This window comes from Helianthus annuus, chromosome 1 (genome assembly GCF_002127325.2).
Source record: "Helianthus annuus cultivar XRQ/B chromosome 1, HanXRQr2.0-SUNRISE, whole genome shotgun sequence".
Taxonomy (NCBI): domain Eukaryota; kingdom Viridiplantae; phylum Streptophyta; class Magnoliopsida; order Asterales; family Asteraceae; genus Helianthus; species Helianthus annuus.
In genome coordinates, this window is record NC_035433.2 from 76,757,447 (window position 1) to 76,829,535 (window position 72,089).

General features: G+C 38.9%; 1 protein-coding gene and 1 non-coding gene across 2 annotated transcripts; both read right to left on the bottom strand.

Annotated features, from left to right (window-relative positions):
* Window positions 1-47,610: 47,610 nt before the first annotated feature.
* Window positions 47,611-47,681, bottom strand: TRNAG-GCC. Its single transcript has one exon. It is a non-coding gene; the product is annotated as a tRNA-Gly (tRNA).
* A 1,447-nt stretch (window positions 47,682-49,128) lies between these two features.
* LOC110869688 lies at window positions 49,129-56,164 on the bottom strand. The gene is made up of 9 exons (XM_022118924.2): window positions 55,470-56,164; window positions 54,965-55,150; window positions 54,147-54,239; window positions 53,879-54,061; window positions 53,688-53,790; window positions 52,494-52,679; window positions 51,353-52,131; window positions 50,442-50,833; window positions 49,129-49,460 (listed from the first exon to the last, which is right to left on the bottom strand). The coding sequence occupies exons 1-9, from the start codon at window positions 55,692-55,694 to the stop codon at window positions 49,400-49,402; spliced, it is 2,208 nt and encodes a 735-aa protein (XP_021974616.1). The 5' UTR covers window positions 55,695-56,164; the 3' UTR covers window positions 49,129-49,399.
* Window positions 56,165-72,089: the final 15,925 nt, after the last annotated feature.

A 72,089-nucleotide genomic window follows, 5' to 3' on the forward strand; every position in this document is an offset into this window, starting at 1 on the left:
AGTTGCTTGGAACTCACAGGCTATGGAGTGGGGTATTATGTCCCCCTGTGGCGATTTTAGTAGTATCCCGAGCCCTGTGCCCTTGACATTTGAGGATCCATCAGTGTGTAGTATCCAAGGATCCTTGGTTTCATCCAGCTGCTGGACTTCCAATTCTGCTTCTTTTTGTAGATCACTACTGAAATCAGCCACAAAGTCAGCTAATGCTTGGGATTTAATGGCTGTTCTTGGCTCGTATCTTATATCATGGGCACTAAGCTTTACTGCCCACTTAGCCATTCTTCCTGACATCTCTGGTTTCCTGAGGACATTCTTAATTGGAAAGTTAGTTCTAACAACAATAGTATGGGTTTCAAAATAATGTCTTAACTTAGTTGATGCCATGATTAATGCAAGAATAAGTTTTTCGAGGTGTGAGTACCTGGATTCGGCATCAAGTAAACTCTTACTTACATAGTAGATAGGATATTGTGTACCTTCGTGATCCTTCACAAGGACAGCACTTACAGCGGTTGAGGATACCGCCAAATATAAGGATAACACATCTCCTTTTTTGGGTTTTGATAATGCTGGTGCTGAGGACATATATTCTTTAAGGGCTTGTAAAGCATTCTCATGTTTCTCAGTCCATTCAAACTTCTTGTTCTTCCTTAGGATATCGTAAAATTCTTTACATTTTTCTGAGGATTTTGATATGAACCTGTTCAGAGCTGCTATCCTGCCTGTTAGTCTTTGCACATCCTTAGCATTGGCAGGGGACTTGATGTTTACTAGTGCTTTAATTTGCTCCGGACTTGCTTCAATGCCTCTCCGAGTTACCATATATCCTAGGAATTTACCTGCCTTAACACCAAAGTGGCACTTTGAAGGATTAAGCTTCATGTTATATTTATCAAGGATATAAAATGCTTCTTCCAAATCCCTTAGGTGATCCTCAGCTTTCTTTGATTTGACTACCATATCATCTATGTATACTTCCATAGTTTGTCCAATTTGATCTTTGAACATCATATTCACCAGCCTTTGATATGTTGCACCTGCATTTCTTAATCCAAAAGGCATGGCAATATAACAATACAAACCTGTTGGGGTCATAAAGGCTGTATCCTCTTGGTCAGATGGTTCCATCTGAATTTGTTGGAATCCAGATGATGCATCCATAAAGGTCAACAGTTCATGCCCCGCTGTTGCATCCACCATGGAGTCAATGTGGGGTAATGGGAAAGGATCCTTGGGACATGCCTTATTCAGATCAGTGAAATCGACACATACCCTCCACTTTCCATTTTTCTTTTGGACAACGACCACATTGGCTAACCATTTTGGATATTTTACCTCTCTTATCATACCTGCTCGAAGAAGTCTCTCTACTTCTTCTTGGATAATGGCATTCCTCTCTGGTGCAAACTTCCTCCTTTTTTGATGGATTGGTTTGATAGACCTGTCAATGCCAAGTTTGTGAGTAATAATATCCTTAGATATACCTGTCATATCTTCATGTTTCCAAGCGAAGGTAGATTTTCTTCTTTTGAGGAAGGATATTAAGTCTTCTTTCATCTTGCCAAGGATCCCTGATCCGATGTAGATTTTTGATTCAGGATCACTAGGATCCAAGAGGATTTCGTCCACATCTTGTTCCCTTGCCTCCAAGACATTCCTCGGAGGATACTGTAATTGCTATTGCTCCCTTGGCTTCGAGGTTGGCTTCATGGATGAGGTATAACAATCCTTAGCCTCCTGCTGATCACTGTCGATCTTGATTATTCCCCATGGGCTAGGGAGCTTCACACATTGATGGTAGGTGGATGGGACTGCTTTCATATCATGTATCCAAGGCCTGCCAAGGATAACATTGCAACAAGACAAACAGTCAATAACGCAAAATTTCTGGTAAGTATGTAATCCTTCCACGTAGATTGGGAGTTTGATGTCCCCCAGAGTTTTCTTCGTTTCTCCACTGAATCCTACAAGCACGGAGGATCTTGGTGTGATGTCTGATTCTGGAATACCCATTTTCTTCAGAACATCAAGCTGGATAATGTTTACTGAGCTTCCTCCATCGATAAGGATCCTGCGGACAAAATGGTTAGAGATAAAGAGAGTAATAACCAAACTATCATGATGAGGATCCTGAATGTTAATGCGATCCTCCTCATCAAACGTTATCATCTTCCCTTCTGAGACACTTGATGTTCTAATAGGCCTTTCTCCATTATCCATTTTTGACTCCTTTGCATGTCTTTTGGCCGCCGAGAAGGATGTACCACAGATGTCTGATCCTCCGGAAATAAAGTTGATCACTTGTGCATTTGCCGGAGGTGCTGGAGCCTTTTCAGGGATCCTTTCAGGATCCTGAGTCCTTTGCTTTTTTCTTCCCAACAATTCTTTCAGGTGCCCCTTGCTTAATAGATATCCAATCTCTTTTCTTAAAGCTATGCATTCTTCAGTCAGATGCCCGAAATCCTCATGGTATGCACACCATTTTGACTTGTCTTTAGTCCCGGATGGTTTATCATTCTTCCTGGGCCACCTAGCTTTTTCACCTAGATTCTGCATTGCAAGGATCAGTTCATGATTATCAACGGAAAAACAATATTCTGAGATTGGAGGATAATCTTCATCATCCTCTTCTTGGTCAACAGCATGCACATTCTGGTTCTCATTTCTATGGTAGGATTTGAATTTGTTGTTCTTGAAGGAGGATCCTTGCTTCTCTTGTTTTGAGGATCCTACTTGTCTCTCCTGGATCCTCTTGTCATCCTCTAGCCGGATGAACCTGAGTGCTCGAGTTCTTACTTCATCTAGATTCCTGCATGGTGTCATAACAAGATCATCATAGAATAATGAATCCTTAAGCAGTCCCATTTTGAAGGCTTCAACAGCCGTAGCCATATCCAAGTTGGGAATGTCCAAGGATTCTTTACTAAATTTAGTTATATAATCCCTTAATGATTCATTATGACTTTGAGTTACCCTATATAAATCACTGGTTAATCTTTCAAATTTTCTACTACAAGAGAATTGGTTATTGAATAAATTAACTAAATTAGCAAATGAAGTAATAGAGTAGGGGGGAAGACTTAGCAGCCACTTAAGAGCTGATCCAGTAAGAGTGGATCCAAATCCTTTACATAGGCATGCTTCTTTCAGTTTTTCTGGGATAGGGTTGATCTCCATCCTCTCCCTGTATTGTGCTATGTGCTCCTCTGGATCCGTTGTACCATCATACAGCTTCATAGTAGGGATATGGAACCTTTTGGGTACCTCTGCATCACAAATTGGTGGTGCAAAGCGAGATACCTTATGGCTTCCATCTGCAATCTCTGGGATAGGCTTGACTACCCCTGGAACGCTTGAGATCATATCTTTTAGTTTCTGCAATTCCCTGGCCATAGCATGATTGACACCTGTATCCTGCATGAATCCATGGTTAGTGGTAGGATAATTATTTAAAGTGTTACCTCCCATTGGGTTCAAGTTAGGGAATCCATATTGCTGGGATTCTGGAACAACGGAGGGACCAGTGGAAGCAATGGTCTGCATTGGAATGAAGTCCCCTTGATGGACATCTAGACTTCCTGTTTGCAAACTTTTTAGGGATCCTGGCACCTGGAAGGATCCTGGTATCTGGGATGATCCTGAAACGAAGGAGGATCCTTGACCCCGGGATGATCCTGGAACAAAGTAGGATCCTTGACCCTGGGATGATCCTGGAACAAAGTAGGATCCTTGAAACTGCTGTACTCCCGGATAGGCTCCCGAATTCATGAGGGATCCCATATGCTGGGGATAGGATCCTGCCGGCTGAAAGTGTGAGCCAGATGCCTGAGTCATTGCTGTCGATCCGAGGTGCAATCCCCTTGATTCTCCCATAATTTGCACGTCTGGAATTCCTGATGGCTGAGAAGTAATCATTGGAGTATCAAAGCTCAAAGACTTGGGCATCAGTGGGGAATGATCCTCTGCCGTTTTCTTCTGTCTTTTGAGATCTCCAATTTCCCTGAGGATCCTTTCATTAGTTTCATCCTGTCGCTGCATACGATCCTTCATCTGCAAAATCAAAGTAAATACATCACTAGTACTGGGAATATAAGAATTCATAGCAGAAGGAGATGGAGTTTTAGAATTAATAGGAGTTTGTCTCTTCTCAGCATTCTTCTGGGATCCTGCCGGTGGTGGAGGCAGAATGTTCTGGGACGAGGTGACTGTAGACATTGCCGTGGACATGTTTTTCAATGATGAAGCCATGTAATTCTATGAAATGATTTCGAACAAAAGGTTTTCTTATGAATGAAGCACCAATTGCCCCACGGTGGGCGCCAAACTGTTTTGGTCAAAAATCACACAAGGATAATGCAACCAAACTTTATGTAAATGGGGTATGATGCTTGGTTTGTAGAAAAAGTAAAGGATCACTTCAGTATAAAATATGCAAAGACACAATGATTTATACGAGGAAAAAGCCCTTGATCAATGTATGATCTCCGGCATAAAAAACCTCGGGTGATGGCAACTACCGATCACCAAACTTCAATATAAGAAAAATAGTTACAACTTTGGATGATAATGAGCTGAGTACAAGGATCACTATAGTTTCGAGTGTCTAAGCGTGTGAGAGTTGTGTTGTGTGTTGTCGTGTGTTCTTCCAAATGAGGAAGAGTGGTATTTATACAAGTGTAGGTGTCCTATTTTAGGTAAAAAGACTAATAATCAGCTCATTACCCCTTTAGAAATAAAAGACAATCTAGCCTAAATTGCCGCCCATAAATCAAGCTAAGTTTCCATATCCTTTGCAACGTCTATCTTCGATTAAGCTCATGCTATAATTGTGAAGACGCGTCCCTTGATTATGATGCTAAGAGCGTATCCTGCTAGATGTTCCTGCAAAATAACATTGTTTTAAACGAAGGTAACTGTTAGCATGAGGATCCTTTTAATGGTCCATGATCCTGATCCTGAAGTCCTGCTGAGGATCACTATCTGCCAAAGAAACAAGGATCACTGGTTAGGATCACGTATAAGGATCACGTATGATAAAAATCCAGCCCTAACACCCAGTTACTAACTTATCCTTTATATTGGCTTAGTCCCAAGTTATGTTCTATTTTTCAGGTTTTCAAAATTAAACGATTAAGGATCCTTAATCCTTATTATCCATTAAAGTTTCATTTATGGTTATCCTGATTAGAGGTTAGGATCCTAACTTGGATCCTCAGGTATGATCCTTAATTATTTTCAATTTCATTCATTATTTGTTTGAATAACCCATAGACATTGACAACTGAACCTATGATCCTTAAAATAAACTACTTTGAAAATTTTCGATTATAGGATATTTGATCCAGGATCATATCCTAAATTTCTTAAACATAATTTGCTCAACTTTTCTTACTCAAACAAACATGTATCAAAACAATTGGAAATTAAAAGGATAACAATACGAGATAAGCCAAAAAGATTAGAGTTATTTTATTAACAAAGGTTTGAAACCCTTCAAAGTTGTCAAAATTGCCAACCCACGTTTCTACCAGCAAAACGTGGCCCGTCCACATGGGTTGGCAAAGGGTGTCCATTGTTTGTGCGGTCATAGCATGCAGGTAAATAAAAGGCGGCAGGATCACAATGGCTTCATCCCCCAAACAGAGGATCCCTCCACCATTTGCAATCCTACCCATTGTCTGAAGGATCCTGGATCCTTAATCCTAAAACTATTGTTCAAAGTTACAGACCATAATTGTTTAAAACATCAACAACCACAAAAAAATTGGGCTCCGGCTATGTCTAGAAGTTTCCTTCATCGCCCAACCCTGCAGCTCAAGCCTTCGCTGCACCATCACCACCAGCTCCACTTGCCTCTCCACCCTGATCCTTGCCAGCATCACCACCTTCAAGCATTGGGATCTCCTCAGCCTCCTCATCATCCTCCAACTCTGCCAGCCTCGCCTTCCAGCCCTCCACGTCCCATGTGCTCTTGTCGAAGGCAGGATCCTGAGCCTCCGCAGCCATCTGCAGCTGGATCTTATACATGGTTATCGCAGCAAAGACCTTGGCATCCTGGGTAATGTCATGCTTCTCATAATCAAAGTTGATCAGCATTTTGGCAGCTTCATCCTTGGTAGCCCGGAGCTCCTTCTCAAGATCAGCAATCTTGAGATCCTTCAGCACACCCATCTGTTGGAGGTCAGCAATTTGGCGGTCTTGATCCTCGACGTAGCCAACATAAGTCTCTATCTCGGCGAATTTCTGCAAGGAAAGCAAGGCATAACGTCAGAAACAAGTGATCCTCAAAACTGTCAGGATAACAAACAGGGGCAGTGATCCTTACCTCGTTGAAGTAGTCCAGAAACTGTTGGCGGAGCAGGGGCAGACCTTGTAGATCCTCAGGGGCCTTTCTCTTCTTTCCTTTACCCCTAATAGGTGCTTTAGGGGCTGAAGCAGTTGGGCTAGCAGCAGGAGTCTTCTTCCTTGCAGACTTGACAATAGCAAGATCATCAATACCAAACTTTGAAGCAGACTTAGAGGATTTTCCAGCACCTACACAACCAAAATAAGATAAGTATTCTTATTAAACTTGAAAATCCTACACAGAATTACTTTTTAAATGAGGATACTTACTTGACATTGTGACAGAGGCAGAGGATACTTCTTGAGAATCCTGGGTAGCAACCTGGAAAATTCTTGTCTCCGGATCAAGCTTCTTAAAGGCCAAAAGTCTCTCTTTTGCAGCAGGTGTCAACTTCAGATGAGAGATGGAGATAGCTGCACAAAAAATAACAGAACATCAGTGATCCTTATGCTAAAAGATAGGTCCTACGGTGATCCTTCCAGGATCCTCTATCCTACCATGAGTAGCCCACTCCTTGGGCAAATCCTTCCCATCAGGGATGGTATCTCTCCTAACAAAAAAGAACCGTCGCTTCCAGTTCGTGTCGTTCTTGGTAACTTTGAAGACAGGATGATCCTCTCCAGCTTTTCGCTTAAACAAGTATCGGCGGGATCCGAAAGTGGTAAGATCATACATCTCAGCCAACTCCGCCATGCCAAGGTCAATATCCTCTTGCCCAATGATCCTTTCAAGGGTGTATAACACCCTCCAGATCATCGGCATAGCCTGGATATAGCTGATGCCGGTAAGGGAGAAGAAAGATTGGGTGAATTGGGGAAAAGGATACGAATATCCTATCAAGAAAGGAGTGACCGGGAAAGCTACCCAAGTATCAGAAATAAAATCACTCAAAGCAGTAGGAGTGAAAGATTTGAAAAGGGTGTTCGCCGGAAAGCAATGACGGATTTTGTCAATGTAAGGATCAGTAAAACAACACCTCTCAGTGGGAGAATCCTTGATGATCCCTTGACTCTTCAAGGGACTGTTCTTCTTAGGATCCTTGTGTGGGGAGTTCCGGAGCAACATTTTTTCAAGACGATGGAAAGAAAAAGAAAAACAGAGCAAGCAAGATAGAAGGAGAAGGGGAATACCTGTTCAATCCTCTGATCGCGGTTATAAAGGGAAGAGTTCTCGAATTTAAATGCAAACGATCCTATCCCTATTTCTATTTATAATGATGATTTGTGCAGGGCTGTCATCTCCATGACGTCAGATCGCAACGGATAGTTCATTCTTAACGGCTATATATCCGTTGAGTTAGTTAGAGATAAGATTCAGCAAAATATAACTCGTTTATATTACATAAATACTCCTTATATTTTGGGGGCAATTGTTAGGGCTGGATTTTTATGACCTATGATCCTCACATGTGATCCTAACAAGTGATCCTTACTTCTTTGGCAGATAGTGATCCTCAGAGGAGCTCCAGGATCAGGATCACGGATCATCCTAAGGATCCTTACACTAACGATTGTTCTCTTTGGATTAAATGTTGTTTTGCAGGAATTACTAGTTGGACTTGGTCTTAGCAACGTAAACAAGGAATCTATCACGCTAATTTTGCACATGCATAATCAAAGATGGACGTTATGAAGAATATGGAAACTCAGCACAATTCAAGGGCGATTATTTAGGCTAAATTTACTTCTATTTCTAAAGGGGTAACGAGCTAGTAGTTAGGTGATTTGCCTAAAATAGAACCACACACACTTGTATAAAAGGCACTCTTGAACATTCGGAAGACACAACACATTTCTCACACGCTTTGACACACGATACTATAGTGATCCTTGTACCTAGCTCGTTACCACCCAAAGTTGTAACCGTTATTTGTTATATTGAAGTTTGGTGATCGGTAGTTTCCATCACCCGAGGTTTTTTATGCCGGAGATCATTGATCAAGGGCTTTTTCCTCGTATAAATCCTTGTGTCAATTGTGCATTTTACATTTAAGTGATCCTTCACTTTGTTCATCATACCAAGCATCATTCCCCGTTTACATAAAGTTTGGTTGCATTATCCTTAAGTGATTTTTGACCAAAACAGACAGGATATTGTGTACCTTCATGATCCTTAACAAGGACTGCACTTACTGCTCTTGAGGATACCGCAAGATATAAGGATAACACATCTCCTTTTTCTGATTTCATCAATGCTGGAGCTGAGGACATATATTCTTTGAGGGCTTGTAAAGCATTCTCATGCTTTTCAGTCCATTCGAATTTCTTGTTTTTTCTTAGGATATCATAGAATTCTTTACACTTTTCTGAGGATTTGGATATAAATCTGTTTAAAGCTGCTATCCTGCCTGTTAGTCTTTGCACATCCTTAGCGTTGGCAGGGGATTTGATATTCACCAATGCTTTGATTTGTTCCGGGCTTGCTTCAATGCCCCTCTGGGTTACCATATATCCTAAGAATTTGCCTGCTTTAACACCAAAGTGACATTTTGAAGGATTAAGCTTCATGTTATAACTATCAAGGATATCAAATGCTTCCTCCAAGTCCCTTAGGTGATCCTCAGCTTTTTTTGATTTTACTACCATATCGTCTATGTATACTTCCATAGTTTGTCCAATTTGATATTTGAACATCATGTTCACCAGCCTTTGATATGTTGCACCTGAATTCCTTAATCCAAACGGCATAGCTGATGTGCGTGAAGTGTGTTATATTTTTTATGAGTATTTAAGCCCCTTTTTTACACTTTTAGCCAAGTTTTAAATTTATAAAACACGATATTCACTAACACTAAACACACATATGGGCAAGTGCACCCATCGTGGACGTAGTATAGTGTTGGTAAGATACCGAGGTCGTCCAAGGACACAAGAGCTTTTAATACCGGTTTATCCTCAACGTCTAATCAAATCAAAAAGTTAGAAAAATGTTTTAAACTAAGAAAAATAAAAACTAACTAAATGCTGAAAATAAAAATAAAATAAAAACAGATAGACAAGATGAATCACTTGGATCCGACACGTATATTAGTATAACCTTTGATTATTTTTGCACTTTTGCACTTGTTTAAGAGATTATCTTAGTTATTGTAGTAGGCCCCTCTTTTGAAGGTGACGTTACCCTCAACCCAGTAGTTTGAGTCAGCAAGGATACAATCCTAAAGGGTCGGATTATTTAAAGATAATGAATTAAGTTATTAATGCAAATTGTGGTAGGCCCCGCTTTTGGCGGTGACGTTACCCTCGGCTAAGTAGTCTGAGTCAGCAGGGATATAGTCCTAAATAGCCGGGTTATAGTATTAATAGTAGTTAACTTATGAGGGGGTCAAAGAGTTTGGATCCCCGCCATCCAATACCTATGGGCATTGAAGGAGATCCTACTAAATTTGACCCAGGTCCCAAGCAGGACCTCTAAACGCTGAACAAGGGCAAGACCCTTACCAAACCGTTCCCTTAACCCCCGACCAGGTAGCCAACATACCTCCATATAGACCGTGGAGATATGAATGGTGAAAATCTTTTATTTTATATAGACAGTAAAATAATGCCAAGACACCACGGACAAACGATAAGGAAAGATCACCTTCAACATAAGTAACTAGTTATTAAAGTCATTAATACAAAACCAAATAAAAAGTGAAGATTAAAAATAAAAAGTATTATACTAAACACTTGTCTTCACCAAGTGATGTAAGAGACTTAGGCAAACATGGCCTTGATTGTCAAGAACTCTTACGATCAATCTTGGATCCCGAGACGACTCACACACTCTACGATGGACAATGGATGATGGTGGTGGATGATGGTGTTATGGTGGTGGTGGGTGGTGGATGAAGTGTGAGAGAGGTGGTGTGCCAAGGGATGAGAGAGAATGAAACCAAGCTCCTCTATTTATAGGCTGAACAGAAGGCTGGACACGGCCCCGTGTCCGCTGGACACGGCCCCGTGCCCGTCTGACATTCTCTCTCTTCATTAATTGTAATTCGCAATTACAATTAATGCGCCTGCTGTACTTTCACCACGCCCCCGTGCCCGCTGGACACGGCCCCGTGGTGGGCAATGGAAGCTTCTGTTAGAACCGGTTTGACTCCGAAACGATTGCGTATGAACTCGTACGACGTGCGGAATCCGTGTACGAGCAAAACCGAAACACACGAGACGTACTATTAACGTGATTCTTTGATAGATCTGAAAAGATACAAGAACCGTGAATCACCTTTTGCCTTTCTCTCTCTACTTTCTCTCTCTAGCTTCTCTCTCTAACCTCTAAGCTCCAAAGATCAAAATGGCAAAAGTCTCTAACTAAAAGCCTAAGGCTTCTATTTATAGGCCAAAGGTGATAAGGAATCTTTCCTTATTTACAATAATGCCACCTTGCCTTTAGTAACAAGATATTACATTGTAAACACTATAGTTCTTCTGTTTCAGCTACGAACTGAGATGACGGAGGCGATAGACATTAATGTACCAACAGACTCCCCCTTGGATATTGCCGTAGTCAATCTCAAATCTTCAGACTTGTAGCTTCTTTTCTTTTCTTTCTCTCTCTCTTTAGCTTGAATATAATCCCGGTGGATCTATCTTTAGCTTCAGCTCCCCCTTTCGGTAAACTCTTCAGGCTCCCCCTTTCGTCAAGCTTCCGTGCTTTGGGATCGACACCTGGCTTTCCAGTTACAAGCTCTTCCAGGAACGATACCTGGCTCCTTACACGCTTCCGTTAGCATTGAGCTCGTCTTCAGACTCCCCCTCAGACTCGGCTGTCGGGATCGTAGTCTGGAATAACATCTGCAACACTCATATGTTTATAAGTGACAGTGTTTTGAGATTGTCCAGAAATCGTAATCTGGCTCTTTAAACTTTCTAAATCAAGATCCTGATTTTAAGATATAATAATATGAATATATCCAGGATTATCTTGACTCTCTCTCCCCCTATCAAAATACTTCAAAGATTTGGCAGTATATAAGAATCCAAATCGAAAAACTGACTCTTTTAAGATTTTAACAATATGAGCTTCCAAATCTCTCACGATTGATCATCCAAGTCCAAATTAATGACCTTGAAGATATCACAAACTGTTTTCAAATTTTGATCTTAATTTTAAAAACTTCAAGTTTCAAATTAATGAACTTGATTTATTTCCAGAAACATGATTAGCATACTTAGATCTTGAAACTTAGCATTCAGACATCGGTTGTCGAAAATAAAGCAGAAATCAAAATCTTTTTGTATTTTTCTGAAAGTATAAAGCAGTAAAGAAATATGTACAAACATATTTACAGACAATATTTTTGTTTGAGTTCGTGTAAGAGGATCATATCAGTTTTTGAAACAAATCACTAGCACCGTTAAGCTTTAATCATTTTAAGTTCTAAACGATTCACCTCGATTGACGATATAGTTGTCCTCTTAAATTTTCACACAATTTTCAATCTATTCAGGATACGTTTTAGATGTTTTAGGAACTTAGCTCGATTTATGTGTCCCACCTCTTGAATATACTCCCGTATCCAGAATCTCAATATTCAGTCTTACAGGCAAGAGTACTACAATGATGTCTGTACATAAATTAGGGGTTAAATGCGAGAATTGAGGGATCTCAGGTCAGAACTTCCGTTCAGCAGAGAGATATCAATTTCGACTTTGCGGTGTGTCCCTTTTAGAGGATCTTTTAGCTACAACAGATGATTATCAATTTTATTGTCTAATCACTGAGGGCTAGAATGCTATGTTTCAAGCATTTACTGCAAAGCATTATCCAAGGACTAGGTCAGAACTACCGTTCAGCAGAAGTCCCGGAATAATACCCCAGACATCATAGCGTATTAACACCTAGTATATCAGAATACAAGACCTTTCAAACGAGATTTCAGGGGTTACCTATATATCCAAGTAGTGTTCCCCACAAATTTCGCAAGTTTGAAATTTTAGGTTTATATCCCGAATAAATCTACTAAATGTACAAAAACCTATCGTCACATCATCAGTGAGACCATTTATCACATTTGACATTACATTTCTTTAGCGTGCTGTGATAGTCCACTGATGTACTATCATTTCCTCTTTTATCAACAAAACTCAAATTTTTGAATTTTATCATGTTTTTGGCTTTTTCAAATTTTCTAATGTTTTTGGATTTTCTGACAATAATATCTCTTACTCCCCCTAAAATTCAAAACCATTTAAAGAAAATTTGACAACCTGATACTGATAGCTTTGTCTCGCCATCCATTTTCTGCTTCTCATACACTGATTTACAGAAAACATATTGTACCCCCATGATTTACAACACATTGATCTTTTACAGTTTGAAAACCGTTTTTCAATCTTGTGAAATTAATCATGTTTGTTCAGCCGTGAGGGTTTCGGCGTATTCAATCAGAACTTCCCCTGATAACAAACTATTTTCCCATTATGATTTCAAAACACTTAAGTTTGTTTTAATCAAAATGGTTTTTCCGGAAAATAAGTTTTGTTTAATTCAGACACGGGGTTTATTCATCACCTTGTTCTTTCAACAACTAATTCGAAAGTTAAATCAAGTACAACTTAATGTCCTTGATAAAACATTTCTCAAGAAAGATGCCGATTCCTACTCCTCAATTACCAACCTGGGAGTTCCGGCAAATTCAAATAACATATTTTTGAATTTTTGTATTTATGAAAAATTTAGAGACAAACATATTTTTGATTTTCAAAATTTTTTTTTTTTTTTATAGAGTTTTTGAAAATATTGTTTATTTATGTACAGAAATCAAACAAACTCCCTGTTTAACCGTTGCAGGGATCAGCAGCCTCCGGTGCCAGGCTGCTTCGTTTCTCCTTTGGTTGACATTCAGTTTTCTTCAGAAACACCTGCACATTCAAATTTTATCAAATACGACCCAATAATTTTCTTTTATTAAAGATGGATGCCGATTCATGCTTCGCGATAAAGGAAGCTCCGGCAGATCAAATTGTTCAATCAAACATTTTATCCACCCAAGCCTCACCAGCCTTGGGTGTAACCTTGACTCTAGCAATCTGAATTTTAAAGTTTTCAGCCTTAAGTGGTGGAAAATTTGCATCATAATCAATCGAAATTGACTCCTCAGCCTTTTTCACCTCATAAGTTGAACTTTCTGTTTCTGTTTTCGATTTCCAGATTTGTTTTTGTTTCTCATTTTTAACCAAATCAACATGTTTCTTAACACTCCATGTTTGACCTTTTGGAGTCCCACGTTTGTAAAAATGTGACTCTTTTTGAACATTTGGACTCTGAACAACATCTTTTGTTTTCCAAAATTGGTTTGGTTTTGTTGCATCAACAGTTGTTTTCCAACTTTGTGTTGTTCTAAGTTCGGGTGTCACTGGTTTCCGAGTTTGTTGTGAGTCAGCCTTTGACAATTTTGGCTTCCAAGTTTGCTTTGATTCAAACTTGATTGACTTTTGATTCACAACTTCATATTTCTGTTTTTGAACATAAACAGACTTCTTTTTCGTCTCAACACCAACAGGTTTCAGATTTGGACATTTGCGAGCAAGATGTCCTGTTTGATCACATTTAAAGCATGTTCTCTTTGAAACATCTTTGACCTGTTGTTGTTGCTTTTTCTGGGCCTGAAACTCTTCATTTGACTGTTGTCTAAATTTGAGTTCTTTCTCTTCTTCTGAATTTGTTCCGTGAACGAAGTTCATTTTTGCCTGAAAATTCGGAGTTTTATTTTTATTCCAATTTTGTTTCTTCTTATAACCCAACCCAGCCTTCATGTTTTTCTTCTTGTAACCAGATTTGTTATACAAAGTTTTGTGACCTTTACCAGCAAATTTTGGAATTTCAGATTTTTCAATCTCAACCATCTTGAAAACTTTGTCAATCTTTTCTGAAATCACATTCTGAATCGGGAATACAACGTCTAAGAATAATTTGTCCGATCCAATCATGGTATAAACCAATCCCTTTGAATCATCATTCAAACTTTTCTCAGATTTTGTGTTCTTCAGATATGCATCATGAAGATTTCCTTCATCTTCATCATGTGATTCAGATTTACCTGTATGAACCGACTCTTCGTTCAAGACACTTTCAACGACTTTACCTACCACCTCTGAATCATGAATATCATCAGATTTGGAATAGGTTATGTCAATGTTGTCTGGCAATTGGTCTACCATGTTGAAAGCTTTTTCGACCTTTTCCTCATCATAAAATGCAAACTTTTCCGGTGGAGGAACTTGATGAAACTCTGAGCCAATGCCTTTCTTATTCTGCTCAGACTCACCATCACCCGGTTTTATATTGAAAATTCGTTCAAGCACATATGACGACACATGGTAACTTTTTAACTTGTTGTTTTCCTGTTCTAAATCAATAATCTGTTGCTTTAGCTTAGCAACATCCTCAATATAGGAATTAACAACATCTTGTTTTATAGCATACATTCGTTTAAGCTCTTTTGTTGTTTCAGACATATAATTCATTCTTGATTGAGCATATTTCATTTCATCTTTCACTTTTTCATATGACTCTTTTATAACCTCATATGATAATTTCATTGAATCATATTCCTTTTTCATTTCTTGACAAGCAATTTCTTTTTGTTCACAATCATTTGTTATTTTCAAAACGTTTTCTTTCAAAACTTTATTTTCTTTTTCCAATTTGTTACATCTTTCAGAAAGTTTTTCATCATTTTCTTTAAAAACCTTTTCTTTTTCTAACATTTCTTTGCATTTATTTTTGAAAATGTTTTCGATTTTTGTGAATTCAAGTTCTTTTGTTCTGAATTGCTCATCTTTTTCTGTACAAGCTCTGCACGGTACCATGCATTTCTTGCACTGTTCAAATGGTTTTAAGAATTCAGAATCAGAATGTACCTCAGTGTTTGGCACTTCGGTGTTTTCAGCTTTCTCTGGCTGTTTCATCTCAGCATCATTCAGCTTTTGTTCAACACTGACTTCTTCGCCAACATCACCAGCATCTGACTTGACATCCTTCATTTCTTCTTCTTCAATTTGCTGTTCTTCAACTTCTTTCACATCTTCAACTTTTACAGCTTCTGTTTCGACTTCTTCAGCAACCTTCTTCAGATTAACTACCATCTCTTCAACACTCTTCTTCATTTTCTCTTCATCCCTTTTTCTCAAGCATGACAGCATAGCATATCGGATATCTTTCTCGTATTGTTTAACATATGCATCATCTTTCGTCACTCTTCTGTAATATTCAGCTCTCAACGGAACAGCAAGAAGAACATCATCAAAGATTATATCTTTCTTTGGAACAACTGGTTCTCCTTCTCTGTTGTAATAACACTCTCTCTTCTTGTCCCATCGTTTGTTGCTGACAGCATTCTCATATTCTTCCTGCATCTCATCCATTCTTCTGTAAACCACATCTCTTTCTTTATGTGTTTTCTCACTCAAGATCTCTTCTCGAGTTTTCTCTTTGTTCTCAATCTTTTCTTCATGGTTTTTAGCAGGTTCTTTTTCTTCTTTAATTTCAGCAACATTCGCAAACTTTCTTGGTGCTGTCGTAGCTTTCCCATGAGCTGTTTTGCGAACAATATCATTTCGATCTTCTTCTGGACAAATTTGAGACCAATCATATCCTTCATCAGGATATATGACAGGACAAGCTCTTGAAGTTGTTTTTGGTCTATCTTCAATCAACTTTGGCTCTTCTCTGCTTCGATGGTAGATCGCCTTTTGATAATAATCATCATTGAAAGGACGTTCATTTCTTTCAGCAACTTCTGCATTCTTACACTCTCTTTTGAAATGACCCTTTTGCTTGCATTTGAAACAGGTCACTTTTGACTTGTCAAAACCGAGCTTTGTTGATGGACCACCAAGAGATTGTTTCCCAGTAATTTCCATGTATCTTTGAGCTCTCCGAATGCAGCTTGCTAAACACCAACGAATATCAATAAGTTCCATCTCCTCTGGATCAATCTGGTCGTAGTCTTCTTTCGTCAGTTCAGAATTACCGATTTTTCCAGCTACCAGACCTTCATATGATTCCAGGACAGATGCAAGAAAGCTCATTTGCTGCTTCGCTGCATTGATACTCATTGCTGGAGAATTCTTCAGTTTAAGAGCAATGTTGCACAAAATTTCATCTGTGTCTTCAGAATTTGTTTTTGAAGATGAATGATATCCAGACTGATGACTTGTTGACGTTGTTTGAGATTCATTCATCTTTTCACCAATGAATGCTGTCTTTGGTGAACCAACGCCTTTCTCTGAAAGTACACTACTTTTGTAATACAAGCCAACATTCTGTTGTCGTGAAGACTCTGTCATCTTGCTTTGTTTCTGCAGCTCTAGATCATGACTTTCAATCTTTTCAAATAATGTATCAAGAGAAATTGTATCATATGAATCATCATTTTTCAAAATAAACACAAACGTTTGCCACTGATCAACTCGTGGTAACGCTTCAATCACTTTATCGATGATTTCTTCTCTTGTTTTAGCAATTTCAAATCTTTCGAGTTCGATTTTTAGGTGACAGAATCTTTCTATCATTTGTCTCACCGATTCTCCTTTTAAACTATCAAAAAGATCAAATTCCTTTTTAATTAGCGCGATTTTGTTCTTTTTAATTTGTTTGCCACCCTCAGCTTTAATACGTAAAGCTTCCCAAACCGATTTGGATGTCCCGCTATGATTTAATAATGCAAATATATCGTTTCTAATTGCTGACTGTATCAATGCGATCATCCTTTGTTCGGCGGCAAATTCTGCTCTGTCGTCTCTGGAGAATTTTTTGAACTGTAGATCTTCACCTTTATCATCTTTTGGCTTTTCGTATCCGTATTCTAGACAAAACCAACTTTCATGCGCATACGCTTTTGCCCAATTGATGAATCTTTCTTTCCACCAAGTGTAATCTTCAATGCTTTCAAGCGTTGGTGGTTTAGAATGCGTTCCGTAAAAGTTATCATGCTTGATGTTCTCATTAATTGCCTTTGTGATGGTTTTTGGTGTAACAGTTGTAACTTCGGATGATTCAGATGTGAATGCGTTGAAAAACGTGTTATAAAATTCTTCAGCCATGATGCTTTTTCTTTGAATTACCTCGAATCACCTGAATGAATTTTGTAAACAACTGATTAGTTCAAAGATTTTTAACAAACTTAATTTTGAAAGTTAATCGATTTGATATGATTTTACAGATAATATGCTCCAAATCAAAGATAAACAAATTTTTTTAATTTGATTTTCGTCAACCGATTGGATGGGGATGGTTACTAGCCGATCGAGTAGTAATGGATGCTAGCCGATCGGTTAGGAGGTAGTGCTAGCCGATCGAGTGGAAAGGTATTGTTGTTCGAGTGGGACTTTGCTAGCCGATCGAACAGCTGTTCGATCGAGTTACCTACTCGATTCACACAACCTTCTGTTCGATCGAGTAGGAAGTAATGTTCACTCGGTTAGGGACAAATGCTGGCCGTTCGGTTAACACTTGCTAGCCGATCGGTTAGGATTATTACTAAAAGCTTTAACACTTCTCAAAGACCTGCTATTCGATCGAATAGCTGTTCGAACCAATTTTAACCAATTTTAACAGCTGTTCGATTGAAGTGCACTAATATGTTGTTCGATCAAGAGTTTCTAGCCGATCGGTTAGCACTTTGCTAGCCGATCGGTTGGGAATGAATGCTGTTCGATTGGGAGAAAAAGGAGGTGAGTCCTAGTCATTCGGCTAGGTCAACAAGTCAACGTTTTTAATGAATGTCTGAGGTTTCTATTCGATCGATCAAGAGGTGCTAGCCGTTCGATTAGGCCAACCGATCGAACAGCTGTTCGATTCAAAATTCCTGTTCGATTCAAAATCCCTGTTCGATCCAAAATTCCTGTTCGAGTGATAACTTCCTATTCGAACGGTTAACACTTTGCTAGCTGTTCGACTAGCCTAACCGAACGGTTGGTCTACTCGATTCAAGTTCCTGTTCGATCGGACAAGAACTGATGAACAGTTTGACGAACGGTTTCAGCAAAAAGTTCACAAAAACGCAGATTTCTCTCAAACGGCTTGGAATTTTGACCTGAAAATTTGTAGGATCATAGATCAGATATAGGCGCACAACATATCAAAATTTCATCCAATTTTAACCGTAAAAACACTGTTAATTTTGAGATTTTCAGATAAAAACGTGAAGAACAAGAAAGTATGAAGAAATTTGACAAATCTGAGTAAATTCGACTCTGAATCTGAAGGATTTCTGTGCGAATTCGTGCGTTTGATCTGTGCAATCGAGCTCCTGCTCTGATACCACTTGTTAGAACCGGTTTGACTCCGAAACGATTGCGTATGAACTCGTACGACGTGCGGAATCCGTGTACGAGCAAAACCGAAACACACGAGACGTACTATTAACGTGATTCTTTGATAGATCTGAAAAGATACAAGAACCGTGAATCACCTTTTGCCTTTCTCTCTCTACTTTCTCTCTCTAGCTTCTCTCTCTAACCTCTAAGCTCCAAAGATCAAAATGGCAAAAGTCTCTAACTAAAAGCCTAAGGCTTCTATTTATAGGCCAAAGGTGATAAGGAATCTTTCCTTATTTACAATAATGCCACCTTGCCTTTAGTAACAAGATATTACATTGTAAACACTATAGTTCTTCTGTTTCAGCTACGAACTGAGATGACGGAGGCGATAGACATTAATGTACCAACAGCTTCTACTGGTTTGTCTTTTCTGCTGCTTCCTGGGCACGCCCCCGTGTTCGCTGGACACGGGGCGTGTTCAGACTCTGTTTCTTCTCCTTTGCTTTGGGAGGTGCCGTTGAGGGTCCGGGCAGTCTACTTTTGTTCCTTTTCTTCTATTTATGGTAGAATTAGTTGTCTTTTTGCTTCTTTTGTGATTTTGAGCTCATTTCTTCCTGAAAATACAAAAGGAAGACAAAAAAACTCTTTTTCCAACATTAGTACTTAAAAAGGGTTAGTTTTATGCCTTAATTGATGTGATTTATATGTTGCATTTTACACACATCAAATACCCCCACACTTGAACTTTTGCTTGTCCTCAAGCAAAACTCTTTAAATGTGGCTTACACTCCCAAATGGAATAGGTAGAAGAGAAGTTTTTTTAGCTTGTCCTAGAGTGTCGGGAGTCCAACGTCTTTGTAAGTTTTATTTTTATTTATTTACAATCCTATTCGTCATGATTTATTTTGAACGTTTCATAAGATAAATTACTTATTTGGGCATAGCATGCCTTATTAAAATTCCATTTATATACAAGTTCACATACCTCACGGGAGATCACTCAACACTCGGCCGAAGGTGTATATTTTAGTGAATCACTCGAGAGCGGCACGGAACTTACGCCTTCCATAGGCTTGCCAAGCAATCAATCCTCCTCCTTTTTAACTTTTTACCTTTGTAAATATCAAGAGGACTTTTGGGTGAAGGGTTAGGCTTGGGTTAAAGGTGGGTGGTTGGGTTAGTGGTTAGTAAAAAGGGCGAAAATCGTAAAAAGCGTCGGTTTTCGTAAAATACCTTGTTTTTAGTGACTTTTTATTTTGAAGTATTTCTCCAAACAAGCTTTTTTTATAGCTTTTGTTTGTTTTTGACTTCATCATCATTTTTCTTTTTTTTTTCACATGAAAAGGCGAGTTTACGAAAAACCGAGCTTGTTACTAAAATAAAGGGTGAAAAATAAAAAGGTTTTTGGTGGGTAAAAAGGGTTTTTGGGGTAATGAAATGAAAGGTTTAGGCTCAAAGGGGCTATCTAGGGGGATTTTTGGGTAGGTGATAAAAAATGAAAAATAATGGTTTTGAAAGAAAATGGTTAGTCCTAATGCCTCCATCATTTACTTACTTGGGTTTAAGTTGGTAAGGACCGGGAATGTATTGTCGTGGCAAGTTCTAGATTTGTAAGAACCGAGCGGCTATTCACACAAGAAACGAAAAATGAGCATTTAGTCTAAATATGTATATTTTTATGCTCAATAAAGGCTCAAAACTCACTTTTGTGGGAATGGGTTTTTAATGTGACCAAGTATATATAATCAAATTTTTAATTAGACTTGTTATGCCGTTTCATAATTTTCTTATGTTGGTTCTTTTTTTTTATCACGACGCTATCGGTTGTAAACTTGTAAAAATATAACCTTTTTAGAACTTGTTATTCCCAACTTAAACTAAGACAAGTAAATAAAAAAATTGAAAAAGTTTTTGAAAAAAATTGGGGTGTTTAGCGGTTCCAATAGAGTTTTGTGTAAGGCTAGTGTTTAGGATTTTGCAAAATTTCAAGGTTTTAGCATCCCCCCCACACTTAAATTACACATTGTCCTCAATGTGTCCAAAAATAATGTTTTTGGTTGATTAGAATGTGTAAAAGTGGGTTTAAAAGCAAAGGTTTATGTTACTGGCAGTCTGGACACGGCCCCGTGTCCATTGGACACGGCCCCGTGGTGAACTGCCAGTAACGAAAACTTACAGAAGGTGAACACGGGGGCGTGTCGGCTGCACACGGCCTCGTGTCTGGCAAAAATTTGCAGGTCAGTAGCCAAACAGCAGATCCTGGAGATGAACACGGGGGCGTGTCGGCTGGACACGTCCCCGTGTGGACAGTCTGTTAGCCTGAAAAATAGGTTTTTTCTCCTGGTTTCTCCATCTCGGGGCTGCAAGTGCTAATGTTTAGCACTCTAACCCTTGCATTGCACCTGTTTAATCACTCAATACCAAACCAAACAAGCACAAACCATCCTAATTTACCATCGTCAAGCGTCATCCAAACATAAAGTAAAAATAAAACAAAGATAAAAAGTAGTTAGAGAAAGTAAATTGTTCGACAAATGGCACGCAGGCCATGAATTGTTTGATAGATAGAAGGGCACTTAAACCTGTGGGCTCATCACCAACCAGCCCCTTGTTCCTCCAAGCCTCCTACTCCATGTCTTCATCACTACCATCACCTCCGCCCCCATGCCTCGCCATGTACTCCCGGATGCTACCGATATCATCTTGTATATCGTTAACGTTGCGCTCGATAGCTCCAACCCGGTGGTATGTGTTGTTGGCGAGATTGTAGGTGTTCCTGGTGCACATAAGGTTTTCCTGCAAAAGATCATGTAAACTTTGAAAATTAGGAAAACCACCTCCTTGAGAGGAGGATTGACCCGGATCGCCTTGGGGTGGGTACTGAAAATGGGGAGGTGGTGCATGAAGAACTAGAGCCTCCTGCGGGTTCCATGCATAGCCTTGCGTCCTCTGAAAGCTCACCGTCCCGTCCTCCGCTTCATAAAGCAAGTTCATGGCTCGGCAAATGTGGTAATCGACCCGTCCCGACCATGGACTCCTTTCGAAGGACCTTGGGATATTCGTGAAGTGCTTGAAAAGACGGTACACCCATCCTCCGAAGAAGATCGGTGTAGGAGCATGAGCAAGGCGGTTTAGGTGCATGTTTCGCAGTAGGAGGTAAGGAACATCGAGAGGCTTCTGGTTGTGGATGCAGTGAAGGACAACCAAATCTTTCAACCCAACAACGCCACTACTGTCATGGCGTTGGTTCAGCGAGTACGTGAGGAGCCTGTGGATGTAGCGATATAGCGGGTCCCTCAGTTTGGTGCTTTTGGTGCTGCTCGGGTTGTAGATTCCTTCACCTATTTGAGCCCATGCGGCTTGGCGTTCAGTTGCATCCAAGTCTCGTAATCCCCCAGTATTCTCTTCATTCCCCGCTTCCTCTTCACTATATAGCCCAATGATAGATCCAAACTGTGCCATGGAGGTTCTGAACGTGGTCCCTCCACATCGAAATTCGACCGCCTCATGGTCAAACGGTTCACATCTCGAGTTGAAAATGAAGGTGCTGTAGAACTCCATCGTGCATTGATGTACCGACCGTAGTCGGGCGGTCAATGCGACATGCAGTGGACCCCTCACAATGTTGTTGAAGCGGTTAAGTTGATTCACCATGGTTAGCAAGTCAGTACGCGCCCGCCTTGGGTACTCTTCCGGTCTTGTTTGTAGAACCTCGTATCGTGCCCTAGCGTCCAGTTCATTTGCGTTAAACCTTGTGAATTTAGACATCTGAAAAGAATACATAAAGAGTTAGTACGAAACAAGGAAAAATCAGAGTGAAACTGCAAACAGTAGGCTGGACACGGCCCCGTGTTCGGCGGACACGGCCCCGTGTCCAGGCGTCTGTAACCCAAAAATTTCATTTTTCGTCCCGGTTTCGAAAACCTGAAAATTTTTAGCCCAATAGTAGCGGTTTCCCCCGAAAATGAAACCCTAAGTGTCATTTTTCCCAAAACAAACCGTTTACCCTTTCAATTTCGTGTTTTTCGGTTCAAGAACAAGGGTTTGGTGTTTTAGTTGGAAATCGGACAAATCTATCAACAATACATGCTTATTTACTTTCTACTACTCTAATCTAAACTACTACTAACAAATTTCATCAAAAATTTTGAGTTCGATCCGGATGAACATGAAGAACCCTAGATTTTTCCCCAATTTTTGATGTTTTAACTACATGCAAGTAACTAATCTAACTACTAAGGAGGATAGAATCATACCTTGACGTTGTTAGATTCGGTGGTGACGTTGAAAAACTGCAGAAAATCGCCTCAAACCAGAGCGTTTTCGGCTAAACGGGGCGTGTGGAATGGTGTAACTGATAGGAAAAGAGGGTTTTATCCCGACAGTCGCCTCGACACGGCCCCGTGTCCAGCGGACACGGCCCCGTGCCGAGCAAAGTTTTTAAAATTTATTTTTTTTTTGTTTTTATATGTGCTCGTGTGCATGCCCCTTATTTCCGAAAAATGGTTAGACGATTTACCGGTTTTTAAACGTACACTTACCTGTAACATGTCGGGTATGAGTTTATTCGTTAACCGTCTGAAGTGAGATCTCCTCTTCCTCATCCTCAATGGATCCTCGGTAGAGTTTCAGCCGTTGGCCATTGACTTTAAATGGCGTCCCATTTCGAGTTTTAATTTCTACTGCACCGTGTGGAAAAACATGGGTGACAGAAAAAGGTCCTGACCACCTAGATTTTAACTTACCAGGAAATAATCGAAGTTGTGAATTAAACAATAGAACTTGATCTCCTACCCGAAATTCATTGGATTTAATATATTTATCGTGTATATTTTTCATTCTTTCCTTATAAATTTCGGAGTTAGAATATGCATAATTCCTTAGCTCGTCTAATTCGTTTATTTGACAAAATCGATTTTTACCGGCAATTTCCAAATCTAAGTTTACGTTTTTATTGCCCAGTAGGCTTTGTGAGCTATTTCTACTGGCAAGTGACAACTTTTTCCATAGACGAGTTTATATGGGGTTGTGCCTATAGTGGTTTTATAAGCAGTTCGAAAAGCCCATAAAGCGTCGTCTAATTTGTCGGCCCATTCTTTTTTATTTATTCCTACGGTTTTTTCAAGTATTCGTTTTAAACCTCGATTAGTCACTTCGGCTTGCCCATTTGTTTGAGGATGATATGCCGTTGAGACCCGGTGATAGACCCCATATCTTGTTAATATTTTTTCGAGTTGATGATTGCAAAAATGGGTACCTCTATCACTTATCAAAGCCTTTGGTGTCCCAAAGCGAGAAAACAGCTTTTTCAGAAATTTTACCACTACTCTCCCATCATTTGTTGGAAGAGCCTCGGCCTCTGCCCATTTAGACAAGTAATCGACTGCCACAAGTATATATTTGTTTCCCTTTGAAGGTGGGAAAGGTCCCATGAAATCGAGTCCCCACACATCAAAGATTTCACAGACGAGAATGCCGTTTTGAGGCATTTCGTTTTTGGAAGAAATATTACCTGATCTCTGGCAGGCATCACATGTCTTTACAAGGTTTTGTGCATCCTTGTAAATGGTTGGCCAGTAAAATCCCGAATCAAATACCTTTCGTGCGGTACTTGCGGCACCATGATGTCCTCCGTATGGACCTTCATGACAATGACGAAGAATTCTTCGTGCTTCATTACCATGGACACACCTTCGGATGAGCTGGTCAGCACACATTTTGAAAAGATAGGGGTCTTCCCAAAAGTAATGATTTACATCAGCAAAGAATTTCTTTCTTTGATGATGTGGCTATCCTTTGGTGACTATACCGCTAGCTAAGAAATTAGCGTAGTCGGCATACCATGGTTCTTGTCTACTTTCCATCATTTCCAAGGATTCCGTGGGAAATTTCTCGTTGATTTGCTCGTCTCTGGTTGTTTCCAAAGCTGGGTCTTCTAAGCGCGAGAGATGATCTGCAGTAGTGTTTTCTGCTCCTCTTTTGTCCTTGATTTCAATGTCGAATTCTTGGAGGAGTAGAATCCATCTGATCAAACGGGGTTTTGCGTCTTGCTTCTTGAAGAGGTACCTGATGGCTGCATGGTCTGTATAGACTACTGTTTTAGAAAGAACAAGATAAGTACGAAATTTATCAAAAGCAAATACCACTGCTAGTAATTCTTTTTCTGTAGTTGTATAATTTTCTTGTGCGTCATTAAGAGTTTTACTAGCATAATAAATTGGGTGGAAATGCTTTTCTTTTCTTTGTCCCAAGACTGCTCCAACAGCAAAGTCACTTGCATCACACATGATTTCGAAAGGAAATTTCCAATCTGGCGCTATCATGATGGGTGCATTGACTAGCATTTCCTTGAGGGTTAGAAATGCTTGATTGCATTCCTTGTCAAAGATGAAGGGTGCATCTTTTTCAAGTAATTTTGTTAGAGGTCTTGAAATTTTTGAAAAGTCTTTGATAAACCTTCTATAAAATCCGGCATGTCCTAGGAAACTTCTGATTGCTCGTACGGAGGATGGAGGAGGTAATCGAGAAATAGTTTCTATTTTTGCTCGATCAACTTCCATTCCTTCGCTTGAGATTTTATGACCGAGTACTATTCCCTCTGTCACCATGAAATGGCATTTTTCCCAGTTAAGGGCGAGGTTAGTTTCCTCACATCGGGATAGCATTCGTTCAAGATTATCGAGGCATTGGTCATATGAGTCTCCAAAGATGGAAAAGTCGTCCATGAAGACTTCCATTGTCTTTTCGATCATATCATGGAAAATGGCGACCATACAACGTTGAAATGTTGCAGGCGCATTACATAGACCGAATGGCATGCGTCGATATGCAAAAGTTCCGTAGGGACATGTGAAAGTTGTTTTCTCTTGGTCTTCTGGTGCTATTGGTATTTGAAAGTAACCTGAAAAACCATCTAAGAAACAATAAAATTTATGACCGGATAATCTTTCTAACATTTGATCAATGAAGGGTAAAGGGAAGTGGTCTTTCCTTGTCGCTTCATTTAATCGCCTATAATCTATACAAACTCTCCATCCTGTGACGGTTCTCGTTGGTATTAATTCATTTTTCTCGTTAGTTATTACCGTCATACCTCCTTTCTTTGGGACTACTTGAACGGGACTTACCCACGGGCTATCGGAGATAGGGTAGATTAGTCCAGCGTCGAGTAGTTTGATGACTTCATTCTTAACCACTTCTTGAACATTGGGGTTCACTCTTCGTTGTGGTTGAATTACCGTTTTGTAGTCATCGTTCATTAAAATTTTGTGCGTGCACATGGAAGGGCTTATTCCTTTAATATCTACAAGCTTCCAAGCGATCGCGTTTTTGTGTTTTTTAAGTAGGCTTATTAATTTTTCTTTTTCTAAATTACTTAATTTAGATGAAATAATTACAGGTAAACTACCATCTTTGCCTAGAAAAGCATATTCCAAACCTTTAGGAAGTTCTTTGAGCTCAACGGGTGGGTCTTTGGAAGACACCTTATTTTGTGGCTCATCTAGATTAAGAATCTTAAAGGTTTGTTCTATGGCTATCTCTTCCTCGACAAAGTGGTCTTCTTCGTTGGTTGTATCGGGTGGTTCAGCTTCATCTTCAATTAGGGGGTCATTGTTACCAAAAGGATATTTCATTGAACGCTCAAGATCTATGCTCCTTTTGAATGCCCCTAATTGAAGAGGTAGATTGTTGAATTTCCGGTTTTTCAAAGCTTTATGAGTTTGTACAAATGGTTTTCCCAAGACTAAGGGGGCGTCATCTAGGATGACGAAGTCGGTTGGGATTACCATTTGATTTGTTTGAACCAAAACATCTTCAACTACACCGATTGATTTCATTACTTTTCGATCGGATAGAAAAATGGGTATTTGAAGTGGAGTAAAATCACTAATACTTAATTTTTCAAAAATGTAGTTAGGCATTATGTTAACACAAAGATCTTTATCAATGGTGATATTACTAATAAATGAATTTTGAAAGAAACATGGAACCGGTGTAATGTTAATTTCAAAAGGATCTTCTTTTATTAGCGAGGTTTGATCATTAGTTAACTTAACACTTACTAAGTCTTTGATTTTAGCACTAGTGTTTAACTCTTTTAAAAACTTGGCATGAGGGGTTATTAAACAATGATTTTCGAAAGTAGGTGATAAGAGAATAATTTCCTCAAAATTAGACTCTTCTTGAATTTTGACATTATTGGACTCACCTTTTTCGTTGTTTAACTCATGTGTCGGTTTTTCACTTTCTTGTTCTTCCATTTCTACACTTTCAACTACCTCTACGTTATTATCATTTTTTAGCTCTTCTCTTGCGCGGGATTCCTCTTCCCTTGCGCGAGATTCTTTTATATAACGTTCGATAGTTTTAAGTTGTTCCAATATCCTATTAGTTACTTTGGTGAGAGAAAAAGAATTTGGATCCTCAAAGCTTGAATCCGGTTGTTCGATCCTTGGTTCCTCATAATACTCATATGAAGTAGATGGTTCACACCATTGTTCTTCATTGTAAGTATATGATGGATAAGGGTCGAAACTTTGTTCTTCATAGTACTCATATGAGGTGGGTTGTTCACGCCATGGTTCCTCATAATAAGAGTATGAAGGTGGTGGCTCATATGTTGAATCTTCAAAGTACGAGTATGAAGGCTCATACCTTGGTTCATCAAAATATGAGTATGAGGGAGTAGGTTCATACCTTTGGTCTTCATAGGATGTGTATGAAGTTGATGGCTCGTACCTGGGCTCCTCATAATGGTTGTATGAATTGGATGGTTGATATGAGTTATTATATTGAACCGAGCGTGCGTTACGACAATTAGTGCAATAATTACCCCCTATAATCATCCTCATCATAGGTGTAGTTGTAACCTCTTGAGTATTGATCCATAAGAATCACTCAACAGACCACAACTGAGTCTCGGGACCAGAAAACAAAAATAAGACGGAAACAGAAGCTGGACACGGCCCCGTGTTGAGTGAACACGGCCCCGTGTTCAGGGTCTGTATCTGGGCGTTTTAATTAAATTTACTGGTCACGTTGAACACGGGGGCGTGTTGAGTGAACACGGCCCCGTGGTCAGACTCTGTATCTGGGTATTTAAGTAAAAATATGCAGCACGGGGGCGTGTTCAGTGAGCACGGCCCCGTGTTCAGGCTACTGTAAATGCAAAACTAAACTAAAATGCAGAAAAATGCGCGCGTTTTGAAAAAGTTTTGAGAAACTGATTAGGCCGTCGATTTTAAGCTTTCTTAAAATCCTTGTGTCCCCGGCAACGGCGCCAAAAACTTGATGTGCGTGAAGTGTGTTATATTTTTTATGAGTATTTAAGCCCCTTTTTTACACTTTTAGCCAAGTTTTAAATTTATAAAACACGATATTCACTAACACTAAACACACATATGGGCAAGTGCACCCATCGTGGACGTAGTATAGTGTTGGTAAGATACCGAGGTCGTCCAAGGACACAAGAGCTTTTAATACCGGTTTATCCTCAACGTCTAATCAAATCAAAAAGTTAGAAAAATGTTTTAAACTAAGAAAAATAAAAACTAACTAAATGCTGAAAATAAAATAAAAACAGATAGACAAGATGAATCACTTGGATCCGACACGTGTATTAGTATAACCTTTGATTATTTTTGCACTTTTGCACTTGTTTAAGAGATTATCTTAGTTATTGTAGTAGGCCCCTCTTTTGAAGGTGACGTTACCCTCAACCCAGTAGTTTGAGTCAGCAACGAGACAATCCTAAAGGGTCGGATTATTGAAAGATAATGAACTAAGTTATTAATGCAAATTGTGGTAGGCCCCGCTTTTGGCGGTGACGTTACCCTCGGCTAAGTAGTCAGAGTCAGCAGGGATACAGTCCTAAATAGCCGGGTTATAGTATTAATAGTAGTTAACTTATGAGGGGGTCAAAGAGTTTGGATCCCCGCCATCCAATACCTATGGGCATTGAAGGAGATCCTACTAAATTTGACCCAGGTCCCAAGCAGGACCTCTAAACGCTGAACAAGGGCAAGACCCTTACCAAACCGTTCCCTTAACCCTCGACCAGGTAGCCAACATACCTCCATATAGACCGTGGAGATATGAATGGTGAAAATCTTTTATTTTATATAGACAGTAAAATAATGCCAAGACACCACAGACAAACGATAAGGAAAGATCACCTTCAACATAAGTAACTAGTTATTAAAGTCATTAATACAAAACCAAATAAAAAGTGCAAAAGATTAAAAATAAAAAGTATTATACTAAACACTTGTCTTCACCAAGTGATGTAAGAGACTTAGGCAAACATGGCCTTGATTGTCAAGAACTCTTACGATCAATCTTGGATCCCGAGACGACTCACACACTCTACGATGGACAATGGATGATGGTGGTGGATGATGGTGTTATGGTGGTGGTGGGTGGTGGATGAAGTGTGAGAGAGGTGGTGTGCCAAGGGATGAGAGAGAATGAAACCAAGCTCCTCTATTTATAGGCTGAACAGAAGGCTGGACACGGCCCCGTGTCCGCTGGACACGGCCCCGTGCCCGTCTGACATTCTCTCTCTTCATTAATTGTAATTTGCAATTACAATTAATGCGCCTGCTGTACTTTCACCACGCCCCCGTGCCCGCTGGACACGGCCCCGTGGTGGGCAATGGAAGCTTCTACTGGTTTGTCTTTTCTGCTGCTTCCTGGGCACGCCCCCGTGTTCGCTGGACACGGGGCGTGTTCAGACTCTGTTTCTTCTCCTTTGCTTTGGGAGGTGCCGTTGAGGGTCCGGGCAGTCTACTTTTGTTCCTTTTCTTCTATTTATGGTAGAATTAGTTGTCTTTTTGCTTCTTTTGTGATTTTGAGCTCATTTCATCCTGAAAATACAAAAGGAAGACAAAAACACTCTTTTTCCAACATTAGTACTTAAAAAGGGTTAGTTTTATGCCTTAATTGATGTGATTTATATGTTGCATTTTACACACATCAAATACCCCCACACTTGAACTTTTGCTTGTCCTCAAGCAAAACTCTTTAAATGTGGCTTACACTCCCAAATGGAATAGGTAGAAGAGAAGTTTTTTTAGCTTGTCCTAGAGTGTCGGGAGTCCAACGTCTTTGTAAGTTTTATTTTTATTTATTTACAATCCTATTCGTCATGATTTATTTTGAACGTTTCATAAGATAAATTACTTATTTGGGCATAGCATGCCTTATTAAAATTCCATTTATATACAAGTTCACATACCTCACGGGAGATCACTCAACACTCGGCCGAAGGTGTATATTTTAGTGAATCACTCGAGAGCGGCACGGAACTTACGCCTTCCATAGGCTTGCCAAGCAATCAATCCTCCTCCTTTTTAACTTTTTACCTTTGTAAATATCAAGAGGACTTTTGGGTGAAGGGTTAGGCTTGGGTTAAAGGTGGGTGGTTGGGTTAGTGGTTAGTAAAAAGGGCGAAAATCGTAAAAAGCGTCGGTTTTCGTAAAATACCTTGTTTTTAGTGACTTTTTATTTTGAAGTATTTCTCCAAACAAGCTTTTTTATAGCTTTTGTTTGTTTTTGACTTCATCATCATTTTTCTTTTTTTTTTTCACATGAAAAGGCGAGTTTACGAAAAACCGAGCTTGTTACTAAAATAAAGGGTGAAAAATAAAAAGGTTTTTGGTGGGTAAAAAGGGTTTTTGGGGTAATGAAATGAAAGGTTTAGGCTCAAAGGGGCTATCTAGGGGGATTTTTGGGTAGGTGATAAAAAATGAAAAATAATGGTTTTGAAAGAAAATGGTTAGTCCTAATGCCTCCATCATTTACTTACTTGGGTTTAAGTTGGTAAGGACCGGGAATGTATTGTCGTGGCAAGTTCTAGATTTGTAAGAACCGAGCGGCTATTCACACAAGAAACGAAAAATGAGCATTTAGTCTAAATATGTATATTTTTATGCTCAATAAAGGCTCAAAACTCACTTTTGTGGGAATGGGTTTTTAATGTGACCAAGTATATATAATCAAATTTTTAATTAGACTTGTTATGCCGTTTCATAATTTTCTTATGTTGGTTCTTTTTTTTTATCACGACGCTATCGGTTGTAAACTTGTAAAAATATAACCTTTTTTAGAACTTGTTACTTTTGTTCCTTTTCTTGTATTTATGGTAGAATTAGTTGTCTTTTTGCTTCTTTTGTGATTTTGAGCTCATTTCATCCTGAAAATACAAAAGGAAGACAAAAACACTCTTTTTCCAACATTAGTACTTAAAAAGGGTTAGTTTTATGCCTTAATTGATGTGATTTATATGTCGCATTTTACACACATCAATAGCAATATAACAATATAAACCGGTTGGGGTCATAAAAGCCGTATCCTCTTGGTCAGATGGTTCCATCTGAATTTGTTGGAATCCAGATGATGCATCCATAAAGGTTAACAGTTCATGACCCGCCGTTGCATCCACCATGGAGTCAATGTGGGGTAATGGGAAAGGATCCTTGGGACATGCCTTATTCAAATCAGTGAAATCGACACACACCCTCCACTTTCCATTTTTCTATTGAACAACAACCACATTGGCCAGCCATTTTGGATACTTCACTTCTCTAATCATACCTGCTCGTAGTAATCTTTCTACCTCTTCCTGGATAATGGCATTTCTTTCTGGTGCAAACTTCCTCCTTTTTTGGTGGATTGGTTTAACTGACCTGTCAATGCCAAGTTTATGAGTGATAATATCCTTAGATATACCTGTCATATCCTCATGTTTCCATGCAAAGGTAGATTTTCTTCTTTTGAGGAAGGATACGATGTCTTCTTTCATTTGTCCAAGGATCCCTGATCCGATATAGATTTTGGATTCAGGATCATCAGGATCCAGGAGGATTTCGTCCACATCCTGCTCTCTTGCCTCCAACACACCCCTTGGAGGATACTTTAATTGCTATTGCTCCCTTGATTTCGAGGCTGGTTTCATTGATGAGGTGTAACAATCCTTAGCCTCCTGCTGATCACTATCGATCTTGATTATTCCCCAAGGGCTAGGGAGCTTCACACATTGATGGTAGGTGGATGGGACTGCCTTCATATCGTGTATCCAGGGCCTGCCAAGGATAACATTACAACAAGACAAACAGTCAATAACACAAAATTTTTGATAATTATGTAATCCTTCCACGTAAATTGGGAGTTTGATGTCCCCCAGGGTCTTCTTAGTTTCGCCACTAAATCCCACAAGCACGGAGGATCTTGGTGTGATGTCTGATTCAGGAATACCCATTTTCTTCCGAACATCAAGCTGGATAATGTTTACGGAGCTTCCTCCGTCAATTAGGATCCTGCGGACAAAATGGTTAGAAATAAAGAGAGTAATAACTAAACTATCATGATGAGGATCCTGGATGTCTACGCGATCATCCTCATCAAAGGTTATCACTTTTTCTTCCGAGACACTTGATGTTCGAATAGGTCTTTCTCCATTATCCATTTTAGCTTCCTTTGCATGCCTTTTAGCTGCTGAAAAGGATGTACCACAGATGTCTGATCCTCCGGAAATAAAGTTTATCACTTGTGCATCTGCCGGAGGGTCTGGAGCCTTTTCAGGGATCCTTTCAGGATCCTGAGTCCTTTGCTTTTTTCTTCCCAACAACTCTTTTAAATGCCCCTTGCTCAGCAGATATCCAATTTCCTTTCTTAATGCGATGCATTCTTCTGTTAAATGCCCAAAATCCTCGTGGTATGCACACCATTTTGATTTATCTTTAGCTGCGGCTGGTTTGTCATTTTTCCTGGGCCATCTGGCTTTTTCTCCTAGATTCTGCATTGCAAGGATTAGTTCATGGTTATTAACGGAAAAACAGTATTCAGAAATCGGAGGATAATCCTCATCATCCTCTTCTTGGTCAACAGCATGCACGTTCTGGTTGTCAGTTCTATTGTAGGATTTGAATTTGTTGCTTTTGAAAGAGGATCCTTGCTTTTCTTGTTTTGAGGATCCTACTTGTCTCTCCTGGATCCTCTTGTCATCCTCTAGCCGGATGAATCTGAGTGCCCGAGTCCTTACTTCGTCTAGGTTCTTCCATGGTGTCATAACAAGATCATCGTAGAACAATGAATCCCTAAGCAATCCCATTTTGAAAGCCTCAACAGCTGTGGCCACATCCAAGTTGGGAATGTCCAAGGATTCTTTACTAAATTTGGTTATATAATCCCTTAATGATTCATTATGACCCTGAGTTATCCTATATAAATCACTAGTCAATCGTTCAAATTTTCTGCTACAAGAAAATTGATTATTGAATAAGTTAACTAAATTAGCAAACGAAGTAATAGAGTAAGGGGAAGACTTAGCAGCCATTTAAGAGCAGATCCAGTAAGAGTGGATCCAAATCCCTTGCATAGGCATGCTTCTTTTAACCTTTCTGGAATTGGATTGATCTCCATCCTATCCCTGTATTGTGCTATGTGTTCCTCAGGATCCGTTGTACCATCATACAGCTTCATAGTTGGAATATGGAATCTTTTGGGTATCTCAGCATCACAAATTGGTGGTGCAAAACGAGATACCTTATGGCTTCCATCTGCAATCTCCGGGATAGGTTTGACTACCCCTGGAACACTTGATATCATATCCTTCAGTTTCTGCAGTTCTCTGGCCATAGCATGGTTGATACCTGTATCCTGCATGAATCCATGGTTAATGGTAAGAGAATTGTTAAAAGTGTTACCTCCCATCGGGTTCAAGTTAGGAACACTGGATTTGAATCCATATTGCAGAGATTCTGGGATAATGGAGGGACCAGTGGAAGCAATGGTCTGCATCGGAATAAAATCTCCTTGATGGACATCTGAACTTCCTGTCTGCAAATTCTTCGAGGATCATGGCATCTGGAGGGATCCTTGAAACTGGGATGATCCTGGAACGAAAGAGGATCCTTGACCCTGGCATAATCCTGGAACAAAGGAGGATCCTTGAACCTGGGATGATCCTGGAATAAAGGGGGATCCTTGAAATTGCTGCGCTCCTGAGTAGGCTCCTAAATTCACGAAGGGTCCCATATGCTGAGGATAGGATCCTGCCGGCTGGAAATATGAGCCTGATGCCTGAGTCACTATTGCTGAGCCGAGGTGCACTCCTTTTGGTCCACCCATATGTTGAATGTCTGGGACCTCTGATGGCTGAGAAGTAATCATCGGAGTATCAAAATTCAAAGATTTGGGCATCAGTGGGGAATGATCCTCTGCCGTTTTCTTTTGCCTTTTGAGATCTCCGATTTCCTTGAGGATCCTGTCATTAGTTTCATCCTGCTGCTGCATACGATCCCTCATCTGCAAAATCAAAGTAAATATATCACTAGTACTGGGAGCAGAAGAAGTTAGAGCAGAAGAAGATGAAGGTTTAGAGAAAATAGGAGTTGGTCTCTTCTCAGCATTTTTCTGAGATCCAGCTGGTGGTGGAGGCAAAGGTGGAACGCCCTTAGATGAATTGACTGCAGACATCGCTGTGGAGGTATTCTTCAACGATGAAGCCATGCAACACTCCGGAATGATTACCAACAGAAAAACTTTCTTATGAATGAAGCACCAATTGCCCCACGGTGGGCGCCAAACTGTTTTGGTCAAAAATCACACAAGGATAATGCAACCAAACTCTTTGTAAACGGGGAATGATGCTTGGTATGATGAACAAAGATAAGGATCACTTAAATGAAAATTGCACAAGTGACACAAGGATTTATACGAGGAAAAAGCCCTTGATCAATGAATGATCTCCGGCATAAAAAACCTCGGGTAATGGAAACTACCGATCACCAAACTTCAATATAATAAACAATGTTTACAACTTTGGATGGTAACGAGCTAGGTACAAGGATCACTATGGTGTAGTATGCTAGAGTGTGTAAGAAGTGTGTTGTGTCTTCCGAATGCTCAAGAGTGCAATTTATATAAGCGTGTGTGGTCGAATTTTAGGCAAGTCACCTAACTACTAGCTCGTTACCCCTTTAGAAATATAAGTAAATTTAGCCTAACTAATTGCCCGTAAATTGTGCTGAGTTTCCTTATTCTCCACAACGTCTATTTCCGGCGGTGTATGTGCGAGATTTATGTGAAAGATTCCTCAATAACGTTGCCAAGACCAGGTCCAACTCGTAATTCCTGCAAAACAACATTAAATTCAAAGAGAACAATCGTTAGTATGAGGATCCTTAGGATGATCCATGATCCTGATCCTGAAGCTCTTCTGAGGATCACTATCTGCCAAAGAAACAAGGATCACTCGTTAGGATATCATGTAAGGATCACAGGTCATTAAAATCCTGTCCTAACAATCCTGAAAAAGAATAAAAAATTTGAATGGGGTGAGAAGCATGAAGCAGCCCTTCAGAACTTGAAGCAGTATCTCTCAACCGCGCCTCTATTGATGAAACCTCAGGATGGTGAACCATTATCCCTGTATCTTGCAGTATCAGGGAATGCAGTAAGTGCAGTTCTCGTAAAGGATCATGAAGGTCAGCAGTATCCTGTTTATTATGTTAGCAAAAGTTTATTAAATGCTGAAACTAGATATTCTCACCTAGAAAAGTTAATATTGGCTCTAGTTATGGCATCAACAAAGCTTAGACATTACTTTGAGACACATAGGATTCATGTTAAACTAATTATCCTGTTAAAAATGTGCTTAGGAAACCAGAGATGTCCGGTAGGATGGCTAAGTGGTCGGTAAAATTGAGTGCTTATGACTTAGTATATGAACCTGAAATGCCATAAAGTCCCAGGCCTTAGCTGACTTTGTGGCTGATTTCAGTAGTGATATTCAGGATGAGGTAGACCTAGAAGTCCAGCAGTTAGGAGAATCCTCAGGATCCTGGACATTATATACTGATGGTGCATCTAATGTAAGAGGAGTAGGTTTGGGTATACTACTAAAATCGCCACAAGGGGACATATTACCCCAGGCTATTAGGTGTGAATTCCCTGCTACCAACAACGAAGCAGAATATGAGGCTTTGATTGCAGGATTAGAATTGGCTAAGAAAATGAGTATTAAGAATTTGCAAGTATATGTTGATTCTTTGTTAATTACTAATCATTTTAACGGATCCTATGCAGTCAAGGGTGAAAAATTAATTGAATACCTTGGTATTCTTAAAAAATTAGCAGGATATTTTGATGTTTTTACACTTGAACAGGTACCAAGGGAGGATAATGCTGAGGCAGATGCCTTGGCAAACCTGGGATCATCAATCAGGATACTAGATGGGACCCAAATACCAATATTACATGTCTTGTATCCTGCAACGAATCCTTGGGATAAAGAAGTAGCAGGTGTTCAAGATCCTGGAGTGGAGTATCCTGAGAAGAATTCTACATCCTGGACGACTTCAATCATCAGATATCTCAAAGAAGGACATATCCCCGAAGATGAAAATCCTAAGGCATTTAGGATGAAGGTATCCCGATTCACTATTATAAATAATGTTTTGTACAAGAAATCTCTTGCAGGACCATATTTGAGGTGCTTGGAGGATCCTGAAGCCAAAGAAGTACTTCAGGATATACATGAAGGGGATTGTGGTAACCATACTGGGGGCAGGTCATTGTTCTCCAAAGTATTAAGGACAGGATATTATTGGCCAACGATGAGGAAAGATGCTGCAGAATATGCTCGAAGATGTGAGGCATGTCAAAGGCATAGTAACATACTACATCAACCAGCTGAACCACTATATCCTATAGCATCCCCTTGGCCGTTCATGAAATGGGGGATGGATATAGTAGGAAAGTTACCAAAAGCTCCGGGAGGAAAAGTCTTTATGCTAGCAATGACGGATTATTTCTCTAAGTGGGTTGAAGCTGAAGCATTTGTCCAAGTTAGAGACCAAGAAGTAGTATCCTTCATAAAGAGGAATATCCTAACCAGGTTTGGGGTACCAGCCGAAATCGTCTGTGATAATGGGTCCTAGTTTATAAGCAAGAGGACCACTGATTTTTGCAAGAGTTGGGGAATCAAAATGGTAACATCTACCCCAGTACATCCTCAGGCGAATGGACAAGCAGAATCCTCAAACAAGATAATCGTCAACAACTTGAAGAAAAGATTAGGGGCCAAGAAGGGAAGATGGGCAGAAGAATTACCCTTTGTTTTGTGGGCTGATAGAACAACGGTAAAGAATGCCACAGGCCAGACCCCATTTTCCTTGGTGTTTGGAGCAGAAGCAATGATTCCAACGGAAATGACGATACCTACTGCGAGATCTATCTTACAGGATCCTGAAAGAAATCCTGAGGATTTATGTCAAGATTTGGATACTATAGATGAAAAAAGGGATGCAGCAAGGTCAAGGATGGCAGCGTATCAACAAAGAATATCCAGGGCATATAACAAGAATATAAGGACTAGAAGATTTCGAGTTGGTGATTGGGTGTTAAGAAAGGCTTTTCAGAATACTACTAATCCTGCCGATGGCAAGCTAGCTCCAAAATAGGAAGGACCATACGAGGTTGAATCAGAAGCAGGGAAAGGAGCATATAGACTCAAGGATATGAAAGGGGATATGCTACCAAGATCCTGGAATGCAATACACTTAAAGCTCTATTTCAAGTAAGAGTAGAATTTAATTTCTATCCTAATGGTATGTACTCTATCTCTTTTAAATATATTTACGCATTATCTTGAACCCAATACTGACTTAAGCATCGGAGGGGTGTTAGCCAGGCTAACACCCACCTTAGTTTGTAGTTGTTTTGCAGCATATGCTCCAGGATATAGCTCCAGGATTTGCACTTGGGACGAATCGGAAGACTAGAGGATTAGCCCCCTCTCTCAAGTTTAAGGGATCTCAATCCATTCAAAGGTTTAAAGGTATTCACCTTTCTTTCAAATTGGGTTTAAACACCTCGTCTGGAGCGCAAGTTATCTAGGTATAGTTCAAGGTAGCGGGACCAGTTCATGTAAAAGTGGTTGACAATTTCGTTACTGTTGGCTATATCCTGGATCCTGAAGGTATATGAGGATTGATCACCCTCTCTCACGAAAGGGTATTTTCATACTCTCTAAGGTTTAAAGGTTTTCACCTTTCTAAGATTTGGAGTTTATACACTCTCGCCTGTAGCGCATGAAACTCAGGGTTTATCCCCAGAATATTAAGGGTTTGCCCCAGTATGTTGAGGATTCATTTCAGGATAACAAGGTGTTTGCCTCGAAGTGTTTGGAATTTGTTCAAGCCAAACCATGAATACATTTACATTTTTGTGTCATAACAGGGGACATTATACTATTCCAAGGACGGATCCAAGTTTATAAGTATGAACTGGGGACATTCCTGTGGTGAAAAATTGGAATTGACTCTTTGGGAATCTATGGTATGATCTTTCCTTTTCTCGGAAGATTTAAACTTCCTAAGTTATATAATGATATCCTGACCAGGATATCTCTTAAGATACTTGTCAGGATATTCCTAGATGATGTACCCATAATATTTCCAAGAATTCTCAAACAAAACAATTTTCATAAATAAGATTCATGTAATGAAAGGAGTAAAGCCAAAAAAGGGTTATATTATTAACTTAGCAAAAGATTATGCTTTTGGCTTCGTCTCAAACCGAGACCCATCCACCAAAAGCATGATTAGTTTTTCAACATATTTACTTAAAAAATGAAGGCTTCGTCTTGGAACCCAAGATACCTCCACCTCCATTTGTTAAAAGTATTCAAAATAAACTATACTAACTGATAACCAAGGGCTTCGTCCTGAAACTCAGGATCCCTCCACCTTTGGTCATCATATTGTCTAAATGCAGGAAAGTAAATTGTTTCAAAGACAAGAAAAGTAAATTGTTCAAGGGACCACAACCATCAACTCTAAAAAAGTGGGCTCCAGCCTAAGCATCAATATCCATCATCGCCCACTCAGATGCCCTCACACAGCGGCATCCTCTCCAACCTTCTCTGGTTTACCAACATCCTGCCCAGCATCCTCACCAGCATCCGCTCCAGCATCCTTCTTGTCTCCAACCTGATCCACCACCTCAGCTAATTTGGAAGACTCACCGGCTTCTACAGGGAGTGGCACAACTTTCCCTCCAAGCTCCTTCAGTTTGGCCACCCAAGAGTCCACCGGCCAAGCTGGGCACACGAGGCCTGTCTCCTTGGCCTCATAGGCCATCTTAATGCGGGCTTGTAGCAAGGAGATGATGGCGGAGGCCTTAATCCCTTCCCGGAAAGAAACCATGGCCTGCTCGTGATCCATTTCTGCGGTGGCAAGTTTGAGCTCAGCCTCTTGGGTAACTTTCTTCATTAAGCTCTCGTAATGCCGGGACTTTGCTTCAGCGATGGCGCCTTGGTCAGCAACTGTGCTCTCGAGCTATTTGATCCTGGCTTCGTGGAGTGCAACAGTACCGCAGGCATCGTTGTACAGATGGAGCAGATGCCGAAGGCCCTGCACATCAAATTCAGGTATGGGTCAGAATATATTAATCAGGATATCCTTTCAGGATATATATGCAGGATATGTAGCAGGATACTACCTTGTTGAGGAAGGATGTCATGGGCTCTAAGGAGTCGGAGAAGCTGAGTTCATCATAGGAGAACCCCTCGGAGCCTGGGCACTGATTTCAGAGCCCTTCCTCTTCTTTGCTGTGGAAGCACGGGTCCTGGGGTTAGCCTTGGGGGCCGGCAGTGGCTTGGAGCTGGTAGCAGCAGGTGTCTCTTTCTTGACCATGACAGGAGTAGGATAACTGTCAAGCTCGTCAAGGTCAAGGAGGATCGGAACTTTGCTGTAGTCTGCACGACAGGGAGTAAAAATTCTTTCCTAAGATATTTCAAATGAGAACATGTATGCAGGATATTGAGCAGGATCCTTACCAGACATGTTAACACTGGAAAGAGGGCTTGGAGTTGGTGGAGACGGGTTAAAACTTCTTTCAGCTTCAGGAAGGAGTCTGATAGCGTCAATCCTTTTCTGTGAATCTGCAAGAGGAGGTGCTAGCTTCCTAAAGTCGACTGCAAACAAAACAGTAAAAAGAAAGTTGATCAGTTCAGGATATGAAACAAGATACAAAACAGGATCATCCTAAAGCCCTAAATCCTACCCTTTCTCAACCACTGCACTGGATATTCCGTTCCACCAGGGATTGAGTCTCTTTTTACAAAGAAAAACTTGGATTCCATTCCTCCTCATTCCTGGTGGCACGAAGTACCAGTGGGTCGCTGGAGGTAGAGTAGAACAAAAAACGGCAGGAACCATGGCATCTAAGCCGATATGCTAAGGGGAGGTCATGAACGGAAAGGTCAGGAATATGGTTGTTCTTGATTTGATCAAGAACGAGCAGGACTCGCCATAGCATTGGCATTGTTTGACTGAAACAGATTTTTGTGGTATCGAAGAACTCGGTGATGAAATCGGGAAATGGAAACTGTAACCCCAAGGTAAAAGGAAAAGCGTTGAAGCATATCCATTCGTCGGAAACCATGTCTGATCAGATTTCCCGATCAAATGGCCGGAACACCGTCCCTTTCGGGAAGATGCCGGAGGTTTTAAGGGCCGACAGATGTGCGCTGTCAAAGGTGCATATTTCCTTCTCCAGATCCTGGAGAATATTTTGGTGAATAAACGAAGGAGCGGAGTCACCGGAGCTTGACCTTGTCTGTCTCACCATATCTTTACCGGAATAGTATAGAGGAAAGAAGTAAGGAGAGAGAGAGAAGGGTTTTACCTTTTTCTTCTTGATAAAGATTAAATGGGGTGAACGAGAGAAGATATAGGGGAGTAATGAGTAGAAATAGGCTGAACGGTTACAAGCGGTCACATCAAGTCCTATCTCTTAATTGCCTCGGTTATTGTGAAAAAATGTAACCGTTAGGACTCAGGATCCTTAACGGCAACATTTTTTGGGGACAATTGTTATGGGTAAAATTCTGAGCTCCTCATATCCTGGGAAATATCTTGGGTTATATCTTGAATAAATGATATCTGCTTATATCTGAGATGCTCATTCAGGATGTCTATAATATCCTGAATAGTATCCTCAGGATTACTAACGTGTTGAGTGCAGGAGTACGCGTGCAGGTGCCCAACGTTCACAAAGACTCTTTCTCCAAGAGACTCGGTCCAAGTCGTTCAAATGAAGACGTTGAAGCCGCATTGCCCGGAATACAACGTTAACAATGGAATATTCGGAAGCATCCCATATTTGTAGGAATTTCAGTTTGTATTTGATTACTATAAATAGGTGGGTATACCGGATCGAATAGGACATCACAGCAACACTCACTACACTTACACACTTGTTCTCTCGCAACTTGTACTCTCACACAAATCATTGTAACACTTAGCGATCTGGGCAATATCCTGCACTGTATCCTGAAGTTTGAAGTAATAAGAAGAACTAGGCAGCTGCGATTGTCAGCTCCCGAGGTTTTATGCCGGCGATCTAGATTGATCAAGGGCTTTCCTCGTACATCTCGTGTCAACCCCTTTACTTTTTGCTCATCGTTTGATCATAGATATAGCTCAATATCCGGAGCCATATCCTGAACACTGTTTTTCCAAACAACATAAACAACATATTTTCAACACACTTTTCAGCACACTACCTCACTTAACTAATTTGATCACTTAATTGCTTCGGTAATTTTTGACCAAAACAGCACCTACCTCAAGATGAGTGGGAGCAACTTTACTATACTTGTCCTTTACGTAGATGATATTCTACTGGCAAGTAATAGTTTAGACATGTTGCATGAGTCGAAGCGGTTACTCTCGCATAACTTCGACATGAAGGATCTTGGAGATGCTTCTTACGTCATTGGCATCGAAATTCACCGAGATAGACACAAGGGGATCTTAGGATTGTCCCAGAAGGCTTACATAGATCGTGTTCTTACATGTTACAACATGCAACAGTGCAAACCCTCCGTCGCTCCAGTAGTTAAAGGAGATGTTTTCGGTTCATTCCAATGTCCGACAACAGAGGTTGAGAAGGAGCAAATGAGCCAGATACCTTATGCGTCAGTAGTCGGGAGCTTGATGTATGCTCAAGTCTGTACTCGCCCAGATATCGCTTATATTGCTGGAGTGCTAGGCCGTTATCAGACTAATCCTGGCCTAGATCACTGGAAAGCAGCTAAGAAGGTACTTCGATATCTGCAAGGGACGAAAGACTATAAACTGACTTATAGAAGAAGTGATCATTTAGAAGTGGTGGGCTATTCTGATTCTGACTTTGCCAAGTGCAAAGATGACAAGAAATCCACTTCAGGCTATATCTTTATGTTAGCAGGCGGCCCTATCTCATGGAAGAGTCATAAACAACAGTTGACTACAACTTCCACAATGATGGCAGAGTACATTGCTGTTTATAACGCAACCTGTCATGGAATGTTGCTTAGAAATCTGATCACTGGACTCAAAATTGTTAATTCCATTTCTAGACCATTGAAGCTTTACTGTGATAATTCAGCTGCCGTTAGTTTCTCTGACTGGATTCTCCACTACACTGTCTGCTGTAACAGGTATGTTTTAATGTTTTTTCCTCATGTATAAACAGAACTGAACCAACAAAAATAAACAAAAGTTTATTATCTAACTTAGATTTGGAAAGAGGAAAATACTACGAAATTTGTTTAGTGATGATCGGCTATGGAGGAGAGTAGTACATGGGCTTCATCAGTCGGCCAAAAGGTGAGAGTCCATACCCCTCAAATCTGGAAGAACAGGGATATGGTCGAATATAAACAGAGTTGAAAAGGAACTAAAGAACAAAAATATCACATTGGGTAACCTCATAATCGGTATATCGGGGAATGGGGTCTCCTTTAAGTTCTGGACGGATCGATGGGTGGGTAACACGTGCCTAATTAAAAGATTTATTCTCAGCTGTGTTTAGACTGGATCAGGAAAAATTATGCTCCGTTAGCGATCGAATATCGTTTAACGATAACATACCTTCTTTCAATTGGTGTTGGAGTAGGGATCCTACGAATGCGGTAGAGATCAGGGAGCTTAAGGATTGTATAAATATTATCAACACTGTCCAGAGAAAAAATGGGGAAGACAAATGGCAATGGTCTAGAAGCAAGGATGGTACGTTTTCGGTTAACCAGCTTTACCGACGGTGAGACCATGGCTACCTTGGAACAAGTGGCTACCAAAAAATGTTAATATTTTTGGTTGGCGCATGGCAAAAAATCATCTTCCAACAAAGGTGGAACTTCATAAGAGGGGTATATATGTTAACTCATCTACGTGTCCATTTTGCGGTGAATCAGATGAAACACTAGACCACCTATTGATCTCGTGTCGCAACAGTGGTATGGCAGGACGTTTCGTCTTGGTGCAACATCCTTCCGATATATGCTTTCTCACTACAGGATCTATTCGGCTTGAACCTTGGTGCGGATGTTTCAGTAGTAAAACGAAAACTTGTTCGATCAATAACACTTTTGGCATGCTGGTTGATATGGCAGATGAGAAATGAAGTTATTTTCCAATCTAAAAATCTGGATGTGGGGAGTATACTGTCAGACATAAAAACATTGGGATATCTATTGTTTAAGCACAGATCCAAGATCGAGCTAATGGATTGGGAGCGTTGGTGTAGTTTTAGCTTCTAAATGTAATATTGTAAATTTTGGTTGTGCTGTTTAGTGGCCTATTTTGGTTTGTATATTTTCATGGGCGGCCCTGGGGGTGGGCGGGGAGGACCACCGGCCAGGGCCCGATATTTCAAAGGGCCCGTTATTTAAAAAAAATCCGATATGTATATGTAAAAAAAAAAATTAATAGGGTATATCCATACAAACACCAAAATAGGTTCACCTAGAAAACTATTCCTATGATTTAGATTAGTTATTAAGTTTAAACCTTTAATGAGCCCAATACCCAATTTCGTTAAGGCCTAAGGGCACGTTTTTTCGGGATCGAACAGGGTACACGAATTCTTAGGGTCGGCCCTGTATATTTTGTTTGGGTTATAATAAAACTAGGATTGCGACCCGCCGCAATGCGGCAGAGAATCTTTAGTTATAACTAAGTCGATCTAGGACCCGTACGTTATGTTAAACTTGTCAAACGGGGAAAAATTAGACGATGTAAAAACGTTCACCCACACACGCACGTTGCGTCGTGTTAACTCGCAAAATTAGAACGAAACGTAAAAACGTAAAACCAAAGACACACGTTGCGACGTGTTAAATCACAAAATTTAGAACCAACTATAAAGCGAAAATTTGCGGAAAATGAAAACTATAAAGGACCAAGTTGAAAGTAAATAAAGTTATGAGTATAGATTGCAAAAGATAAAAAGTTTTGGGTTAGAAGTAATAAAACAAATAGTTCTGTCTTAAAAGTAATTTATGAAATACTTTTGGGTGAAAAGTAAAAAAATCATTTTTTTTTTGAAATCCCCCAAGGACAACGTTACGACAACCATATGCATAACTATTTTTTCTTTGAAAAACCCCAAAGCACACCCCGCGTTGCGGCGGGGCGTAAAACGATGTCGAATAGTACTAATGTCAGTCAACCGTCATCGACCACCAACACTGACTCGACCTAGGGTATGCGTGTTGCGACGAACATGTCAAACATGGGAAAATAGAGGTAAAAACGTTGAACCACACATGCACGTTGCGTCGTATTAACTCAAAACTCGAAAAAAAATTAGAACTATACGTAAAACGAAAATTTGCGAAAGATGAAAAGTATAAGTGACAAAAGTTGCGAAGTTAAATTGCAAATAATGAAAAGTTTTGGGTTAAAGTTAAAAAACAAAGTATGTAGGGTTAAAATGAAAAAGGTAAAAACCTTGAGGTTAAAAGTAAAAAATCAAGGTTTTTTTTTTTTTGAAAAACTCCAAAAGCTCAATGTACAACTAATGATACACAAAAAACTTGTAAAGTTATATATGGAATAATTAGCCTTTAAAAAAAAAATGAACATGGTTCCAAAATTGGGACCAGTTTGGGATTGACCAGTTAGACTTGATCCGTACTTTGATTTTATTTTATTTATTTTTTTGTCATTTCCTGGTAGGGGTTCAAATCAATCCAGTCTCTGATTTTTTGTTATAGCCCTGCTTAGAGTGTAGGGAGTGGTTAGACATTTGAGAGTGACAAACTAAAAAATCAATCAATGAGAATGTGACATGTCAAAGTGGTAAACTATGCTAAAAATGTTGGCAATGGTTTAGACAATGGTGAAGTGGTAAACTATTTTTTTTTAAAAAAAGGAAAAAAATTGTGATTGGTTGAGATTGGAATGGACCCCACCATAAACTACCCTCTCTCTCTCTCTCACCAACTCTCTTCACCGAATCGGTGTTCCCTCACCGCTCTCTCCCTCTTTTTCGGTAAACTTCATGCGGCAAAATCATCGGCAATGGTTGCCGATCGGTGCCGGGTGGGTTTGCCGCCCCCACTCCGGACACCCTTACAAATCAAGGCAAACTCATAATAGTAGCTTGGGATCCTTAGATGTTAAATTTAATAATTTATCGTTATTTGACCGCAATCCCACCCTACCAATTAGTTTAAAGTTCGAAGTTGACTAAATTTTTACAGTTTGGATTTACATAGATACGCCAAAAATATCATGTACATCTCATCACATGGCATGCTTGGTGTACCACTTTAAGGTTTCAACTTTTTAAGTCTTAACCTTATCCAAACATAAACATGATGAACATGTCTTCTGGTCCGGCACTGAGCCAACGGGTGCAATACACAACATTAACTATTTTTCAATTTTGGCAACTTATAGTTATTTAATTAATATAAAAAAAAAAAAAACTTGCTATGTTACACTTTTACCCAAAATTAGTTTATTAAATCAAGTACATAAACCGTGTTTATCCTTCATTCTTGAATTTTCTGGGCCACGGGGTAATTAGGTACAAGACTATGTGATAGAATCTGAAATTCAGATTTGATTGAAACAAGAACAAACAAGATAGATAGATAATCCAATTCGAGAAGGATTAGGTCTCCAATTAAAAGGTTTAAGAACCCTAATTCTTATAGAATAAACATCGACACTCGCAAACTGAAGGACACCCTAAATTAATATTGCTAAGAACGGTTATTAGCAATTTAGCATTAACCGTTCCCGCTAATTCTGTCCACTTCTCGACTTCCCTCTATCTCTAGCTGGGCCTGGACTGCAATTAAAGCAACGGGTCCAGCTGGGTTCGTATCAATACATCCCACCCGGACAAACAACTTGTCCTCAAGTCGAAAATCTGATAGTTGTGCCACGCGATTAGCCACTCAATTGGAGGCTGACCTGCTTCATAGACGCATCCATGAGTTAAAACGAATTGTGAAGGACTTGCAATTTCCTTGTCTTTTGCAAACGGGTTTGGTCAATGTTTGTTAATAGTTGATGACAGATTCATTATTTATTATATTGGAGTGACCTTTTAAAAATGTTCAACGTACATTGCATTTGGAAATATTTATATATTATTATTAATTTAATATATCCGAATAAATTGTGATAAGACTATAATAAATTTGGAAACGTTTTAAATATTGTTTAAATTCTAACAAACTTGACATGTATTAATTAATGAAGTTAACTAAAAATGCAGGGGGTATTGGGTTCAAATCTTACAGACGAAAAAGTTAAAATAAATTTCCGTTCAAAAAACTAAAACCACAATTAAGTTAATTGAAATTAAAAGGGTAAACTGCCATTTTGGTCCCTGTGGTTTGAGCACTTTTGCCATTTTAGTCCAAATCTCAAACTTTTTAAATCTGGGTCCCTGTGGTTTCACTTTTATTGCCATTTTAGTCCAAAATTAAGAGTAAACTGCCATTTTGGTCCCTGTGGTTTCACTTTTATTGCCATTTTAGTCCAAATCTCAAACTTTTTGGAACAATCAAAAAAATGGGTTTTTGAATTTTGGACTAAAATGGCAATAAAGATGAAACCACAGGGACCCAGATTTAAAAAGTTTGAGATTTGGACTAAAATGGCAAAAATGCCTAAACCACAGGGACCAAAATGGCAGTTTACTCAAATTAAAAAAAAATTGATACATATAAACTTAAATAGTAAAGAAAATATTGGTAATTGGATTCATATGTAAAATAAGTATATTGTTTAAATTCCAACAAACGTGACATGTATTAATAGTGATTAGTAAAGTTAAATAAAAGCGTAACTAAAATTAAAAGAAGATGGCGGCGCAGTTTGTTGTTCGTCTACCTGCTATCCTTATGTAATTTGCCCTGATGATTGGAATGAAATTGCTTTTTTAGAAAAAAAAAAAGATTAAATTATTTTTTGAGTCTCTGTGTTTTAGTGTTTTAACCACTTAAGTTCAAAATTAAAAAGTTTAACGCTCTCAGTCCCTAACCGATCATTTTATAACGTTTTGAGTCCCTATGTTTTATTTGTTTTAACTACTTGAGTCCAAAGTCAAATTACAAGTGTTAAAAAATTGGACTCAAAATGTTATAAAATGAGTGGTTAGGGACTCAGTGCGTTAAACTTAATGATTTTAGATTCAAGTGGTTAAAACCACTAAAACATAGGGACTCAAAAAGTAATTTACTCTTAAAAGAATATTGACCTTTCATGGTTGTAAAAGTCGCTATGTGCTCCCTAGTCGGATTTGAGAGTACTCGGGAAGTACTAGGCCTAGGCGGAGATTACTCGGGGAGTAATCAGCCTATGCGAACAGTATTCGGGCCTCGCCAGCCTACCTTGTAGCGAGTACTCGAAGCATAGACGGGAGTTTTACAACCATGCTTAAGATTCATCATTAAAAAGACATTTTTAAACGGACTTATACAACCTTAAGATTCATCATTGAAAAGACATTTTTAAACGGACTTATATAAATTAAAAAAAAAAAACCATATTAAAGACATTTAATCTATCAATTGGTTGAGAAGAAATAACAGGAATACTTAAAAAATATTACTAAACTCATTTGTCAAAAAATAAATGCTCAGAACTGCTTCATAATAAGAAAAGATCGAACAACTGTGATGACCCAACATCACAATGAGCGCATTGCAAGTGCACCAGCCGGGAATCGAACCCGGGTCTGTACCGTGGCAGGGTACTATTCTACCACTAGACCACTGGTGCTACATATTTGACGTTATTAGAAATAGATTAAAAATTAATAGGAAGCATCTTAGGCATATTGCACGTCTAAAATATGTGACGCTTTAAGTTATGGGTATAGAAAGTTGCATCTTAGTTTTAGTGACATGTATATAACTATTAAGCATGTTATTCTATTTATATAAGTTTCTTTATTTTAAAATGTTTTTAAATTTTGTTCCTGTGATAAGCCTCTATTTATATAGACTTGACTTGATTTCAAAATTTTTAATCTATCATGCAAAATTTAGCATCCTGCCTCGTGTGTCATCCCATTTTGTCTTGGCTAGACAATTTGAATATTTAAGGTATAGCCAATATATTGATGGTGACTAGTGTTTGGTGAGTAACTTACTCATGCTCAATCCAGAATTACTTAATCATCAATTTCATTAATATAGGGATGTGTCCCTTTATTTAGGTATTATTAGGACTTGTTACCTTAGCTTTATAAACATTGGTTTAGCCTAAAATATCTACATTTCTAACAATCAGTTCTTTAATCTCATGTGTCTTTTATATATACTTCAGTTTTTTAGAACAAAAACGGAGGAAGTGTCTATACCCCCTCTAAACTTGAAAAATTGCATATTTCCTCAAAACACGAGTTCTCAATAAATAATGTATAATACTCTTCAAGCATGATTTAGAAAAATATGAAAATTTTCAAGTCTGTAGAGGAGAAAAGAAAATTAGTATCACAGAACGATAACTTTATACCCCTTAACTAAAGGGCTGTTTGTTTATCTCTTAATAAGACTTTTAATAGTTCAGACCTCTTACTGGTTCAGCACTTAATGGTTCAAATTGTTTGTTTCATGAGCAAATGTCTGAATGGATTAGACATTTGCTTCTGAATCATTTAGTATTATACCAAGTCTAAATGGTTAAGACCTCTAATCTGAATTGGTCAGACCTTTGCCTCTGAATGGTTAAACATTATACTGGCTCTTAATGGTTCAGACTTCTTACTTGTTCAGCACTTAATGGTTCAGAACTCTTACAAAAGTTGCCAAACAGCCCCTAAGGTGATATGCGTTTAGCTATTTACAAAAGTTGACGTTCTTTTGACATGTTCACTAAACCTTGCGTCTAACCCCATCATAACAATGCGTTTAAGAGAAGTAATGGATCAAGGGCTACACCCTTTTCCGGGTCAAGGGACAAGTGACAGCAGTCAACGGCCCATACATAGAGGTTTAGCATCATTTTGCTGTTGTAAAGATGTGTCCATCCCATTACAACAATGGGTCAAAACTCGATACAAAAGATCATCCAAGATTTATAATAGAGATTCTTTAGGTCGGCAGATTCTGTATCGCTTATCACCTGTATCCAAACAAAGCACAACTTTTTTACACACAAGATTCATGTGACTAAACCAGATTTACAGACCCAAGTCATTAATTAAAAAGATATCAAAACAAAATTAAAAAAGAAAAAAACATATGCAAACATCAGGTGAACAAAAGGTCTATGTTTTCTCAACCGTTTTTAACGTTGTGTTTTCTCTACAATATATCACAACAAACCAAAATCCCAAAAGATCTGTTTGATAGCGAAACGTCCAAGTCAAACTAGCAAAAAAAAAAAAAGGTTTAATTCCCTCCCTAACAAAGGTTATATCTGGCATATTAGCATTCAAAGATTATATCCCGTTTTTCGGATTAGCTCTTTTTTATACACATTCATCACGAAATTCAGGCCGACAGTGGGGGGAATTCGTCTTCATTCTTGAGGTGAAATGGATTCTCTTTGCTCCTGAACGCCCACAAAAAAAAAAAAAAAAATTATATACACGCGTCAAAAATAGAGGTGGCAATTTCTCCCCGTTTATTTTACAAATTTGGAGACTCTCCAACAGGTCAAACAAACGAGGAAAGTCAGCTAAAGTTTGATTATTGACCAATTGTTCCTATGTGAAAGTCATCCAAAGTTTGATTTTAGTGTACAGATCATCCATCCCATGTCATTTAATCCAAAAATTAATTTATTGTTGCATACATAATTTTGTAATCGTATTTGACGTACTAATTAATTTTATCCAAAAGTGTGTAGGATCAACCGGATCTGGGACCTGTTTTATCGCTAACGGGTCAAACTAAAAATTATAGCTAAAAAAAAAAAAACAGGTTGACGGTCGCTCTTGCCCATGTTTTTTTAATACATAAAAATCTATCAAATCATTTTATTAAAAAAAATTGGATTACTACTGAAATAATATGATTATTGTAATCGTATTTGACACTAACAAGTTGTACGGTATTTTAAATTTTGAGTAAAGTACACGAATGGTCCCTGTGGTTTGCACTTTGTAACACCTTCAGTCCCCAGCTTTTTCCAAAAGTACATGGATGGTCCCTGTGGTTTGCACTTTGTAACGCATTTTAGTCCCTAACTTGGACATGCTAAAACCTACAAATTTGTTGGTTGGGGACTAAATGCGTTACAAAGTGCAAACCACAGGGACCATCAATGTTCTTTTGGAAAAAAAAAACTGGAGACCAAATCCAAAATTTTGGTTAACCATAGGGACCATCCTGTGTACTTTACTCTTTTAACTTTTTTTTCACAAAGGTGTTGCTGTGCCAACCTAACCCGACCCATTTTGACCCACATATACATTACCTGTTTCGAACAGAAACAATTTTGATCCTTTACCTGATCTACCCTACCCATTTTGCCACCTTAACGTGAAAGAAAGACGTAAAACGAAAATAAAAACCAGTAAATTTGATTTACCTCCCCTGTTTTCTGCCATGTGAATTTCCTTTCGGGCTTTGCACGTAAGGCGGAGCCGCCTCTGTATCAGGCGGGTTCTCGTTCTCGGTCATAGATCTAAAAGATCCAAATTCAAGTTTCCTTGCTTGGTTCGGAAAACCGTTGGCGGTCGAGTTAACCGGGCTAGGGTGGTGGTGGTGGTGAGTTTGGTTAGATACATTAGCATTAACACGGGCTTGTCTCGGGGACCATTCAAGTGGGCTTTGTGTTGCATGGTTCGATTCAAGAACCAACTTCGGCTCACCGGAACCAACCCGTGATCGGTAGTGATGACCGTTAGAGACCGGTGGTCCCCGCCCCCTTCCTCTACCCCTTGTCGGTGGTCTATCTCTATCCTCGTTTGTATTGGAGCTCTGCAACATGTTATTTTCTTATCAATTTAGCAAATTAAAATTCATAGAATATATTTAGAATCGAGTAAAATGCCATTTTCGTCCTTGAGATTTGTCCAGTTTTGCGACTTTCGTCTAAAGGTTTGTTTTTCCGCATCCGGATCCAAATGGTTTGAAATCTTGACATTTCCAGCCGGCTCGTTAACTTCATCCATTTTTCTCCGTTAAGGTAGGGGTATTTTCGTCTTTTTTGTGAACTTAGGGCAATTCGATCCTTTTGACTTTATGTACAAGCATTTAACATAATGTACAAGTAATCGAAAAAGACAAAATACTCTTTAAGTTAACAAAAAAAGACGAAAATACCCTTGCATAAACGAAGAAAAATTGATGGAGTTAACAAGCCGGATGAAAATGGCAAGATTTCAAACCTTTAAATCTAAATGCGGAAAAACAAACCTTTGAACGGAAGTCGCAAAACTGGCCAAACGTCAGGGACAAAAATGGCATGTTATTCTTTAGAATTTGATAAAAACATACCGCCGTAGGAATGTACGGCCCGGTCCCACGCAACGCGTTGCGGTTAGACCCGTTGATATGCTTCGGATGGCCCATTACTACACCGTTTGCATTCACGTGAGAAGCCAAATTCTTTTTGAACGGACCGGGCCATGAATGAGCAGCTGCAGACGTGTGGCACGTGTCCCACGAGTTCTTATTTCCGTACGGTGAACTAGGCGGACTAGGGCTGGCCCGAACCACAGTCGTAGACATTGCATAACCGTGACACCCTTGACCGTATAACAGATTCCGTATGTGTGCGTCATAGTCACCCGTGAGATCAGAAAACGGGTTCAATATTTCGGTTTCAGCAACACTATCAGATGAATTGTCGTTATTGCCCTTATTGATACTCAAGCAAATCGTATCTCCATCCACTAATTCAGACGTTCCGTTTTCCATCAACAGCTCAAGGCCGGTTTTCTCAACAACAGGGTCGGGTTCTTTCTCGGAGTTCGACTCAGTCAACGGAGAGGCGTTATGGTCAGTCATATAATCATCGAAATCACCGTTTGAGAATCTTGAATACACATCATCCTCGTAATAGGGTTCGGTACGGGATGAAATAGACAAAGTTGTGAACCCGTTAGTAGCGAAGATTAAGTTGGAATCGGGCCCGCATTTCGGTTTATGTCTTTGTAAGGTGTTTCTAAAGAACATCTTGATATCGTCTTTAATATTGCTGTTTGGTTGTTGCAGAATTTTACCGAGTCTACGGGCCCCGTATCTAAATGCACTCCGTATCCGGAAATAATTTCCTACCATATTACGAAAAAATATCACACTAAGGAGATGTTTGACTGTTTGAAAAATGAAGATTCTTAAGAACTACAGATAAGCCGACAGAAAAACGATATTTATGTGAAAATTAAATCCATTAATTAGATGTTTGACTCTTTGAAAAATTTGATTATTTAACAAATAAAAGACAAATTGACAAAAAAATGATATTTACGTGATAAAAAAAAAGACGTTTTGTTAAACAGGAGTTAGCTTAACAAAACTCTTGTGGAAATTAAAGAAAAAACAAAACGAGGGTAAATTTGGAAAATAAAAAACCTATTTATAACCCGATTTAGGCCTTTTATAATTCATAGAACAAAAAAAAAAAAGTGTATACCTTTGTGGACACTTCGTCCAAGATTGTTGTTTTCCTTCAATGGATCAATAATGTTGAGATTCTTGAGGTTAAAAGCTCGAAGATCGGTCTCGGTTCCCTTAGAAGGCACTATGAACATATCCATACAATTTTTTCGAAATTCGGCACCCAGTAAGACATCGGTTCCTTGATTTTCAAGGGTTTCCACTGCATAGTTAATGTATCAACTAAGATTACAAAAATACTTTTTGACCATTTTTTAAATTTTTTTCTATCCAACACTTAATGTGTTGATTATGATTTACAAAAACAATAACTTTACAAAATAACCTAAAATGAATTAGGAGGTTTCTTTGCGTTCAAAAATAGATGTTGATCAACATTACACACACACACACACGTATATATATATATATAGTCAAAATGGACAAACGTTTACAATGATTTAGGTCGGGTCGCAATGACTCGCCAACAAAATACACACACACATATATAGAACTAGGCCAAAAAAAATGTTTTTTCAAAAAAAAAATCCCCAAAAATTTAAAAAAAAAATCAACTGTTTCAGAATTAAAAAAAAAAAAAAAAAAAAAAAAAAAAAAAAAAAAAACCATCGGCTGCGAAAATTTACATCACTGTAAAAAAATTTACGGGTGACATCATCAGTTTTGTAAAACAAATTTACATCAATGTAAATAGAGAAAAGGTGTTGGCTCGCTTTTTTTCCTATTTATTTTTTTACATATGTGTTTGTAACATGTTTATCTATGTTTGTGCAAAGAGTTAATTACTGTTTTCGTCCCTGTGGTTTGTCAAAAATCACTATTTCAGTCAATTAGTTTAAAAATTGCGATTTCAGTCCCTGTGGTTTCACTTTCGTAACCATTTCAATCCATTATTCTGTTAAGTACAGGGACTGAAATGGTTACGAAAGTGAAACCACAGGGACTGAAATCGCAATTTTTAAACTAATGGACTGAAATAGTGATTTTTGACAAACCACATGGACGAAAACAGTAATTAACTCTTGTGCAAATAAATGGTGGCAAAACTCCCACAAGGAGTTCTCACGGTTCTCAATTCTCACAACTCAAGGTGGTTCTTAATTGAACCGGATCCTCTCTCTCTCTCTATATATATATATATACTATATATATACACACACCCCGTTTCCACATAAATGGGTTAAAATAAGTCCCTCTTCGTATTTCTTACCGGTTAAGCCATGAAGGGAAGATTTGCAAACGGGGCCATCCAAACTGATGCAATAGTTATCCCAGTCAAACTTGGCATAACAATCCAAAAATCTGTAAAGAACCTAAATAAAAGGGGGGGCGAAAGGAAAAACGATCGTCAGTTGAAGCAATGATTTTGACTGACTGCCAACGCGAAAGAAACGATGTTACCTCTAAAGGGCCGTTTAACGAAGCATGGAAAACATGGAAAATGTAAAGGACTAATGTTTCCAATGCGTAAGTAGATATTAAGCCGTGATGAGCACCAAGTATTCGGCTTTCGTAATAACACCATGCTTTTATAAGAATGATGCTCCGCTTGAACAGATGATCTTTGCCAGCAAGGCGGTCAACCTATCATCAATGCCAATGATTAATGAAAAATAATAAATTTTAATTGTGCTAGATGACTTATTTACCATAGTGATTAAGAGCTTACTTGTTCAAGAAAACAGAGGGTACAAAGTCCACCCAGCTGATTAAACGATATGTCTATGACGATATCTTGAACGAGACATTTCACAAGCTTCACCTGCCGCACAAATAACCAAAAACCGTTGATATTAACAAAGGATTATTGTTATGATAAAAGACGCCTAGAATATCATAGCTTACACATGAATAAACCTGAAGGATAGAATTGACAAGAGGCGCGGGTCAGGCAAGTTGAGTAATGGGTCAAAACAAGGTTGGGTTGTAAATTGTAATGGGCCATTTGTCAGGTTGGGTGACCCGTAAACTATGTAGTTAATATCCCGATATATCAGTGAGATATCGGTTATCGGTCCCGTGCTGAGATATCAGTGCAAAATATCGGTACCGATAATATCAGCGATATTTGACCGATATCCCACTGCAATAATCGATATCTCAAATATCAATACTTGACCGATATTCGATATTTTACCGCATTAACTACTTAGACCGTAAACACGTGTTTTGTTCAATTCTTTACAAAAAAAAATAAATGTGCTAATTATGATTAAGAAAACGACACATTTACAATAACAATCTAAATCTTTTATAGAAACAATTAAGAAGATTGTGTGCTCAAAAATTACTAAAAAAGACTTTACTATTTTATAAATTGACCCGTTTGAGATAAAACGCAACGCAATCCAAATAAATGTGTTATAACCACCACATCTACTGAAAAAAATTGTATAGTGATAGGTGCAACCTAATATGGCCCAATAATTTTCACAGAATAATAAACATTTTTTTTATGAAAAAGGAAAGAAGGGTTATGATGATAACCTCGGCATCGATGAATTGGGTATCCTTTAATTCAAACTCAGAATTACCATACTGCTCTTCTTCCTGAAGAACACGAAGAACTTCACGGGGCAAATGATCATCCATGTTAGGACTGCTAAGGACCGTTAGATCAATGTCTCCATCAGGGAGATAAGTCTTGAGTGGCACCGAACCATACGGGAATACCTACAGTAATTTATTTTAAAAAAAATATATATATATTTCAGTATATACATATAATCAATACAACCATCATCATAAACTATGCATAACATCAAACAAATATAACAACAAGAAAGCACCAACAAATCAATAATCAATTTCAACAACTGTTCCTACTTTTAAAAACAATTAATTTGACCTAAAATTATCATAACTAAATATCAGTTATATCAGTTCAATAGCATATCATACTGTTGCAACTAAAACCTAAAAGGGGCTTTTTAAAAACTAAAATGAATAATTCAAGAAAACAAATAAATTAATAAAATTGAGTTGAATCAACCTCTAATCCGAGATGAAATCTGATGAGCTTCTGCACATATTCAATCACATCTTTCCTTTTCTCTTCAGAATCCAAAGTCGGGTATATGCAATTCAACACCTCCCGGGCCGGGTCTTCAGCTAAGACCCAAGTCTCCGCCCGAATAGAATTCGGATCCGGGTTACACAATGGAGCAGCAAAAGACGGCAGAAACGGGCGATCCTCTTCCATACCAAGATCGCCCATCAATCCCAAAACCCAAAAAAAAAAAAAAAAAAAAAAAAAAAAAAAAAAAAAAAAACCCAAATCGTATATTTTTAGTAACGCAAAACCCTTTAAAGAACCAGTCAAAATCCCCAAAATTCACACGAATTAGGTCTTGTAAGGTGATATAGAGCACATGATTAAAGAACTGAAGCTGAAATTGAAGTGGGTGTTAGTGAAATTGGGGGTAATGTTTGTAGGGTTTATGGAGATTGAATACAGAGAGAATTGTCCTTATCTATTGAGACGGTTACCCACTGGATCTACTGTTGTTCTTCGTCGGTTTCTCTGACACAGGTGTGTATGGAGATACAGATGGTGTAATTGTGGGTGTGTATCGATTGTGAAGAAAATACCAGACGAGACGAGACGCGACGCGATGGAAGCGAGGGGATAATAATGGAAGAATTAGCAAACAGCATGTGTTGTTTTCGATCTTGGTAAGTTACAATATCTGTCCTTTAACTATTGGTTGATTAATATCTTTGTGAAAAAAAATTATAGCTTATAACCGGAGATGGGAGGCTTGCGCTACCTAACGTTGTATGCGACTGTGGGCGTACAGGGTTACCTTTTGTTATTGGGTTACCATAGACAGCCGGGCTTTGATTTGTTAGAGAGTTAAAAAAATGGAATTATGGTTTTTTTTTTGGGTAACATGCGTTTCTTACGATTTTTTAACGAACAAAATGTTTCAGATATAGACAAAATGGTCGGAGGGTAAGATCGTGATCAAGATCGTAAGTCGATTCGATCTGAGTGGTTTGAATTATGTCAGGGTTGTCTATTAATTATTGAAATTGATTGAATCCGCAAGATTAAAGCAAATTGATTGATTCTAATTTGTTTGAGATAAAGTGATTATTCAAGTTGATAAAAAAGGAGATCGCGATCGCCTTTTAATAGGAATCTTGTTCAAGTTGGATAAATTGATGTGTGCTCTTAGGAAATTGTGGGTCGTTAAATAACTTACATTTATTGTGTGTGTTTTGTTAAATAATTTTATTTTCTAGCATGTCTTGATCAGTTGACCTTTAAGACGTGGTTAATTAATAGTCGCTAGTACGTTGACCATATGTGTTTGATGTATGAATGTTTTGTTTGCTACTAAAAATTGGCGTCGATCATAATGCTTGTGTTGTTTTGCTTCAACTTCTCTTATAGGATGCTTAAATCAATGAAAAGCGTGTTACCTAATAAGAGAGAAACCCTTTTTTATTTGACATAAAAGGGAAGAAAATATGAGAATGAATGTGAGCATTGTTAACAATAATATTTGTACTTAGCAAAATGCTTACATGTCTATGATTTTTGCCATCATTAAAAAAGGGGATTCTTGATATATGCATATTCAGTTATAGTTTACATATTTTTATATAATAAAAAGAGTTGACTACAACTTGCGTCCATGTGGTATGTTTTCAGAATCAACATGCGACCCTAAATCAAAATAATGGACATCTGAGTACTCGTGGTTTACAATTTCCTGTCATTTGTGTCCTTCTGTTAGTCTGTCGTTTGTTTTAGCGTTAATTATTTAACACTATGGGGGTATTTAAGCCATTTCCCACCTACACCCAAACCCTAACTTCTTTGGAGACCAACCTTTCACCCCGTTAGCCGATCGCGCCTTCACCTTACTACTTTCCATCCTCCACCACCGATAACTACCTACAGGCGGCCACCACCTGCAATTCCAACGCAACCATCGCATCCTACACCATCCGATCACCGCCGATCAACCTACAATTCTGACGCACCACCACCATTTCTACACCACCCGATCACTACCTCACCACCGATCGACACCCACGTCCGCCACACTACCACCTACAAGCACCACCACCTCTGTCGTACTACCACCTACGAAGCACCACCATCTCTTTATGGCTATAGGCAGCCTAAGAACTTAGATGACTATCTGAAATTGTGGATTCGTTTCTGGATCGAATTTGAACTCTCGACGATTGCGAAGAACACGTATCACGTGCGAAATCCGTGTACGTGTGTGAATCGACACAAGAACGAAATAATATGATGATTCTTATTGAAGATTTGACAAAGTACAAAAACCGTGAATCACCTTGTAGCTGTCACACCCCGATTTCCACGTGTCTCACCGGTGGGCCCGGTGGGGGATTACCGTGACGTAGTTGGCAACATTATAGTCAAACCACACAATATATATGAATGCACAGCGGAAGCAATAAGATAATATATTTCAACTTAAGCGTAATATCAATGTATCACCATTGTTGAAATAATAATCCACATGGGATCAAATAATAATATCAAAAATATTGTTCAACAGACTTCAGGCATCTTAAGCTTGCGAGACTTCTAATGATGCTAAGGAGAAATCCCAGCCAATTACGCCTAGTACCTGCATTTAGTCTTTTTGGGGAAAATACGTCAGTTTACACTGGTAAATACATTCAACTGACACTTTTGTAAAATGTTTAATAAAATTGGTTTAAATGCTCAAGGCACAAACTCTTTATAACTTGGGATAATTTATTATCAAATCTTGTAAAGAATTACATGTTACTATGCGTTTGGTCGCCCGAGTCGTATCGGGTTAAAGTTTAATAGACACACCACATAGTATATAACACTGTGGCGGGTAACCAACGGCTACACTTTTATAGTTATAGACATAATGCCGGGTGTACACCTACACCGGGATGTCAAGGTCGTGGCCATTCGTAAATGCTGCCAAGGATATCCGGGACATGGTCATTAAGCCCCCAAAGGCTTTAAGCCAACAAAACAGTTTTTAAACGGGTCACATTGATAGTACCCAACTACTAATGAGTTGGGGTCAATTTCCCGACCAAGCGGTATTTTAGATACCGTAACCCAAGCCCGTATAACGGAAAATAAGTTAAAAGTATTTACCTTTGCAAGTATAATCCTTAATTGGGTAAATCACAGATAGCTTTTACTGGTCTCCTATTCTGGAACGAAGGTTTTAAAATAACCTATTAGAATCCTAACGGGTCTTTATATTTGCCGTAGCCTAGACCGGTTAGTTTCAAAGTATAGTTACGGTTTAATCGCGTGAAAGGCGAAAACCGTGAATGGAGTGTGATTTTGACCCAACAAGTTTGAAGACTTGTTTTATATGGGTATAATAATCATACTCTGGATTTTGGGGTCCAAACAATTTGGTTTGACCCGTTTCGGCTAACCTTTGTAAACTAGTTACATAAGCCGAACCGTGCGCGCTAAAGGCGCAACGGGTAACCGTAGGAGTCCTACACTGTTTTCCTAAGTCAACATGCCTTAAAGAGGTTGTGGTATCAGTAGGATACCTTCCGTAATGCCCGTAACGAGTTTAAGTTCATATTATGCCCCGTAGGGGTATTTTGGTCTTTTTAAAGATTATAAAAGAGGTTTTAGAGTTCTACAGGAAATCTGAGTTTCCCGAACAGTTTATAAAGTCTAAAATACTTTATTTATTATTTAAAATCAGTAGCAACTGGAATCGGGTCAAAAGACCTTGTAGAACTCAAGTTATGGCCGAAAAGGGCATATTCGGTATTTACCGAACCGTTGCCATAAGCGCAGGTTATGAGCAGGTTAAAAATAATTAAAAATCTTTAAAAATCCCAAAATGTTATTTTACAACAGTGAGTAAAAGGTTTGGTGTTGAAATCCGGGTTTGGATAGGCGTTATGCTAATTGCGTCGTTTATTACAAAAGTTTTCTTTAATTGCGCTATTTAGCATAACTCATATTCTGGACCTCGGATTGATGTGAAATTTTAGGGATATGCTTAGAAATCAGTAACCAAGGTTATGATCCTTTCACATGTCCGAAATTCTCGTTTTATTTTAAAAAGGGCGTTACAGTCAACTTTTAAGCATTTAACGGAAATGTGTAAAAGACTTGGACAAACGACGAACCGGTCACAGAGGGTGATACTATCATGTGACCTGGTCCTAAGAGAGTCCTAAGGCATATCTACATTGCACTAAAACGGTCAGAACTGAAGTCAAAGCAAAAGTCAAAGTTTTGCGACTTTCGGCCCCGAACCGGGTCAATATAGCAAATGGCCGAATCAAACAAGCTTAGACTTGTTAATACACTTATTATCATATTTTATGAGTGTTTAAACAGGTTGCATATCATCTACATTACAGATTATGCGTAAAATCGCAAAATGGCTTTCTGTTGACTTTTTAAGTACACGTTTGACTCGACATTTCACCTAGTTAGAGTGGTGATCAGGGGGAACCCTTTTAAGGGTTTATTACCCACATAAATACCAACACATAACTATCTTTGATTCGACAAATCACTGGACCATTCGTGATTTATCACAAAGTCAATCGTTAACTACGACGGGTTGACTTTTAAGCTAAACTAAGCAAGAACTAAACCACAAAAGGGTTAGACAACTTACAGAAGCTTGTGCACGACTTAGGATGATAGAAGAACACTTGAGAGCCCCAGAAATGAACTTGATAGCAGTGTTTGAGGTGTGTTCACTTAGGCACTATGAAAGCCCTTTTATAGCAAAGTTTGGTGCACAAGATCATTACAACACATCCTACATTGCTCATGGATGATCAGCAGGTGTCCTAAGGTGCTAGGGGTCAATTAGAGGGCGCCCATGCTTCATTGATTGCTCACAAGATCGTTTACAAGCCAAATCATTGAATCTGCCCATGTTTTCTGTTACTGGGCGTCCCACGCGGCCCGCATGAGAGTTCATGCATTTTGTACGCGGGCCGCCTGAATCCATAAGTCAGAAACCGGATTAACAGGTGGCTCGCGGCCCGCCTCAACTATCCCCTAACCTTTACGCGGCCCGCGTTAGGTCTGATTTCCAAGATTTTTGAATCTTTTGTAATGATTAACGAAATCTTCGGTAATTAATAACCTGACCTTTCGGGTTTGAAGGGGTAACTTTGCGATATGGCCCTCGGTTAATTACAATTAAGGGCCTCATGCCATTTACCCGTACTGTCAAGCCCCCGGTTAGTTTAATTATTATCCGAAAAGCCTTAACTTTCATTGTTGACGCTTTTAACCCCTCTCGTACGAATTTGATCATAACTTTCTCGTTTTAAAACGGAACTTCGCGAAATTTATATAGTACATTCTAGTGAGCGTATTTTACTGTTACAAAGCTTCGGGTTTGTCAAAGGGTCACTCAGAGGTATAATTAAACATGTTGACACAGTTAACCCTTGCAGCTTGTAATCTCTCACTTTCTTCCGCGTTTCGCTTCCGTACGATCCATGATTTATTCGTTTGAAGGTACGAGCATCGTTTAGGGTTACTATACAGTATATTTACCCTTTGTTGACATTTATAACCCTCGAATTTACATACTTCCAAGGTTTGTCAACTTTAGTCCTTTATTTAATATCTAATGCCACGTGTAAACTCATGACACGTGTTAACACATTACTGGACACAAAATTTCGAAGTGTTACATCCTCACCCCCTTAAAATAAATCTCGACCCGAGATTTACTCAAACAAATAAGGGTATTTCTCTTTCATCGTGGCTTCAACTTCCCATGTGAATTCGGGACCTCTACGGGCATCCCACTTGACCTTTACTATAGGTACATGCTTCCTTCGAAGCTTCTTCACCTGTCGATCTTCAATCGACAAAGGCTTCTCTACAAATTTCAAGCTCTCATCTATATGCACATCTGTGTGTGGGATCACCAATGATTCATCACCGAAGCACTTCTTTAGATTGCAGATGTGGAACACATTGTGAATTCCATTGAGCTCCTCCGGTAAGTTTAGCTTATAGGCAACGGACCCGACCCGTTCGATAACCTCGAAAGGTCCTATGTATCTCGGGCTTAGTTTGCCTTTCTTACCGAAACGCATCACCCCCTTCCAGGGTGATACTTTAAGTAACACTTTTTCACCTACTTCGAAGTGAAAATCTTTACGCTTTGGATCCGCGTAACTCTTCTGCCTATCTCGGGCAGCTTTGACACGGTCTCGAATCTGGACAATCTTGTCCGTCGTCTCGAAGACTATCTCTGGTCCTGATAACTGGACATCTCCAACTTCCGCCCAACAAACAGGCGATCTACACTTTCTACCGTATAATGTGTTGGTGCATTACGTCTATTGACTTCGTCTTGTATCATGTTATAGGATAGGATAGGTTAGAATAACCAGTGCACGAGGTTCGAGAAACGAGAAGTGGTTAAATAGCATATTGGACCGCTTATATGGACATTGTCCATAAAAGCGATCCACACAACTTACCTGGACCGCTTTTGTGACATGTACGTATAAGTGGTTCCAGAATTCTATAAATAGGTGCATGGTTGATTCATTTGTAACGGCTCGGAACTTGTAACGAAGTGCTGCCGAATTGCTTCCAGGTTGTAAACATTATCAGAATCAATAAAGTGAAGCATTATATTTAGTTTGAGCATCTAGTTCACTGATTCCGCCTTTGAATTAGAGAAACGACTCTTCTGATCGACTCATTTAGGGTCAACGACGATCCAACAAGTGGTATCAGAGCTCAGGAAGAAGAGTTCAGCTCAAATTTGATCCGTCTTCTGTCTTCTACACCTTCTTTTTCGATTTAGACGAGTTTCCACGGTTAAAATCGGACGAATTTTTCACAGGACGTGTATTATTGGACAATAACAAACCCTTGAAAATTTCAGGCTAAAATTCGAACTAAAAATGGACAAAACAGTCTTCGAATGTAGGTTCGCGTTTTCGGACATAGTTTGAACCGCTTTTAGGTACATTTGAAGTCTGGACCGCTCCAAAAACGTGTTGGAACCGCTCATTTGAACAAGTTAGAACCGCTCAAAATTCGTGATTGATTTACCTGGCCCGCTCGAACGACCATACATTGGATCGCTTATTCAGACATTTTTGACTCGCTCGAACGAACAACATTTGGTCCGCGTTTATGAACCGCTCGTAGTACATCTTTGGACCGCTTTTATAGACAGTTGTGAACCGCTTATCTGACATAGTCTGGTCCGCTCATACGACATAGTTTGGGATCGCTTATTCGTCCAACTTGATTGGTTCGCTTATGTGTCAAAATCCTGGTTCGCTTATTTGAACATTCTGATTCGTTTTGCTCATTAGTCAAAACTAGTGTTCGCTCATACGATCAATCTGATCTCGTTCAAGTGTCAAGATTATTACACGACAATCGAGTATTAGTGTATTTCAAAAATTACTTGATATTGTTTTAACTGATTCAGTTTGTTTGGTTGCTACAAGTCATTGAATTTCAGGTAATTCACGAATATAAGAACATGGCAAAAGAAGAGCATGATAGATGGTGGAGAAGAGACAGAGCAAGATGGGAGATTGGCAAGTTGTATGCTCCGTTTCAAGAAGCACAGAGAGCTGAGAGGTGGAGTGAAGAGTTGGAATGTTATTTGGATCCGTATGGTAATCCGGTGGTTGATCCAGCGAAAGTTGACTTTGATGCAGTAACTAATGCGTTTCCAAGTGAAGGTGTTATAACACAAAAAGGCTCTCTGACAAAAACTATTTGGTGGAATTCATGAAAGAATTGAAAGAGATTTTTGAGGCAAGTCTACCGAAGGTGGTAGAGATGAAGAGGAGAAAAGAAGAAGATTTGAAGAAAATGATTGAAGAAGTCAAGGCTGTGGTAAAGATTGATGCTGAAGAGAAGATTGAAAAGATACAGAAGACAGAGGCAGCCGATGTGTCGTCGATCATTGAGGTGAGAAAATTTTCTGACTCATTAAATAATGAAGTGATTGTGGATAAAGAAAACAAGTGCAGGAATTGCATTGAACAATGCAAAAACTGTACTGAAAAAGAAGATAGATTAAAAACAAAAGTTGCTGAAATGCATAAACTTGAAAATGCTTTAAAAGAAAAATGTAAAGAAAGAATTGAATCGGAACAAAATTTGAAATCAAGAGTCGAGAAATTAACACAAAAATGTGAAAATCTTGAAAAAGAAAATATGGTTTTGAAAGAAAAATGTTCCACGAAATGTGTTGATTGCATTGAAAAAGAATCAAGATTTTTAGAATTACAAAAGCAATATGATTCTTTAAAACGATCAAGTCAGAGAGTACAAGAAGCTTATGATACTTTGAAGAGCCAAGTCAAGAGTTTTGATCAACGTTTGTCTGAAACTTTAGTTACTAAAGATTTGTATGAAAGACAATTTAAAGAAAAGCAAATTGAATTAAACAAGCGTGTTGATGAAATTGCGAATCTTAAACAAGTCTTGGCTGAAAAAGAAAAGATTGTTACAAAACTTCAAAGTTATCATGACTCTTCGTACATTCTTGAACGTATTTTCAATATCACACCTGATAACAAAGATACTAATGTTTGTAAAAAGGGTATTGGTTCAGAATATCATCAGGTGCCACCACCATTGAGAGACAATTATACTTTTTATGATGAGGAAAAGGTGGCAAAGGGTTTGAACATAGCTGACCAATTACCTGACAGTATCGATGTAACTTACACCAAATCTGATGATGCTGATGATTCAGAGGTGGTATGTAAGGTGGTTGAAAGTGTTTTGAAAGATGAGTTCACAAAAGGTAAGTCTGAATCACTGGATGAAGATGAAGGAAATCTTTATGATGGATATCTGAAAGATACAAAATCTGAGAAAAATTTGAATGATGATTCAAAAGGATTGGTTTATACCATGATTGGATCGGACAAACTATTCTTGGATGTGGTTTTCCCGATTCAGAATGTGATTTCAGAGAAAATTGACAAAGTTTTCAAGATGGTTGAAATTGAGAAGTCTGAAATGTCGAAGTTTGCTGGTAAAGGTTTAAAAGGGTCTTATAACAAACCTGGTTCTAAGAAGAAAAACATGAAATCTGGTTTGGGGTATAAGAAGAAACATAATCGACACAAAACTGAAAGGCCTAATTTTCAGACAAAAATGACTTTTGTTCAAGGAAAAAGTTTCACTGAAGAAGAAAAACTCAAACTTGGAACACAATCTAATGCGGAGTTTGAGGCCATGAAAAAGAAACAACAACAGCCAAAAGATGTGTCAAAGAAAGTGTGTTTTAAATGTGATCAAATTGGCCATGTTGCACGAAAGTGTGGAAATCTAAAGTTTGCTGATGGTGAACCACAGAAATCTGAGAGTGTGAAACCGAGATCAACCAGATTTGATTCGAGAAAAACTTGGAGGTTTACAACAAACAAGTTTGCCTCAAATCAAAATTGGAAATCAAATTCGAACAGGCTTCATTCTAGACAGACCTGGAATTCTCACATATCCAGAGTGAGAACATCCTGGAGTCAGAAAACATCGATTGGTGTGACAAAACCTCAAAAGATTTGGAAACCTAAAAATGTTGTTCAAACTCAAAAGGTTCCGAAAGAAACAAATTTTTACAAAAGAGGTACTCCAAAAGGTCAAGTATGGTCTGTTAAGAAAAGTGTTGAGTTGATAAAAGATGAGAAACAGAAACAAATTTGGAAACCAAAAACAACTTCTGAGGATTCAGATGTGGTTAACTATGATGCAAATGTTCCACCGCTTAAGGCTGAAAATTTTAAAATTCAGGTTGCTAGAATCAAGGTTACACCTAAGGCTCCTGAGGCCTGGGTGGACACCATGTTTGATTAAGTGGTTGGAATTGCCGGAGCTTCCTGGTTCGCGAAGCATGAATCGGCATCTATCTTTATTGTTTGAAATTTTTATGACAAATTGGTTGCATATTTGATAAGGTTTGAATGTGCAGGTGGTAAATGCTGTTGAAGATTGTGAGCGTATTGCACGGGAAGAGGTTGAAGATCCCTGGTTTTGGTCAGACAGGGAGTTTATTTGTTGTTTTGTATGAGTTTGTGTTGTGTTTGTTGATTGGTGTATGTTTGTTGGTTGTGTTGGTTTGGATTGGTGTATGTTTGGGATGTTTGATGTTAGTTTACATTGTATAAGTGGTGATGGACTATGCCGAAACCCTCACGGCGGAACAAACATGATTACTCACAAGTTGAAGAACGGTTTTCTAACGGTCAAAATCAATGGGTTGTAAATCATGGGGGTACGTTATATTTTCTGCGAAACAGAGCATGAGAAGCAGAAAATGGATGGCGAGACAAAGCTATCAGTATCGGTTTGTCAAATTTCTTTAATGGTTTTTCATTTTAGGGGGAGAAAAATTGTTAGAAAAATACAAAAACATTAGAAAATTTGAAAAATACAAAAACATGATAAAATCAAAAATTTGAGTGTTGTGTAAAAAGAGGAAATGATAGTACATCAGTAGACAGTTACAGTATGCTAAAGATATGTAATGATTAAACAGCATTAAGCAGTCTCACTGATGATATGTCGATAGGTTTTTATACATTTAGTAAGCTTTTTCGGGATATAAACCTAAATTCAAACTTACTTATTTCATGGGGAACACTACTTGGATATATAGGTAACCCCTGAAATCTCGTTTGAAAGGTCTCGTATTCTGATATACTAGGTGTTTATACTCTATGATGTCTGGGGTATTATTCCGGGACTTCTGCTGAACGGTGGTTCTGACCTAGTCCCTGGCTAATACTTTCACCAAAATGCTTGAAATATAGCATAAAGCCCTCAGCTGATAATCAGTTGTTGTAGCTGAAAAGATTCTCTAAAGGGAACATACTGCAAAGTCGAAGCTGATATCTCTCTGTTGAACGGAAGTTCTGACCTGAGATCCCTCAGTTCTCGCATACCCTAATTTATGTACAGACATCATTGTAGTATTCTTACCTGTAAGACTGAATATTGGGATTCTGGATACGGGAGTATATTCAAGAGGTGGGACACATGAATGAGTTTAAGTCTTAAAACAACTAAATCGTATCCTGAATCAGTTGAAATCTGTATGAAAATTTAAATGGATCAGTATATCGACAATCTAAGTGAATTGTTTAATTCTGAGTATGATTTAAAGCTTAACGGTACTTGTGACTTGTCATAAACTGATATGATCCTCTGACGCATACTCAAACAAAAATATTGTTTGTAAATATTGTTTGTATATATTTCTTTACAGCTTTATATTTTCAGAAAACACAAAAAGATTTTGATTTCTGCGTTATTTTCGATAAACCGATGTCTGAGTTGCTGAGTTTCAAAATCTAAGTATGCTGATTGTGTTTCTGAAAACAAAACGAGTTCATTAATTTGAAACTTGAAATTTCTTGGAAAATCTTCAAAAACATTTGTGATATCTTCAAGGTCATTAACTTGAACTTGAATGATAATTTGTGAGGGAATTGGATTCTTTATATTGCCATATCTGTTAAGTTTGTTGACAGGGGGAGTGTATTAGAGAACATGTTTAATGATTTTGAAAATATTGTTACTTATGAATGTTTGAGAATTACAGGAAAGATTCAGATTACGATCCCGAAGAGCTGAGTTTAAGGGGGAGTCTGAAGATAAGATGTAAGTGAAGCAGAACTTGTAATGGAAAAGCAAGGTGATGATCTCTAAAAGCACGGAAGCTTGACGAGAGGGGGAGCCTACTGATGATGAAGGTGTAAAGATGATCAAAGAGAAAGATTGAAGGATTCTTATATGGTTGCAATCTGAACAAGTTGGCAAAGATGATCAAGACTGAAGAGGTGGCATAACAGAGAATGTTCACTGAAGACTTCGTCAATATCCGAGGGGGAGTCTGTTGGTACATTACGTCTATTGACTTCGTCTTGTATCATGTTATAGGATAGGATAGGTTAGAATAACCAGTGCACGAGGTTCGAGAAACGAGAAGTGGTTAAATAGCATGTTGGACCGCTTATATGGACATTGTCCATAAAAGCGATCCACACAACTTACCTGGACCGCTTTTGTGACATGTACGTATAAGTGGTTCCAGAATTCTATAAATAGGTGCATGGTTGATTCATTTGTAACGGCTCGGAATTTGTAACGAAGTGCTGCCGAATTGCTTCCAGGTTGTAAACATTATCAGAATCAATAAAGTGAAGCATTATATTTAGTTTGAGCATCTAGTTCACTGATTCCGCCTTTGAATTAGAGAAACGACTCTTCTGATCGACTCATTTAGGGTCAACGAAGATCCAACATAATGCCTCGAAAGGCGCAGCCTTAATGCTGGTATGGTAGCTATTGTTGTAGGAGAATTCGATTAGTGGTAGGTTCTTATCCCAACTACCACCCAAATCGATAGCACATGCACACAGCATGTCTTCTAACGTTTGAATAGTACGCTCACTCTGACCGTCTGTCTGAGGATGGTAAGCCGTACTAAAATTCAAATGGGTGCCCAAAGATTGCTGGAAGCTTTTCCAGAAATGGGACGTGTACCTAGTATCCCGATCAGAGATAATAGACACAGGTATGCCATGCAAGGCTACAATCTTATCTACGTATAACTGGGCTAACATGTCGGAGCTATAAGTCTCCTTGATGGGTAAGAAATGCGCTGATTTGGTCAGCCTATCAACGATAACCCATATTGTGTCATTTCCTTTCCTTGTCTTGGGTAACTTGGTAATAAAATCCATAGTTACACATTCCCACTTCCATTCAGGAAGTTCAGGTTGTTGTAGCAAGCCAGACGGCTTTTGATGCTCAGCCTTGACTTGCGCACAAGTTAAGCATTTTGCTACATAAGCGGCTACAGACTTTTTCAAGCCTATCCACCAATAATTTGCCTTTAGATCCTGATACATTTTATCTGCTCCAGGATGGACAAAATATTTGGAACTATGGGCTTCTTGGAGGATAATATCTCGTAGTCCTCCATAAATAGGAACCCATATTCGTCCATTCAAACGTAAAATTCCGTCCTTGCTAAGAGTTAACTGCTCCTCAGTTACTCCTAACTTTTCCTTAGGATAATTAGCTTCTAACACAGCCTCCCGCTGCGCAGCTAATATCCTTTCAATCAAATTATTCCTGACTTCAATGCTCTTGGCATTAATTCGGATGGGTTTCACCCTTTCCTTTCTACTCAGGGCATCAGCGACTACATTCGCCTTGCCGGGATGATATCTGATTTCAAATCATAATCATTCAAAGTTTCCATCCAACGGCGTTGCCTCATGTTTAGCTCCTTCTGATTAAACAGATGTTGAAGGCTCTTGTGATCCGAATAGATCACAAACTTGATACCGTACAGGTAATGCCTCCACAGTTTTAGTGCGAACACAACGACACCCAGCTCTAAGTCATGAGTGGTGTAATTCTTTTCATGCACCTTTAACTGTCTTGAAGCATAGGCAATAACCTTGCCTTTCTGCATGAGCACACATCCCATGCCGGTGTGTGATGCGTCGCAGTAAACTACGAACTCCTCGGTACCTTCCGATAGTGTCAACACAGGAGCGTTGCTCAGCTTTTGCTTTAGAATATCAAAGGATTCTTGATGCTTAGGACCCCACACAAACTTTATCTTCTTTGTTGACATTTATAACCCTCGAATTTACATACTTCCAAGGTTTGTCAACTTTAGTCCTTTATTTAATATCTAATGCCACGTGTAAACTCATGACACGTGTTAACACATTACTGGACACAAAATTTCGAGGTGTTACAGTAGCACTTTCTCTCTCTAGAACTCTAATTGTCACACCCCGATCGCGTAATACAACAAACCGCGGCGGAAACGTCGGGGAGTGTCGTAACAGAATCATTGTTTCACAACACATGGTAATTGAAGTTTTGCTTTATTTCATTATTAGACACATTGTTTTGATACAAACCAAATAAGTACAATAATTGTCTTTCAGGTTTTTAAGTCACTAAAGCCCGCGTCCATCCTATGTGAAGCAAACAATCAACAATCGCCACATCATAGAACCTGAAACATATGTGAAAAACAGTCAGCATAAAAATGCCAGCGAGAACATAGGTTTTGTATGTCAAATTCATGGCTTTGAATCTATATTGCAATACCTCGTCCAACTACGAGAGTTGTCGAGTATGTACCTTGAGATCAAAAAGTGTTTGATATTGCAATATGTTTTATCAACTTGTATCAACTTTACAAGTTGATATAAGTAAACCAAAACCATTGTAGCCATGAATCTTGACTGAAAACATTTGTCTTTGTAAAACCAAGTAGTAAATCGTCTTTAAAAGTAAACATTGTATGGTTTATATCTTTAAGTAAACCTCGTTGTGTGACATCGTTTGAAAACATTCGTCCAAATCATTCAAATCGTTTCAGTCATTCAAATCGTCCGTGTTATAAACCATCGTTCAATCGTTCGTGTTTTAATTGTGAAATACAACTTTTTGTCGTTCTTTAAAGAATACATTCAAACCTGTGTTCTGACTCGACTATACCACCCATGGGGTATCTTTAATAGGCCTTGAAAGACCTCTTAAACAAGACTAACAAACCAACACATGATTTGTTAATCAGAAAATAGTTTCTGTCGTTACCCACATTACCCACCAAAGGGATTGTCCGATAACGGGATTTGTCAGATCCTATGGTACCATAACATACTACTGGTCGGCTTGATCATAGTTAATGAATGTCATTCGTCTGTCTTTCGACTAAAGCCCCAACAAGTTCGTTCACATTATTGAAATCATCGTGTTTTATATAAACCATAGCATTTATTCATGAAAACTTGAAAAGCATTTAGCAAATATGAGTCACCCCAAAGCAATTGAAAGCATAAAAGAGGGGAGCTATGTACTTACTTGGGATTGCAAAGTATCCTTGAATCAAGTGAAGTATCAAGCTTCGTACGTGTCCTAACGTGTCCCAACATCGGTAACTATGTTATAGCATCGGTACATAATCGGAGGAATCGGATAGAATGAGGTCTTGTAAACCAAATGAGTGTTGGAACTCATATGAAATGATTTGACAAAGCCTACATTCTAATTTGAAACCTATCTTGTAAACCAAATGAGTGTTGGAACTCATATGCGCGTTCGGATGGTCTAACTAGCCCTATGATAAGTCTTATATGCCTAAACATGTTTAGTATAGTTGCATAATCAGTTTAAGTGTCAAAATTTTGGTTACATGTGCTTAAATTGAAATTATGCGCAAAAAGGGCATTTTCGTCATTTTCCTAAGGCATATAAACTACCTATCATACGACTAACCAAACGAAGTGACCATAAGTTATAACCTCGGAAGGTTATTCTCTATTCAACTATGGTCACAAAATATGTTTGGTCGGATCCTAATGATCGACCAAATGGGTCGGGTTCGAAAGTCTAAGCGGTTGTCGAGACCGCTTGACTTACGACCCTAAATAAGCACTATACTAAAAGTGACGAGTTAAACATGTTAAAACATGTTTAATTAAGTTAGAAAACTGAGTTGATATCAAAACAAAGTGTTTTGATACCCGAAAATAGTTTCATCTCAAAATGCACATAATCGTGCATTTTGACCGAAACTTTGACTCGTCACTTCGACTAGTCAACGTGGTAATCAGTAGGTATAATCGCAAGGGATTATAACCACCGTGATTACGCTCACGTTGCAAAGTTTGATTGAACTTTGACTTGACCAATTCATGGTCAAAACCGAAAGTCAAAAGGTAGTCAAACTGTTTGACTTTCAGCTTGTAATTGCTGAAATAAATGAACAAGCCATGAAAGAACACTTACAAGTGCTCTATGGCTGGAAAATAAACTAGAAAACTCAGGTAGAAGGCATCCAAAAGATGGTAGCCTTCACTTAGAGTTCAAGAGAAAAGATAGAACAAATGAGCAAGGAATGAAGGTGTGGGGCTTGCTATTTATAGAAATTCTTGGATTGTAGGATTGTGACACATGTTTTGTGTGGCCTCCAAGGAAGATCAAGATCATTCCAAGTGTTAGAATCAGATTTAAAGGCTTGGAGGTTAATCAAAATATGTAAACAATGGGTTTGAATCAAGGTGCAACAGCTGAATTTTAATAAGAATAACATTCTGTCCAGATGTAGAGATCGCGCCACGCGACAGCTAGGGCCTCAGGCCGTCGCGCCCCGTGAGGGCTGCTGTCCAGACTTTGAAATTTGGCAGAAATGGTCCCTACAAGGATGTTAAAGCATAGGGGACTTGAAATATGCTTGGAAATATCATGGTTGTCGGTTCATTTGGTCGTACTGTCACACCCCCAAAATACCACATGCGGAATCACCGCGGGGCATGTGACGTACCAGGATCTAGCCACCAATCATATTGAACTCATAGGAATATGTAAATAAAACTTTCATTTATTAACATTAAGTGTTTCAACGTTACAAGTAATACACAGTATACAGCGGAAGCATAATTCATTCGTTAAGTGTTTATAAACCACATGTAAGAACCATTAGTCTTTTGTTGTGATTCCATGTATCTCGACCCATGACCACTCCAGCCTCCCAGACAGCAAGTTCCAATCAATATGCACATAAAGACCTGCAAGGCATGTAACAAC

Bases quoted from the DNA above. Each gene is read 5' to 3' on its own strand.
- LOC110869688 (XM_022118924.2), bottom strand. From the start codon at position 55,694: ATGGGCGATCTTGGTATGGAAGAGGATCGCCCGTTTCTGCCGTCTTTT. The intron at 54,062-54,146 runs GTAAGCTCTTAA...CATTGATGATAG, and splicing joins CCCTCTGTTTTCTTGAACAA to GTTGACCGCCTTGCTGGCAA. The intron at 53,791-53,878 runs GTAACATCGTTT...CCTTTTATTTAG, and splicing joins CGTTAAACGGCCCTTTAGAG to GTTCTTTACAGATTTTTGGA.